The sequence below is a fragment of the Rhinoderma darwinii genome, assembly GCF_050947455.1.
Source record: "Rhinoderma darwinii isolate aRhiDar2 chromosome 11 unlocalized genomic scaffold, aRhiDar2.hap1 SUPER_11_unloc_10, whole genome shotgun sequence".
Lineage (NCBI taxonomy): Eukaryota > Metazoa > Chordata > Amphibia > Anura > Rhinodermatidae > Rhinoderma > Rhinoderma darwinii.
The window spans coordinates 218,999-291,087 of NW_027461841.1; positions in this window are offsets into that span (position 1 = coordinate 218,999).

Sequence of the window (72,089 nt, forward strand, 5' to 3'; positions counted from 1 at the left end):
ATTTCAGTTTAACAGTTTGAGTTTGGTAATAAATCCTTCAGAGGAGCATTTTGAACATATAAGCGTGTCTGTGTGTTTTCTTCTCCTCTCTCGATATATATCGGTGAAATATCCTAATTAGGATACTGACTAATGGAGTCTGGCCTTGAGAGTCTGTTGGGACTCGTATAAATTTCAGTCTAATATATTTTGAGCGATGGATTTCCACGACAGAAATGGTGCCGATAAAACCCAGGAAGATTGCACGTCTGATAAGCTGTCACTGGAGAGGTCTGGCTTTGCATCTGTGAATTACAAAAAACCGCGGTAGGTAAGGAGCTTATTCTTACACCATTCACACATGTATTGCGTAAGCCTTGGAATCCAGCTGTCAGAACGTCACTTCTTTATGGATGAGACTCCTTAGTCAGAACGGGTTGAAAGATGGATCCAAAAAGGTATGTTGAAGCTTTTTGTGTGATGAAGGATTGCAGGTGTGTACGTGATCTTAACCCCTTAAGGACGCAGCCTAGTTTTGGCCTTAAGGCTCAGAGCCCATTTTTCAAATCTGACATATTTCACTTTATGTGGTAATAACGTCGGAATGCTTAAACCTACCCAAGCGATTCTGAGATTGTTTTCCCGTGACACATTGGGCTTCATATTCGTGGTAAAATTTGGTCGATATATTCAGTGTTTATTGGTGAAAAATTGCAAAATTTAGTGAAAATTTGGAAAAAATAGCATTTTTCAGAATTTTAATGCATCTGCTTGTAAAACAGACAGTTATACCACCCAAAATAGTTACTAGTTCACACTTCCTATAAGTCTACTTTAGATTGGCATCGTTTTTTGAACATTCTTTTCTTTTTCTTGGACGTTACAAGGCTTAGAACATAAACAGCAATTTCTCATATATTTAAGAAAATTTCAAAATCCTTTTTTTTAAGGTACTTCTTCAGTTCTGAAGAGGCTTTGAGGGGCCTATGTATTAGAAACCCTGATAAAACACCCCATTTTAAAAACTAGACCCCTCAAAGTATTCAAAACAGCATTTAGAAAGTTTTTTTTAACCCTTCAGGCATTTCACAAGAATTAAAGCAAAGTGGAGGTGAAATTTGCAAATTTCATCTATCTTGCTGAATTTAAATGTTATTCATTTTTTTCTGTAACACAGAAGGTTTTACCAGAGAAACACTACTAAATATGTATTGTCCAGATTCTGCAGTTTTTAGAAATGTCCCACATGTGGCTCTAGTGCGCTCGTGGACTAAAACACAAGCCCCAGAAGCAAAGAAGCACCTAGTGCATTTTGAGTCCTCTTTTTTATTAGAATATATTTTAGGCAGCATGCCAGGTTTGAAGAGGTGTTGAGGTGCCAAAACAGTAGGAATCCCCAAATAGTGACCCCATTTTGGAAACTACACCCCTCAAGGAATTCATTTATGGTTGTTGTTACCATTTTGACCACACAGTTTTTTCACAGCACCTATTTGAATTGGGCTGTGAAATTAAAAAAATGTCATTTTTTCCAATAAGATGTCATTTGTGATCAAAATTTATTATTTTCACATGGAACAAAATACCCCATTTTGTTGCCCAATTTGTCCTTAGTGCGGCAATACCCCATTTGTGGTGATAAACTGCCGTTTGGGCCCATGGGAGGGCTCAGAATGAAAGGAGCGCTATGTGTTTGTTGGAGTCCAGATTTTGCTGGATTGGTTTTCGGGTGCCATGTTGCATTTGCAGAGCCCCAGAGGTAACAAAGCAATGGAAACCCACAGAAGTGACCCCATTTTGGAAACTACACCCCTCAAGGAATTCAAATATGGTTGTTGTTACAATTTTGACCGCACAGTTTTTTCACAGCACCTATTTGAATTGGGCTGTGAAATGAAAAAAATTACATTTTTTCCAATAAGATGTAATTTTTTATCAAAATTTCTTATTTTCACAGGGAACAAAATACCCCATTTTGTTGCCCAATTTCTCCTGAGTGCAGCAATACCCCATTTGTGGCGATAAACTGCAGTTTGGGTCCATGGGAGGCCTCAGAAGTGAAGTAGTGCTGTGTGTTCTTTGGAGTGCAGATTTTGCTGGTTTGGTTTTCGGGTGCCATCTCGCATTTGCAGAGCCCCAGAGGTATCAAAGCAATGGAAACCCACTAGAACTGACCCCATTTTGGAAACTACACCCCTCAAAGAATTCATTTATGGGTGTTGTGACCATTTAGACTCCATAGTTTCTTCACAGAACCTATTTGAATTGGGCTGGGAATTAAAAAAATATATTTTTTTTCCAATAATATGTCGTTTTAGCTAAAAAATTCTTATTTTCACAAGAAATAAAATACTACATTTTGTTGCCCAATTTGTCCTGAGTGCGGCAATACCCCATTTGTGATGATAAACTGCTGTTTGGGTCCATGGGAGGGCTCAGAAGGAAAGGAGCGCTATGTGTTTGTTGGAGTACAGATTTTGCTGGTTTGGTTTTCGGGTGCCATGTCGCATTTGCAGAGCACCGGAGGTATCAAAGCAATAGAAAACCACCAGAAGTGACCCCATTTTGGAAACTACACCCCTCAAGGAATTCATTTATGGGTGTTGTGACCATTTTGACCCCACAGTTTTTTGACAGAACTTATTTGAATTGGGCTTGGAATTAAAACAAAATTAATTTTTTCCAATAATATGTAGTTTTGGCTGAAAATTTCTTATTTTCACAAGAAATAAAATACCCCATTCTGTTGCACAATTTGTCCTGAGTGCAGCAATACCCCATTTGTGGTGATAAACTGCCGTTTGGGCCCATGGGAGGGCTCAGAACGAAAGGACCACCATTTGGCCTACTGGGGATTTTCTCGTGCAAAGTCATGTGTGCAGAAGCCCCTGAGGTACCAGTACAGTTGAAACCCGCAAGAAGTGACCCCGTTTTAAAAACTACACCCTTAAGGCATTCATCTAGAGGTGTAGTGAGCATTTTGACCGGAGACCTACACCCCATAAACTGTAATGTGGGTTCTCCCGGGTATGGCAATACCCTACATGTGGCTGTTATCAGCTGCCTGGGCACACAGCAGGGCCCAGAGGGGAAAGACGAGGGGGGATAAGCTGTGCGGAGTGCATCAGGGTAAGTAGAATTGGGGTAAATTATAAAACAAGGGATGTATGATAAATTTTAAAACACTCTTTCATACAGAGCTCTGGTTTTTCGGGACACGCGTTACATTGATATATTGTGTCCTCCCTTATACCACTCTTATAGCAGACTTTGCACCTCTTTTGACTTTTTCCCTTCTTGCCAGTTTGGGGAACTTCTCCTGGAAAGTGTTGCCCTGGTACGATGTGTGTGGCCCCGCTTCCAGAAGTACTGGGTGCCCCCCCCAGTTCCTGGTCCCTAAAGATTAGGTTCTTGATAATCACCTCTTGAAATTCCAGGAAAGTTCCCCTCTGGCCTGTACATCGACGTAGCACGTACACGTTGTACAATGCCATCTGTATGATGTGCCCGGCCAGCTTCTTATACCACACCGCATGGCACTGTAGGGCTTCGGGACTTGATCTGACAAGTCCACCCCTCCCATGTACCTATTGTAGTCCAGGATGCAGTCTGGTTTAGGGGTCTCTGTACTGGTACCTCGTACAGGTACATGGGTACTGGTGTGACATCTCTCTTGTCCTTGTACTTGACACACAATATGTTGCTGCTAGAATGTGCCCAGCGCTCACCCCTTCTTGTTTGCCCTGCAGAGTCTTAGGGAGGCCTCTCAGATTTCTTCTAGCAGTGCCGCATGCCACAGGACTGGAAGCGAGGCAGTTGAAGAGTGGGACGCCGGTATAAAAATTATCCAGGTAGAGGTGGTAACCCTGGTCCAGCAGTGGGTGCACCAAATCCCACACAATTTTTGCATTAACGCCCAGTAAGGGGGGGCATTCTGGGGGCTGAGCACTGGTGTCCTTCCCTTCATATATCCTAAACCTGTAGGTATACCCTGATGCACTCTCGCAGCTCATACATCTTCACGCCATACCTTGCCCTCTTACCCGGCAGGTACTCGCGGAATTGAACCCTCCCTTTAAAATCCACCAAGGACTCATCAATAGAAATACACTTCTTGGGGGTGTATGCTTGGGAAAACCGGGCACTGAAACGGTCTAATAGGGGTCTCCGTTTATACAAACGGTCAAAACTGGGGTCATCTCGGGGTGGGCACGGCTCATTATCAGTATAATGTAAGAAGCGAAGTATTGCCTGATTTTTTTTTTTTTTTTTAGGTTCCAGTTCAGTTCTGAAGTTGCTTTGAGGGGCCCATATATTAGAAACCCCTATCAAACACCCCATTTTAGAAACTAGACCCCTCAAAGTATTCACAACAGCATTTAGAACGTTTATGAACCCTTTAGGTGTTTCACAGGAATTTAGAGCAAAGTAGAGGTGAAATTAAAAAAAAAAATTTTGTCAGAAAATCCTCTTTATACCATTTTTTTTATAACACAAAAGGTTTTATCAGAGAAACGCAACTTAATACTTATTGCCCAGATTCTGCAGTTTAGAGAAATATCCCACATGTGGCCCTAGTGCGGTAATGGACTGAAGCACCGGCCTCCGAAGCAAAGGAGCACCTAGAGGATTTTGAGGCCTCTTTTTTTATTAGGCACCATGTCCGGTTTGAAGAGGTCTTGTGGTGCCAAAACAGTGGAAAACCACCAAAAGTGACCCCAATTTGGAAACTAGACCCCTTGAGGAATCCATTGTAGTTTTCTTGGGGTGCATGCGGCTTTTTGATCAGTTTTTATTCTATTTTTAGGTGGCGTGGTGACTAATAAACAGCAATTCTACTATTGTTTTTTTTTTCGTTTTTTTTTACAGCGTTCACCGTGCGCTATAAATGACATATTCACTTTATTCTGCGTGGCGATACGATTATGGCGATACCAGATGTTTATAGTTTTTTTTTATGTCTTATGGCGTTTGCACAATAAAATACGTTTTGTAAACAATCATTCACTTTTTGTGTTCCTTATTCTAAGAGCCATAACGGTTTTATTTTTCAATCAATAAAGCCGTGCGAGGACTTATTTTTTGCGTAACGAACTGTCGTTTCTATCAGTACCATTTTTAGGTACATGCGACTTTTTGATCTCTTTTTATTAATTTTTTTGGGAGGTGAAGTGACCAAACAATTGTGATTGTGGTACGGTTTATTATTATTTTCTTTTACGGCGTTCACCGCGCGGGATAAATAACGAAATAATTTTGTAGTTCAGGCCGTTACGGACGTGGCGATACCAATTATGTATAGTTTATTTGTTTGTTTATATATTTTTATTAATAATAAAGGACTGATAAGGGAAAAGGGGGGATTTTTACTTTTATTACTTTTAAAACTTTTATTTTCTTATTTTTACACATCTTTTTTTAACTTTTTTTTAACTTTATTACTTTGTCCCACTAGGGGACTTGAGGGCAGGAGGCCCTGATCGCTATTCTAATACACTGCACTACATGCGTAGTGCAGTGTATTAGAACTGTCAGCTACTCACTGACAGCAAGCATAGTGGGTCCTGACTTCGTCAGGACCCACTAGGCTTCCGTCGATGGCAGAGCCGGACACCATAGTTTGGTGTCCGGTTGCCATAGCCACCATCGCCAGCCGCTATCGCGTAGCTTAACCCCTAAAAAGCCGTGATCACTATTGAACACAGCTTTTAAGGGGTTAATCAGCGGGGACACAGCGATCGGTCCCCGCTGTAGGAGCTGTGACAGCTGCTGTACGAGACAGCAGCGTCACAGCTCCTGTATGTGTCGGGAAGACGGCCGAAATGGCCGTTATCCCCGCGACGTAATAATCCGTCGCTGAGCGCTAACGATACAGTTAGCGCGACGGATTATTACGTCGCTGAGCGCGAAGGGGTTAAACTGTTGATTTGAAAGACATGAGAGAATTTTTGCCAGCAAATACATAGTTAACAATTGTGAGATGTCTTTGGAATGCAGTGACGTAGCGCATGGCAGAGAGAAGTCGTAACTCACATGTGAAGTATTTGAAATGCAAAGATTGTAGTTTGGACTGTGAGGAAAAAACAAAACTTCTGCTTGCTGCTTTGTTGTAGTGTCATTTGTTATTTAGTTGTGTCAAATTGTTGAGGATTAATAGTTGTTCTGTTACCTGTTTGTCTGGGATTATAGTTGGGAGGTACTGACTGGTATTGGCTCAGACCCATAGATAGTTGTGAGTAATATCATGTAGTACCACAGGAGCTTCAATGGTTAAGTCCTGATAATGTAGAATCCAGTGCAAGGAGAAGCAATTGTGTCTATATTGAATTTGCACTCAATACCATTACCCAGTGCAACAGGGAAAAACTTTGAATACTGTATTAGAAAATCATTTATATTTTCCTAACGCATTGCCAGACAGTGATATTGTGTGTAAGGGTCCATAAACCAGTTGTATGCATTGCCAGACTGGCATAAGGTTGGAATCAGTACAGACTGATTTCTAGCACATGATAATCCGGCATATACACTTTGATGTAAAATAACATCCAAGTAATTAAGTCTGTAGTAGAATAACATCAGACCGCTGGATTGAATACCGTTGTAATATAACATCCTGTATTCAATGAATGACCCTGACACTTATCCCCAGGTGCCACCTGTGTCGTAGTAGTAATTACAGTGAAGGACATTGGTATTGGCTCAGACCCATAGCCCGTAAATAAATTATCACCAACATAGATAACAGCACCCTAAACTACAACCCACAGAGTGAACGGCTGAGCGGGGAGGATAATATATTTATGTTACCAAATATAATTTGCATGTGAAACCATTGCAAAGTGCTAGAGGAAAGAGTTTGGGATATATGTTACATCATGGGCTCTATGAACCGAAAGACACCCCCCGGCAGCAAGTGTTCTGCATAAGTGAAGTGTTACCAACTCCTGCTTGAATCAATGGAGGTTCATGAATGTCGATTGTGTTGAAGAATTTGCTCTTGTAATTGTTGATTGGCAGCATTTTGTCTGTTCTTGATGTTCAATCCAGTGAGGGATCAGAGAATCCTACTGCTAGAATGTCTGGAGGAACGACTTTTGATATCGTATTGGTAAGACAGTCTAGGAGATAGACTGGTCTGAGATATTTGTCGGCAAACTTGGCCTGTTTGCCTGGAGGTGGGGGATTTACCGGAAATCACCCTACTGCTCTCCGACCATGGGGTCAGGAGGAAGTTGGACAAAGATGCTTTGGGGCACTGGTCCCGGCCAACATTAGAATGAGCAAAAGGAGCTGGGGCTTTAATTATAAAGTATGTGAAGGCAAAATAACACACTGAAAAAAAAATTGTTGAAGAGGCTGGCAGCGTAAGAAGGATGTTTGCATGTGATCAGGTGATTACAGGTAGTTACAAGTAAGATGATGTGAGAAAGAACAATTTAAATACAGGTGTAAATTTTCATTGGAAGAGTGAAGAAAACGGAGCAGCCCGGTACATTGCAGTGACTGACGTGGGTCAGAACGGAGGAGTGTAATGTGTAATGTGATGTGACATCTGTGTGATGTGTGCAATGTAACATGTGTGATGTGATGTGACATCTGTGTGATGTGTGTAATGTAACATGTCTGAAGTTTGAAACTAATGGCCACAATAAAAGCAGAACTATATTGTATGTTTCCTATTTTTAACAGCAGTAATGTCTAAAAATGTTAGTGTTTTGTGTATGGGGTTAAAATCAGTTCCACTTTTTTTTCATTTTTTTTATGCAACGTGTTTTATTTTCGCGCAGCGCAGTCGTCTGTAACTACACCAAGCGAGAAAAATATTACAGCCGGCTGGATCTGTTTGTAGAAAGATAAAAGCTATACTGCAGATTAATGTGTTATAATGTGATAAGATTTAATGTTGGAATGTTCTGATGTTGATTCAAATGAATTAAACTACAGATATTGTGAGACACGGGGTCTTGAACATGTATGTGCCCCCTCTGTTCCCTATTCTTATGTACAGCTTATTGGTTTGCAGTAATTTATATTACCAGATATATTATTTTCTGTGTTATTGAATAACTAATTACATTTGTCTTGTTTTTTTTGTTTTCACACATGGGGCACGTGCTATGGTGCTGCCTAAATGTTATTTTTGAAAATGTGAGATGTTTTACAGGTAAATGGTTGCAGGTCATTTTAAAGATAAAATTTATTTTTGTCAGGAGAAAGTAATCTTTTTTGTTCCAGGCTGTTGTGTATTACAAGGGGTTAAACTAGTGCCCCCCCCCCCCCCCGATAGAGTGCCTAATCTCATTATGTTAATATGTAGTTTTGAACCCTGCTACATTACTTTCGCAGAGTCCAAATAGGAGGGAATGGTGAAGGGACTGATCAGGTAGTTTTGTTTTGTGTTTTATTTTGTTTTGAATTAATGAATTTGGTTCTAGGAGATCTACAAAATGTGTATGAGCTTCAAGGAGTAACCCAGATTAAATATGTATGACAGTAACCTACATTTTGAGGTTTTTCTGTGTAGATGGTTCCAGATCCTTCCAGAACGGTGAAGCTGTGCTGTAGTCTCCACCCAATATGAGTTATTGTGTAAGAGACCATCCCCCTCCAGCCAATTTACACAGGAGGCAGAGGTGACGTCACTCACAGATGAGTCTTTACAGATTTAGATGGGGAGAAGGCAAAACAAAAAAAATGTTTGAATATTGTTTATTTTATGCCAGATTTCAGTAACATATTTTGTTTGTTTTTGTATTAATCAGGTATTTACAGGACCTGGTGGGTGGGATTTACAAGTGTTCTGGATCATCAGATAAATGTGGAACAATAAAACTCCACCCTTTTGAAATGTTCTATCTATATGTGACATGGGTTTCCAATGTAAATTTGTAATGTAGACATACTTTATCATATACAGTATGTGTAGAACAGGATACGAGGCACAAGGTAAATTACCCAGAAACCACTCTCACCTTCTTGTTCATCTCAAGGAGCGGAGCTGGAGGTGCTCGCTGAGGCTTGTAACCTGGCAGAAGGTAAGACGGCCGACATATACACTGACTCTAGGTCTCTAGGTACGCTTTTGGCATCACCCACAATTATGGGCCCATTGGTAGTAGGAACTTTATTGGATCATTGGGTAAGCCAATTGAGAGAGCAAGAGAAAACAGAACTGACAACAAGGGTATGTGCAGCCAGGTGTCAGTAAATTGGCTTGTTCCTGGATACAATAATGCCACCACTAGGTTTGTAGCAGCCGGCATGATGTGCGCACGGCATGACATAGGTAAAACAGCAAAGGTACCTGTGAAAAGTGCAGCCCGGCCAGATTACCCGTCCCAGCGACTGCAGAACATACAACTACCCGAGGTAGAAGTGTATGACAATGTGCTCGTGTGTGTAGACCTGTTCTCAGGGGGGCCTGAAGCTCGGCCTGTATTTTCCCCACTGCAGATGTTGTGTGTAAGTGACAGGGGAACAATGTTATCCCAAGTATTGACCTGATGTTTGTACAATAAGATATCAGCAGTTCTCCAGATGTTATTCCAAAGTTAGTTTGTTTAATAATTGTATTTAAGAAGTGTTGTGGGAATATTAAATACTGAAGTTAAGCTTTATGTAAAGTTCTGGACCAGCCTTAGCATTGGACTATTAGAGTCATGCGTCAGATAATAGGTACAGAAGTGGAATATTCCCATTTGAAAACATTTTTAGTTATTTGTTTTTTGTCGTTGTTATTGTGAAAGGAAAATTCTGTGCAGTGTTTGTGTGTGTGTGTATATATATATATATATATATATATAAAAAGAAGAAAAATTAGTTTGCATGTATAATTTCTAGTTATTGCTCAATGTGAACGTTTGATGTAAAGATGTTATTTGTTAATGTTTTTCTTCAAATTAATTATTTGATTAAGATCAATTAATGTTTGTACAATGAAAAAGCTTGTTCTCCACAGGAAGAGTCCAACTTGGAGCGGAAGGCGTGAGAACCAGATTCTAACAGAATGTGGACGGATAAGGGAACGTGAACCGGTAAGACCCAAGGCACTCTTGATGGCTTTTGCATTGATGGTGTATGACCTCACATATGCCCCAAGACTGCAAGGATCGATTTGGTAAGATCTAATTGGTATGTCCCAGGCTTTACAGCTGTTGCTGCTAAATTCTGTTAGAGCTGTTTGATTTGCCTACAGAACAGTCCTGGCAGACCGGTGCCAACCTTATCATACCCACCTCCCACGAAGAGAACAGACCTTGAGAGGCCTTCCCATGCAATACAAATTAGAGTAAGGAAAATTGGTTTGCGACATTTGTCAGATAAACATGTGGAATCTGTGTATATTTTGGTGAGCTGGAAATGTTCCAGGAAATCAGCTCAGATCAAGGTACAAATCCTGCTGGAAAGCGTGACACCAAGTGCAAATGAAATGTACCCAATAATTACACATCTTCTAGGTGCCCTGTCCATTGGAACAGAGAAGTTTTTCTTATATAAAAGGTGTTTGTTTGATTTAGTTTAAGGGCCTGACATTGTTATTGTATGTACTTAGAACAACTTTTATAGTACGTAGATGTTATCACCAGATTAGTAACAATTGACAAGGGTTGGGGTTGCCCAGCAAGTGCCAGTAAACATGAACTAAAAGATTTTTAATACGATGAACTCCATTACTGAGGTGCGGCAGGCGCAGCCGGAGCCAGTACAACGCGTTTGTCATGAACTGACGGAAGTGTCACAATTCCAAGCAGCCGCCCAGACAAGTAAGAAGACAGATGAGCAGAGGGTTTGTGGGGTCACAATAACACCCCACTAATCCGCCTACGTGGGATCTCACCCCAGGCTCACAGCATGAGGTTTTGTGTATAGCCCGGTGACGTAAACTAAAAGAGACGGTGTCTGACAGATGAAAAGGACCAAATCAAGTCCTGATGACATCAGCAAAGTTCCAAGTAAAGACCAAAGACCTGAGTGAATCCGTCAGCAGTATCAAGTGTTCTAATCAGAAGACAGGAGAAGAAGAGGACGATGATGTACATGACTTGTCGATACACTGGTGGGACCCCATACCCTAACCGGACATTGGTGATGGCATCATATTAGTTGTGGCCCTATTGATATATTGTTTGAGTTTCATAATCATAATATATATAATTTCTGTAATTTAATATGAGAAAAAGGGAGGTTTGTGAAGGATGATTTATTTGCTTATATTCTCTGTATGAAATTACATTGTGAATTATCAAGCAGGAGGCCGAATTACTAAGATATGTAATATGTGAAAGTGATGATAATGTTTAAATGATTTAGTTTCGTGCAGCAGCCATCTTGTCTGGAGTTCCCATCTTGTCTGGAGTTCCCATCTTGTCTGGAGTTCCCATCTTGGTTCTTTTGTAGTGAATAGGAAAGTCATTGTTCCTTTAACAGGTTCCCGACCGCTGGCCGTATTTATACGGCCAGCGGTCAGGGTCTCTAAAGTCCGCCGTATAGACTATTTACGGCGGCACTTCAGAGACTGTGCACGCGCGATCGCGTGCACACAGCTCTGTGCCCTGGCTGTTGCTAACAGCCATGGGCACTGGGCAGAATGTCAGGGGTCAATCTTTTGGCCCCTGAACATGTGATCGCTGTGACAACCAATCACAGCGATCACATGCATTTCTGCATAGAAAACAGTGTGCACGCGATCGCGTGCACACAGCCCTGTGCCCACGCTGTTACCAACAGCTCTGGGCACTGGGCAGAGTATCAGGGACCAATCTGATGGTCCCTGAACATGTGGTCGCTGTGAAAACCTATCACAGCGACCACATTTGTTTTATTTTGACTTTTCTGGCAGTAAATCTCCTGCCTCTTTTCTTCTCCTCAAACATTGTTTCAGTTTGAGGAGAAGAAAAGACTCGGGAGAATTGCTGCCAGAAGATTACAGTTACAGTTACACAAAAAATACAGTTACACTCTAAAACATTCTCTGTATAGATAGATTGTATAGATAGATAGAAATCTATCTATCCATCTATCTTTTTTTCTATCTATCTACCTTTCTATCTTTTATTCTATTAGAATAGGCAGGTAGGGAGTATATAATTATATATATATCCACATATATATAATATATATAGCAATAGCGGTTTATTTTTTTGTTAGCGGTAGTGTAGATATATATAGCAGTTAGTTTGTGTGTTTTATATAAAAAAATAAATAAATAAAAAACAATTTGTTTAGTTAGTGTTAGTGTTAGTTACGTTATGGCGAGGAAGTTGTTTAGCGCCGAGGAGGCATACGCCATGCTGTGGTCTGAGTCGGAGACCGCATCAGAGATGGCGTCCGAGATGGAACCTGTTTTAGGTAGTGACGATGACAGCGTCACTTCAGGTTCATCTTCAGGGGACGTTGTCCCTGATGCAGTTGAAACTGCAGAACATGAAAGCGCAGGGCCAAGTAGCGCTGTAGCACGGGACAGCCTGGTCCCTCCAGTCCAGGCTCTTGTATGGGCACCTGCCCCATCTTTTGGGCCTAGAATCCACGGATTTACTGCCACTCCTGGCATAACCGTGGACAATACAAATTTTGTCCAAATGGATTACTTCCATTTATTTATAACGGACGACATCCTAAATCAGATTGTCCATGAAACAAATTTATATGCCACACAATATATAAGGCAGAAACCTTCATCCACCCATGCCAGAGATTGGACGCCCACCAATTTGCTGGAATTAAAAAAAAATTTGGGGCTCACCCTAAATATGGGTATTGTCAAAAAGCCCTTCATTAGGTCTTACTGGTCAACAAGACCCGCCCAAGCCACCCCAGTATATTCTGCAGTAATGCCCAGGTCTCGTTATGAGACAATAATGAGGTTCCTCCACTTCAATGACAACGCACAGGCCCCCCCAAGTACCGATGCAAACCGGGATCGGTTGTTCAAAATAAGACCGCTAATAAATTCCCTGAATAATTTATTTCTGCAACTCTACACCCCTGAGCAGAATGTAAGTGTGGACGAATCCCTCCTTAACTTTCATGGAAGACTTAGCTTTCGCCAATATCTACCTTCCAAAAGGGCAAGATATGGCGTTAAGCTCTACAAATTGTGTGAAAGCGGGTCAGGATATACCACCGCCTTGAGGATTCATGAAGGGCGGGACCGCACAATAAATGTTCCTGGATGCCCCCCTGATCTTTCCACCAGCAGTAAGATTGTGTGGGAGATAATGCAGCCTCTGCTTCACAAGGGGTACCACCTGTACTGTGATAATTTTTATTCCAGTGTGCCCCTGTTTAGGCATTTGCATGCTGCAAGGACTGGGGCATGTGGTACCATGCGCAAAAACAGAATTGGTTTTCCACAGCAATTAGTGGGGAAGCGCATGGTAAAGGGCCTGTGCTTATGCATCTGAAGAATTGCTGGCGGTCAAGTTCAGGGATCGCAAAGATGTGTATGTGCTAAGCACGATTCATACCGCAGGAACAGTGGCAGTGAGGGAAAGGGGGGCAACATCGGACAAGCACAAACCAGTGAGCGTGTCCGAATATAACAAGTACATGGGGGGGGTGGATTTAAGCGACCAGGTTTTACAGCCCTATTTAGTAAAACGCAAAACTAAAACCTGGTACAAAAAGGTGGCCATTTATTTGTTACAGGTGGCAAATCCACAACTCATCTGCGCTCTACAAAAAAAACAGAGGCAGAGACACATACCTGGATTTCCAGGAGAAAATTATTGAAGGCCTCATTTTTGATGTTCAGGACACCAGAGAATGCCCCCAGTCTGAGGATGTCACGCGACTGACTGAAAGACACTTCATCAGTCGGATTCCCCCAACACCAACCAGAAGCAACCCCCAGAAAAAGTGCCGCGTCTGCAGAAAAGACGGGCACCGCAAAGATTCCCGATATTTCTGTCCCTCATGTCCCTCGCAACCAGGCCTGAGCATTGAGCCATGTTTTAAAAAATACCCCACTGTTCTGAATTATTAGATTTTAGTTAATTCGTTGAAAATATATTTGCCCTACATTACGTTTTTATTTTTCCCCTGATTTTACTCCAAGGGTGGGGGAGGGAATGGGTGGGTGGGGGGTGGATGTCATGTTTGATGTTTTCTAAAGTTCATCTGCTGGAGAGCTCCATTTGCATAAACCTGCAATTTCTTATTTTAGAAAACCCCAAAAAATAAATTCCCATTATACCCCTAGATGAATATTTTGGGATTTCGGCTTCAGGAGCAGATATTTTGGACGTGTTATAGAAACTCTGTTGAGTTTTGTAAAACCAGCTTTGAAAAAAAGCGATATGTGAAATAATCTTCTTCTATCCTCCGCCCTCCTACATCTCTATGTGATAAATAAGGCCACATATTTGGTATCCCCGTGCACGGGAGAAGTGGAAGAATGTGAAAGGAGATGAATTTTGGCCGTGGTCTATGCCGTGTGTGAAAAATGCAGGTATAAACTGACGCATTTGCTAAAAAATAGCTGAATTTTTTTTGTTCCATCTTATTCAAGAAACTTTCAGAAGAAAACTGGACTTGCTAAAAATATGATAAACCCCTTGAAGGAAACCTTGTGGGGTCTACTTGTGTGAATGAAGTCATTTATGGGGTAATTCTAATCTTTCAGCAGCATTACGCCCCCAGAAAACAGTATGCGGCTATAAAGTCAAGTGCAGAATTCCTGGACCGAAAAGGCCAAAAAGCCTCCTTTTATGCCAAGCCCTGGCACATGCCCGCACAGTGAATAAGGCACACATATTTGGTATCCCCATGCACGGGAGAAGTGGAAGAATGTGAAAGGAGATTAATTTTGTCCGTGGTCCATACCGTGTGTGAAAAATGCTGGCATAAACTGGCGCAATTGCTAAATTCTTGCATTTTTTTCCAATTTTGCCCACTTTAGAGAAAAAAATAAAAATGATATATACTGACAAATGCGACTAAAACAAAGCCCTATCTGTCCTTTAAAAAGAGTGTAAAATTCAAAGATGAACTTTATTCACATGCAGAGTTATAGTCATCTAAAGAAGCGCATAGCAAAATTGTCAAATTTGCTCTAGTCATTTAGCTGTAAAACAGCCCAGTCCTTAACCGGTTAATGTAAGGATGTGTACACTTAATTGTGCCGCAACGCTTGTTGTCTCCATTCTATGTCAGTGTGGGAAGTAGATGTCCGGCCTTATGATTTTGTGATATGTGATAGACCCAGAATCCCAATCACCAAACCAAAGAATGCAAAATAAAGACACAAAACATTATAATTGGGTGTTAAATGGTCAAAACTTTTATTATATTATATGACCAAACCCAAAATGGCAAACCTCCGACTCACGAAGAGTCACCCTCCAGCACGCAGGAAAGGAAAAACCCCCTGTGGGGGAAACCTCTAGGGAAACCATGGCTGGAGGATTGCCCTTCCTCTGGGCTTAGAAGGTGCCAAAATATCATTTGTAACAGAATTTGTACGTTTTCTCAGATTTTCAAGGAAAGACAATACAATGAACGAACGACATAAAACACATAAATCGGCTGATCTGGTTGGCTAGGCGGATGTCTCTCTTCCTGGTCACCCATTAAAATGAATAAGCGATCCACGGATGAGACGGGTCCTCCAGATGCCTCCTTGTAGCACCTGTCTCCGCTCCGGCTAATAGGGGGGGGGGATCTCCTGCTGGAGACCCCCCTCTATTACAGACAACCCATATGAAGAGGATGGCATCACTGTGATGAAGAAGTGGTCTGGGGTGAAGGGTTTCCCTGCTAGAACCTACAAATTACATCAGGTCGGCATTGGTGGGGAAGTCAAGCTCAAGGTCCTCAGTCCCATCCAATATGGCGCTGAATGTGGCAGTAAAACCTTCTAATATGGAATCTTCTTTATGTCATAAACATTTGTATTTATGACATCAGCACCTTCATCATCATGACTACAGGAGTTTATTACCACTGCAGAACTCATACATTGTGACGTCACCCACAGTGGTCTGAAGTGTTAACCCTTTACTGACTGGCAGTGTACTTACCACAGAGGCCATAAAGCTGAATAGAACATATCAGCGGCCATAAAGGAAAAGGGATAATGCAGGGAGCATCTCCGCACAAGAACTATCACTATCACTTTACCCCTAGAAAAACTCCTTGAGGGGTCCAAAATGGGGTCACTTTTGGGGGGTTTCCGCTGTTTTCATTCCTCCAGTGCATTGCAAACGCGACACGGCACTGAAAACTATTCCAGTAAAATCAGAAATCCAAAATCCAAATGGTGCTCCTTCTCCTCTGAGGCCTGCTGTGGGTCCAAACAGCAGTTTATTACCACATATGGGGTATTACTATAATCGGAAGAAATTGCTTTACATATGTTGGGGTGTTTTTCTACTTTTATTCCTTGTAAAAATTTTACATTTCTATGTTTTTTTCACAAAAAAAGTAGATTTTCATCTTCACATACTAATTCAAATAAATTTAAAAAAAAAAACTGTGGGTTCAAAATGCTAACTATACCCATAGATAAATTCCTTGAGGGGTATAGTTTCCAAAATGGGGTCACTTTTGGGGGGTCTTTACTGTTTTGGTACCACAAGACCTATTCAAACCTGACATGGTGCCTAAAATTTATTCTAGAAAAAGGAGGCCCCAAAATCCACTAGGTGCTCCTTTGCTTCTGAGGCCTGTGTTTCAGTCCATTACCGCACTAGGACCACATGTGGGATATTTTTAAAAACTGCAGAATCTGGGCAATAAATATTGAGTTGCATTTCTTGGGTAAAACCTTCTGTGGTACAGAAAAAATTGATTCAAAATGAATTTTTGAAAAAAAAAATGAAATTTGTAAATTTCACATCTACTTTGCTTTAATTCCTGTGAAATGCCTAAAGGGTTAAAACACTTCCTGAATGCTGTTTTGAATACTTTGAGGGGGCCGTTTTCAAAATGGGGTGATTTATGGGGACTTTCTAATATATAAGGCCCTCAAAGCCACTTCAGAACTTAACTGGTCCCTGTAAAAATAGGCTTTTGAAATTTTCTTGAAAATATGAGACATTGCTGCTAAAATTCTAAGCGTTGTAATATCCTAGAAAAATAAAATAATATTCAAAAAACGATGCAAACATAAAGTAGACATATTGGAAATATAGACTAGTAAGTATTTTGTGTGGTATTACTATCTGTCTTACAAGCAAATACATTTAAATTTAGAAAAATGCTAATTTTTGCAAATTTTCTCTCAATCTTGGTGTTTTTTACAAATAAATATTGAATTTATTGACCAAATTTTTTTCCCTAACATAAAGTACAATATGCCACGAGGAAACAATCTCAGAATCACTTGGATAGGTAAAAGCATTCCAGAGTTATTACCACATAAAGGGACACATGTCCGATTTGAAAAATCGGCTTCGTCCTGAAGGCCAAAACAGGCTCAGTCCTGAAGGGGTTAAATGTACAGCTGGCCGCAGCACGTAGAAAGTACTGATGACAGGCCGCGTTGCAGCTAGAAGATGCCACACATTTATTAAGAGTCGTTCGCCTGTTAATAAATGTGTTGCATCTTACTCCAGCAAACTGTTTAATAGGACTGGTGTATGAAACGCCAGTATTAAAGGGAATGTGTCGCTAGAAATATTTTTTTATTTTTTTTCAGTTAAACAGTTAGTATATAAATGATTACACATTGTTTTAATTTTTTAATTTTTTTCACAAGTCAGGAAATATTATAAATTAGATTCTAATTTATAACATTTCCATGTGCTGGTCACTAGAGGGAGCAATTCCCAAAATTGCAGCATTGGCATGTGGTAAAGCAACCTCATTGCCTTATGCTGCAAATTTGTAGTAGACATACTCGCTCTAGTGTCCTCACAGAATCCACCCTCCTTTATCCTAGCTAGTGCCGGGAGAAAGGAGGGGGTTGAATGTTCCAACCTCCTACACTGTGTGCCGCCATTTTCTGAGTGAATGCACGGTGTAGGAGGATTAGATACAGTGCTCAGCAGACAGTATAACACTAACATACACACACATCACATACACAAACATAACTTACCTGCTCCGGCCGTCGCTGCCGCCTCCACCCTGCCGCTCGTAGTCCTTGCGTCTGCGCTGCCTTCAACATATGGCCGGAAGACGCGACCGGAAGTCGTCATCTTACTGTCCGACCGTGGCTTCCGGTCCACATGAAAATGGCGCCGGATGTCGTTCTACCAAAGACCTTCCTTTTGGTCTGTGTGGGAGTGGCGCATGCGCCATTCCCACACAGACGGCATACGCTATAGTGAGTGGACAGATACAGAGATGAAAAAAAAAATGGCAGCCCCCATAGAGAAGTAAAAGAAAGAAAAAAGTAAAAAGTACAACACAAAAACACAAATAAATACAATTTATTTGAATGACATACTAAAAGCAATATTATATATTAAAAAAAAAAATTATCCGTGACACCTTCCCTTTAAAACGGGTTTTCCACGTTCTGACAACTGATCACCTATCCACTGGATAGGTCAACAGTATATGATCGGTGCGTGACCGACACCTGGACCCTGCACCGATCCGCCACTCCAGCTGCCTCCGGGCACCGGACAACACTGCCGGAAGCAGACGGCTCCGGTCAAAGAATAGAGGCCGAGCTGCAGTTCTTCCGAACGGCCGCTATGCAGTGATCGGAGCCATCTGCTTCCGGAAGTTTTGTCCAGAGCCCGGAGGCAGCTGGACTGGCAGATCGGTGCGGGGTCTGGTGTAGTAACGATTGTTTGCCCCCGTACATTACCGATGATTGCTCCTTGTGACACGCTGTATCGTCGATTGGCGCTGGTTTTCATGGTCAGTACCGGGACGTCTAAAAGGACCTTTATTTCCTCAGACACCACCATAACTAGGCATTGGAACCAACCCTTCCACCTTAGCGGGTAAAGATTAACCTTCTAAAAGGGTCACTATATACACATAAGGGCTAAAGGTGAAAACACAGAGGTGCTCACCATATATCCAGCGTATAACTGTGTCCTCCAAATCTTACGGAGCAGGAGTTGTTCTAGATTCCTGTTTATATCCCAGACACGTTCATACCATTTTAGACAATGAATCTACATATCACAAACTTGTGGCGAAACCAAGCACCGCATGTAAAGAATCTTTAAAAAATCTGCTAGAAGAAGGAATTGCATTAGCAGTATTAGCCAAGAAACAGGCAGAATACTTACTGATAGAATTCCTTATTGTTCCCATATCCCATGGGATGCCAAAAATCCATAACTTTGCATGGTCTTGAAACTTGGGTTATCTGTGTCGTAGTTGGTTAGTACCCATGAAAACAGGCCTGCCATCAGGGTAGTACCACTGGTACTACTGTCAGGGGCCTGGCCAAATAGTAAGATAAAGTGGGCAGCCGCCGCTCATCAAGGTTATGATCAGCGGTAATTGGTTTGTAGAAAGGAATGGGACCCATGCAGGGGCCAGAAGCAGCGGCCAGCTCTGCAACTTGGTGAGTGACAGTTTTAAGCAGTAGATTCAGTTTAATAATTTTTTTTTATGTTGCCCCTCTGCTCCCATCTTCCCACCTGTCTCACTCCCCTTCCCCTTCCCAGACCCCAGTCAAGCGTCATATTCACTCTGGCACAACTCCCGCCTCGGCCGCTTTCCGTTCTCTTAGCCTACTCCTCCGCCTACATCCTGATATAATAGCTAAAGAATATTACCTTATGAGGTTTAGAGTTAGTTAGTTATATGTCGAAATTTTTATCTAAGGTTTGCACACCATGACGGTCGGTAGTCATGTAGACCGGACGCTTCCATGATTTGAATACGCTGTGACATGGCACATTGGGTCACGGGAACGTGGTGTAAAGGATCTGCCAGACACAGCTTCTGTGTCGACACCCGTGGTTAATCAGTCTGCACCTGCTCCTAGGTCTGATAGAGTGACGCGATCTGCTACCACTAGGGCTGGTAGGCTCAGGAGTGGGAGAACCTATTACAGCCTGGCCAGACGGTTCCAGCTCTCGCCCTCCATCTATTTATACCTTCATTTCCTGCTTGTCTTTGCCTGTGATTCTTTCCTGTTTCCTGGCTCTGCTGCTCCTGCTATTATTATTGACCTTGCTTCATTTTGACCCTGGCTTTACTGAGTACGCTCCTGCTCTGTGTTTGGTACCTCGGACACTCCTGGTTTGACTCAGTTCGTTCACTATGCCTGTTGCTCACGGTGTTGCCGTGGGCAACTGCCCCATTTCCCTTAGCTTCTGTGTACCCTTGTCTGTTTGTCTGTCGTGCACATATTGAGCGCAGGGACCGTCGCCCGGTTGTACGCCGTCGCCTAGGACGGGCCGTGCAAGTAGGCAGATACTGAGTGGCGGGTAGATTAGGGCTCACCTTTCTGTTTCCCTACCCCGTCATTACATAATCACAGGCACATATACCTTTTCTACCTTGGTCCCTGACACAACTATGGACCCCCTTGAGACCCTGGCTCAGCAAATGCAGGGCCTCTCCCTACAGGTCCAAGCCCTGGCTCAGAGGGGCAACCAGCGTGATGCTACCCTGGTAGTGCCCCCCACCTCACCTATTGAACCCCACCTCAAGTTGCTTGACCGGTTCTCAGGGGATCGGAAGACTTTTTTCTCCTTTCGGGAGAGTTGTAGGCTCTATTTCCGTCTAAGGCCCCACTCCTCAGGTTCTGAGAACCTGCGAGTGGGTATAATTATGTCCAGGCTCCAGGACGGGCCCCAAGAATGGGCCTTCTCCTTGGCTCCTGACGCCCCTGAACTTTCCTCTGTTGATCATTTTTTTTCTGCTCTTGGGCTCATATATGACGAGACTGACAAGACTGCCTTTGCTGAGAGTCAGCTGGTGACCTTACGTCAGGGTAAGAGACCCATTGAGGAGTACTGTTCTGACTTTAGGAAGTGGTGTGTAGCTTCTCAGTGGAATGACCCTGCCTTGAGGTGCCAGTTTAGATTGGGTCTGTCGAACGCCCTGAAAGACCTGTTAGTTAGCTATCCCTCTTCAGACTCTCTAATTCAGGTTATGACTTTAACAACACCGAAAAAGGCCATACTTACAAATGGACACAGCCAGGTCTGAAACGCTGATGAAGGCGAGTGAGCAGGTGCTTTAAATAATAATAGCCACTCCCACTAGTCTTGAGGGGAGTGGTATGTGGTGCATGGGATGTGTAGTAAGAAATAATAAATGAATAGTGTATGTGCAAGTGTAATAATGTGAGTGAAATATAGGGGGCAGTAATGAGTAAAGTGCCTAAAAAATAAATAAAATAAATAATGGGATGCAAGTGTGTGAAACATGGAGGAATAGTGTGTAAGTCATGAGGCGCAACGTAACTAGCCAGGTAGAAGCCTATTTGTGACGCCTTGATAATTCATAGAGCGGGCTACCCTGCTTGCTAGGCCAAACAACAACACACCATGCTCTCCCAGCATCAAAGACCTGGCTGTGTCCAAAAGAAGCGAATATAAGTAATAATGAAAAATACCTGGGGTATTAGTGATCATTTTGGCCAAAAGGACGCAAGCTCGCAATCCACGACAAGGATCCCCAGACTTGCGAGTCCCTAACTGGAGCGAAAAGCTCCTGATGTACAGACAAAACAGATAAAAACAAGGACATTTATGCAACAACACCGAAAAAGGCCATACTTACAAATGGACACAGCCAGGTCTGAAACGCTGATGAAGGCGAGTGAGCAGGTGCTTTAAATAATAATAGCCACTCCCACTAGTCTTGAGGGGAGTGGTATGTGGTGCATGGGATGTGTAGTAAGAAATAATAAATGAATAGTGTATGTGCAAGTGTAATAATGTGAGTGAAATATAGGGGGCAGTAATGAGTAAAGTGCCTAAAAAATAAATAAAATAAATAATGGGATGCAAGTGTGTGAAACATGGAGGAATAGTGTGTAAGTCATGAGGCGCAACGTAACTAGCCAGGTAGAAGCCTATTTGTGACGCCTTGATAATTCATAGAGCGGGCTACCCTGCTTGCTAGGCCAAACAACAACACACCATGCTCTCCCAGCATCAAAGACCTGGCTGTGTCCAAAAGAAGCGAATATAAGTAATAATGAAAAATACCTGGGGTATTAGTGATCATTTTGGCCAAAAGGACGCAAGCTCGCAATCCACGACAAGGATCCCCAGACTTGCGAGTCCCTAACTGGAGCGAAAAGCTCCTGATGTACAGACAAAACAGATAAAAACAAGGACATTTATGCAACAACACCGAAAAAGGCCATACTTACAAATGGACACAGCCAGGTCTGAAACGCTGATGAAGGCGAGTGAGCAGGTGCTTTAAATAATAATAGCCACTCCCACTAGTCTTGAGGGGAGTGGTATGTGGTGCATGGGATGTGTAGTAAGAAATAATAAATGAATAGTGTATGTGCAAGTGTAATAATGTGAGTGAAATATAGGGGGCAGTAATGAGTAAAGTGCCTAAAAAATAAATAAAATAAATAATGGGATGCAAGTGTGTGAAACATGGAGGAATAGTGTGTAAGTCATGAGGCGCAACGTAACTAGCCAGGTAGAAGCCTATTTGTGACGCCTTGATAATTCATAGAGCGGGCTACCCTGCTTGCTAGGCCAAACAACAACACACCATGCTCTCCCAGCATCAAAGACCTGGCTGTGTCCAAAAGAAGCGAATATAAGTAATAATGAAAAATACCTGGGGTATTAGTGATCATTTTGGCCAAAAGGACGCAAGCTCGCAATCCACGACAAGGATCCCCAGACTTGCGAGTCCCTAACTGGAGCGAAAAGCTCCTGATGTACAGACAAAACAGATAAAAACAAGGACATTTATGCAACAACACCGAAAAAGGCCATACTTACAAATGGACACAGCCAGGTCTGAAACGCTGATGAAGGCGAGTGAGCAGGTGCTTTAAATAATAATAGCCACTCCCACTAGTCTTGAGGGGAGTGGTATGTGGTGCATGGGATGTGTAGTAAGAAATAATAAATGAATAGTGTATGTGCAAGTGTAATAATGTGAGTGAAATATAGGGGGCAGTAATGAGTAAAGTGCCTAAAAAATAAATAAAATAAATAATGGGATGCAAGTGTGTGAAACATGGAGGAATAGTGTGTAAGTCATGAGGCGCAACGTAACTAGCCAGGTAGAAGCCTATTTGTGACGCCTTGATAATTCATAGAGCGGGCTACCCTGCTTGCTAGGCCAAACAACAACACACCATGCTCTCCCAGCATCAAAGACCTGGCTGTGTCCAAAAGAAGCGAATATAAGTAATAATGAAAAATACCTGGGGTATTAGTGATCATTTTGGCCAAAAGGACGCAAGCTCGCAATCCACGACAAGGATCCCCAGACTTGCGAGTCCCTAACTGGAGCGAAAAGCTCCTGATGTACAGACAAAACAGATAAAAACAAGGACATTTATGCAACAACACCGAAAAAGGCCATACTTACAAATGGACACAGCCAGGTCTGAAACGCTGATGAAGGCGAGTGAGCAGGTGCTTTAAATAATAATAGCCACTCCCACTAGTCTTGAGGGGAGTGGTATGTGGTGCATGGGATGTGTAGTAAGAAATAATAAATGAATAGTGTATGTGCAAGTGTAATAATGTGAGTGAAATATAGGGGGCAGTAATGAGTAAAGTGCCTAAAAAATAAATAAAATAAATAATGGGATGCAAGTGTGTGAAACATGGAGGAATAGTGTGTAAGTCATGAGGCGCAACGTAACTAGCCAGGTAGAAGCCTATTTGTGACGCCTTGATAATTCATAGAGCGGGCTACCCTGCTTGCTAGGCCAAACAACAACACACCATGCTCTCCCAGCATCAAAGACCTGGCTGTGTCCAAAAGAAGCGAATATAAGTAATAATGAAAAATACCTGGGGTATTAGTGATCATTTTGGCCAAAAGGACGCAAGCTCGCAATCCACGACAAGGATCCCCAGACTTGCGAGTCCCTAACTGGAGCGAAAAGCTCCTGATGTACAGACAAAACAGATAAAAACAAGGACATTTATGCAACAACACCGAAAAAGGCCATACTTACAAATGGACACAGCCAGGTCTGAAACGCTGATGAAGGCGAGTGAGCAGGTGCTTTAAATAATAATAGCCACTCCCACTAGTCTTGAGGGGAGTGGTATGTGGTGCATGGGATGTGTAGTAAGAAATAATAAATGAATAGTGTATGTGCAAGTGTAATAATGTGAGTGAAATATAGGGGGCAGTAATGAGTAAAGTGCCTAAAAAATAAATAAAATAAATAATGGGATGCAAGTGTGTGAAACATGGAGGAATAGTGTGTAAGTCATGAGGCGCAACGTAACTAGCCAGGTAGAAGCCTATTTGTGACGCCTTGATAATTCATAGAGCGGGCTACCCTGCTTGCTAGGCCAAACAACAACACACCATGCTCTCCCAGCATCAAAGACCCGGCTGTGTCCAAAAGAAGCGAATATAAGTAATAATGAAAAATACCTGGGGTATTAGTGATCATTTTGGCCAAAAGGACGCAAGCTCGCAATCCACGACAAGGATCCCCAGACTTGCGAGTCCCTAACTGGAGCGAAAAGCTCCTGATGTACAGACAAAACAGATAAAAACAAGGACATTTATGCAACAACACCGAAAAAGGCCATACTTACAAATGGACACAGCCAGGTCTGAAACGCTGATGAAGGCGAGTGAGCAGGTGCTTTAAATAATAATAGCCACTCCCACTAGTCTTGAGGGGAGTGGTATGTGGTGCATGGGATGTGTAGTAAGAAATAATAAATGAATAGTGTATGTGCAAGTGTAATAATGTGAGTGAAATATAGGGGGCAGTAATGAGTAAAGTGCCTAAAAAATAAATAAAATAAATAATGGGATGCAAGTGTGTGAAACATGGAGGAATAGTGTGTAAGTCATGAGGCGCAACGTAACTAGCCAGGTAGAAGCCTATTTGTGACGCCTTGATAATTCATAGAGCGGGCTACCCTGCTTGCTAGGCCAAACAACAACACACCATGCTCTCCCAGCATCAAAGACCTGGCTGTGTCCAAAAGAAGCGAATATAAGTAATAATGAAAAATACCTGGGGTATTAGTGATCATTTTGGCCAAAAGGACGCAAGCTCGCAATCCACGACAAGGATTTCACTCACATTATTACACTTGCACATACACTATTCATTTATTATTTCTTACTACACATCCCATGCACCACATACCACTCCCCTCAAGACTAGTGGGAGTGGCTATTATTATTTAAAGCACCTGCTCACTCGCCTTCATCAGCGTTTCAGACCTGGCTGTGTCCATTTGTAAGTATGGCCTTTTTCGGTGTTGTTGCATAAATGTCCTTGTTTTTATCTGTTTTGTCTGTACATCAGGAGCTTTTCGCTCCAGTTAGGGACTCGCAAGTCTGGGGATCCTTGTCGTGGATTGCGAGCTTGCGTCCTTTTGGCCAAAATGATCACTAATACCCCAGGTATTTTTCATTATTACTTATATTCGCTTCTTTTGGACACAGCCAGGTCTTTGATGCTGGGAGAGCATGGTGTGTTGTTGTTTGGCCTAGCAAGCAGGGTAGCCCGCTCTATGAATTATCAAGGCGTCACAAATAGGCTTCTACCTGGCTAGTTACGTTGCGCCTCATGACTTACACACTATTCCTCCATGTTTCACACACTTGCATCCCATTATTTATTTTATTTATTTTTTAGGCACTTTACTCATTACTGCCCCCTATATTTCACTCACATTATTACACTTGCACATACACTATTCATTTATTATTTCTTACTACACATCCCATGCACCACATACCACTCCCCTCAAGACTAGTGGGAGTGGCTATTATTATTTAAAGCACCTGCTCACTCGCCTTCATCAGCGTTTCAGACCTGGCTGTGTCCATTTGTAAGTATGGCCTTTTTCGGTGTTGTTGCATAAATGTCCTTGTTTTTATCTGTTTTGTCTGTACATCAGGAGCTTTTCGCTCCAGTTAGGGACTCGCAAGTCTGGGGATCCTTGTCGTGGATTGCGAGCTTGCGTCCTTTTGGCCAAAATGATCACTAATACCCCAGGTATTTTTCATTATTACTTATATTCGCTTCTTTTGGACACAGCCAGGTCTTTGATGCTGGGAGAGCATGGTGTGTTGTTGTTTGGCCTAGCAAGCAGGGTAGCCCGCTCTATGAATTATCAAGGCGTCACAAATAGGCTTCTACCTGGCTAGTTACGTTGCGCCTCATGACTTACACACTATTCCTCCATGTTTCACACACTTGCATCCCATTATTTATTTTATTTATTTTTTAGGCACTTTACTCATTACTGCCCCCTATATTTCACTCACATTATTACACTTGCACATACACTATTCATTTATTATTTCTTACTACACATCCCATGCACCACATACCACTCCCCTCAAGACTAGTGGGAGTGGCTATTATTATTTAAAGCACCTGCTCACTCGCCTTCATCAGCGTTTCAGACCTGGCTGTGTCCATTTGTAAGTATGGCCTTTTTCGGTGTTGTTGCATAAATGTCCTTGTTTTTATCTGTTTTGTCTGTACATCAGGAGCTTTTCGCTCCAGTTAGGGACTCGCAAGTCTGGGGATCCTTGTCGTGGATTGCGAGCTTGCGTCCTTTTGGCCAAAATGATCACTAATACCCCAGGTATTTTTCATTATTACTTATATTCGCTTCTTTTGGACACAGCCAGGTCTTTGATGCTGGGAGAGCATGGTGTGTTGTTGTTTGGCCTAGCAAGCAGGGTAGCCCGCTCTATGAATTATCAAGGCGTCACAAATAGGCTTCTACCTGGCTAGTTACGTTGCGCCTCATGACTTACACACTATTCCTCCATGTTTCACACACTTGCATCCCATTATTTATTTTATTTATTTTTTAGGCACTTTACTCATTACTGCCCCCTATATTTCACTCACATTATTACACTTGCACATACACTATTCATTTATTATTTCTTACTACACATCCCATGCACCACATACCACTCCCCTCAAGACTAGTGGGAGTGGCTATTATTATTTAAAGCACCTGCTCACTCGCCTTCATCAGCGTTTCAGACCTGGCTGTGTCCATTTGTAAGTATGGCCTTTTTCGGTGTTGTTGCATAAATGTCCTTGTTTTTATCTGTTTTGTCTGTACATCAGGAGCTTTTCGCTCCAGTTAGGGACTCGCAAGTCTGGGGATCCTTGTCGTGGATTGCGAGCTTGCGTCCTTTTGGCCAAAATGATCACTAATACCCCAGGTATTTTTCATTATTACTTATATTCGCTTCTTTTGGACACAGCCAGGTCTTTGATGCTGGGAGAGCATGGTGTGTTGTTGTTTGGCCTAGCAAGCAGGGTAGCCCGCTCTATGAATTATCAAGGCGTCACAAATAGGCTTCTACCTGGCTAGTTACGTTGCGCCTCATGACTTACACACTATTCCTCCATGTTTCACACACTTGCATCCCATTATTTATTTTATTTATTTTTTAGGCACTTTACTCATTACTGCCCCCTATATTTCACTCACATTATTACACTTGCACATACACTATTCATTTATTATTTCTTACTACACATCCCATGCACCACATACCACTCCCCTCAAGACTAGTGGGAGTGGCTATTATTATTTAAAGCACCTGCTCACTCGCCTTCATCAGCGTTTCAGACCTGGCTGTGTCCATTTGTAAGTATGGCCTTTTTCGGTGTTGTTGCATAAATGTCCTTGTTTTTATCTGTTTTGTCTGTACATCAGGAGCTTTTCGCTCCAGTTAGGGACTCGCAAGTCTGGGGATCCTTGTCGTGGATTGCGAGCTTGCGTCCTTTTGGCCAAAATGATCACTAATACCCCAGGTATTTTTCATTATTACTTATATTCGCTTCTTTTGGACACAGCCAGGTCTTTGATGCTGGGAGAGCATGGTGTGTTGTTGTTTGGCCTAGCAAGCAGGGTAGCCCGCTCTATGAATTATCAAGGCGTCACAAATAGGCTTCTACCTGGCTAGTTACGTTGCGCCTCATGACTTACACACTATTCCTCCATGTTTCACACACTTGCATCCCATTATTTATTTTATTTATTTTTTAGGCACTTTACTCATTACTGCCCCCTATATTTCACTCACATTATTACACTTGCACATACACTATTCATTTATTATTTCTTACTACACATCCCATGCACCACATACCACTCCCCTCAAGACTAGTGGGAGTGGCTATTATTATTTAAAGCACCTGCTCACTCGCCTTCATCAGCGTTTCAGACCTGGCTGTGTCCATTTGTAAGTATGGCCTTTTTCGGTGTTGTTGCATAAATGTCCTTGTTTTTATCTGTTTTGTCTGTACATCAGGAGCTTTTCGCTCCAGTTAGGGACTCGCAAGTCTGGGGATCCTTGTCGTGGATTGCGAGCTTGCGTCCTTTTGGCCAAAATGATCACTAATACCCCAGGTATTTTTCATTATTACTTATATTCGCTTCTTTTGGACACAGCCAGGTCTTTGATGCTGGGAGAGCATGGTGTGTTGTTGTTTGGCCTAGCAAGCAGGGTAGCCCGCTCTATGAATTATCAAGGCGTCACAAATAGGCTTCTACCTGGCTAGTTACGTTGCGCCTCATGACTTACACACTATTCCTCCATGTTTCACACACTTGCATCCCATTATTTATTTTATTTATTTTTTAGGCACTTTACTCATTACTGCCCCCTATATTTCACTCACATTATTACACTTGCACATACACTATTCATTTATTATTTCTTACTACACATCCCATGCACCACATACCACTCCCCTCAAGACTAGTGGGAGTGGCTATTATTATTTAAAGCACCTGCTCACTCGCCTTCATCAGCGTTTCAGACCTGGCTGTGTCCATTTGTAAGTGTTGTTGCATAAAGGTTATGACTTTAGCGGTACGTCTTGACCGACGTCTCAGGGAACGACGACTTGAATGCTTTTGTGCTTTCTCCTCTGGCTCCCCCATGATGGCACCCGAGGTTCCGTTGCTTCGCTCTTCCACGGAAAACTTGGATGAACCAATGCAACTCGGGGCCTCCTTGTCTCCCCAACAACGTAGAGAGCTCCCCAGGAAGAATGGTCTCTGCTTCTACTGTGGGTATGACAAACAACTGTCCTAGGCGTAAGAATAAGCAGCCAGAAGAACTTCCGCGCCTAAGTGACCATCGGGGAGGTTACTTGGGCGCACAGGTATTTCCCGTAAATATGAAACCTAATAAGATCTTGCTTCCCTTTCAGGTCTCTTTTGAGAGTAGGTCTGTTGCCGGCAGTGCCTTCGTGGATTCAGGGTCTTCTGCTAATATTATGTCTGTGGAATTTGCTATTTCTCTAGCTATGCCATTGATTGATTTGCCTAAACCTGTCCCGGTATTTGGTCTCCACTCCACTTGCTAATGGTTATTTTACGCAGCATACCCCTGTTTTTGAACTCATTGTTGGCTCCATGCATTTGGAGCAGTGCTATGTACTGGTAATGCAGGGATTATCGTCCGATTTGGTTTTAGGGCTTCCCTGGTTGCAGATGCATAATCCCACGTTTAACTGGAATACTGGGGATCTTACCAAATGGGGTAATGAATGCATGACGTCATGTTTTTCTGTTAATTTTATTTCTCTCCCTGAGGAGGTGAACACTCTACCTGAGTTTATTCAGGACTTCGCTGATGTTTTTTCTAAAAAGGCCTCATAGAGAATACGATTGCGCAATCGATTTGGTACCAGGAGCTAAGCTCCCTAAGGGTAGGATATTTAATCTCTCTTGTCCCGAACGTGAAGCAATGAAAGAGTATATCCAGGAATGTCTAGCCAAGGGTTACATTCGCCCCTCTACTTCTCCGGTAGGTGCTGGCTTCTTCTTCGTAGGGAAGAAGGATGGCGGTCTTAGGCCACCACCACACCATAACCACATAGTGACTGAATAATACCCCCATACTGTTACTGAATAATACCACCACACCATAAACACATAGTGACTGAATAATAACCCCATACTGTTACTGAATAATACCTCCACACCATAACCACATAGTGACTGAATAATACCCCCATACTGTTACTGAATAATACCACCACACCATAACCACATAGTGACTGAATAATACCCCCATACTGATACTGAATAATACCTCCATACTGTTACTGAATACCTCCATACTGTTACTGAATAATACCCCCATACTGTTACTGAATAAAACCCCACATACTGTTACTGAGTAATACCACCACAGCATAACCACATAGTGACTGAATAATACCCCCATACTGTTACTGAATAATACCCCCACACCATAACCACATAGTGACTGAATAATACCCCCATACTGTTACTGAATAATACCCCCACACCATAACCACATAGTGACTGAATAATACCCCCATACTGATACTGAATAATACCCCCATACTGTTACTGAATAATACCTCCACACCATAACCACATAGTGACTGAATAATATCATCATACTGTTACTGAATAATACCCCCACACCATAACCACATAGTGACTGAATAATATCATCATACTCTTACTGAATAATACCTCCACACCAGAACCACATAGTGACTGAATAATACCCCCATACAGATACTGAATAATACCACCACACCATGACCACATAGTGACTGAATAATACCCCCATACTGTTACTGAATAACACCGCCACACCATAACCACATAGTGACTGAATAATACCCCCATACTGTTACTGAATAATACCCCCACACCATAACCACATAGTGACTGAATAATACCCCCATACTGTTACTGAATAATACCTCCACACCAGAACCACATAGTGACTGAATAATACCCCCATACAGTTACTGAATAACACCGCCACACCATAACCACATAGTGACTGAATAATACCCCCATACTGTTACTGAATAATACCAACACACCATAACCACATAGTGACTGAATAATACCCCCATACTGATACTGAATAACACCGCCACACCATAACCACATAGTGACTGAATAATACCCCCATACTGTTACTGAATAATACCGCCACACCATAACCACATAGTGACTGAATAATACCCCCATACTGTTACTGAATAATACCACCACACCATAACCACATAGTGACTGAATAATACCCCCATACTGATACTGAATAATACCACCACACCATAACCACATAGTGACTGATTAATACCCCATACTGTTACTGAATAATACTGTCACACCATAAACCACAGTGACTGAATAATACCCCCATACTGTACTGAATAATACCGCCACACCATAACCACATAGTGACTGAATAATACCACCACACCATATCCACATAGTGACTGAATAATACCCCCATACTGATACTGAATAATACCAACACACCATAACCACATAGTGACTGAATAATACCCCCATACTGATACTGAATAACACCGCCACACCATAACCACATAGTGACTGAATAATACCCCCATACTGTTACTGAATAATACCACCACACCATAACCACATGGTGACTGAATAATACCCCCATACTGATACTGAATAATACCACCACACCATAACCACATAGTGACTGAATAATACCCCATACTGTTACTGAATAATACTGTCACACCATAACCACAGTGACTGAATAATACCCCCATACTGTACTGAATAATACCACCACACCATAACCACATAGTGACTGAATAATACCCCCATACTGTTACTGAATAATACCCCCACACCATAACCACATAGTGACTGAATAATACCCCCATACTGATACTGAATAATACCCCCATACTGTTACTGAATAATACCCCCATACTGTTACTGAATAATACCTCCACACCATAACCACATAGTGACTGAATAATACCCCCATACTGTTACTGAATAATACCCCCACACCATAACCTCATAGTGACTGAATAATAATATCATACTGTTACTGAATAATACCACCACACCATAACCACATAGTGACTGAATAATACCCCCATACTGTTACTGAATAATACCCCCACACCATAACCACATAGTGACTGAATAATACCATCACACTGTTACTGAATAATACCTCCACACCAGAACCACATAGTGACTGAATAATACCCCAATACAGTTACTGAATAATACCACCACACCATGACCACATAGTGACTGAATAATACCCCCATACTGTTACTGAATAACACCGCCACACCATAACCACATAGTGACTGAATAATACCCCCATACTGATACTGAATAATACCCCCACACCATAACCACATAGTGACTGAATAATACCCCCATACTGTTACTGAATAATACCACCACACCATAACCACATAGTGACTGAATAATACCCCCATACTGATACTGAATAATACCACCACACCATAACCACATAGTGACTGCATAATACCCCCATACTGTTACTGAATAATACCACCACACCATAACCACATAGTGACTGAATAATACCCCCATACTGATACTGAATAATACCACCACACCATAACCACATAGTGACTCAATAATACCGCCATACTGATACTGAATAACACCGCCACACCATAACCACATAGTGACTGAATAATACCCCCATACTGATACTGAATAATACCACCACACCATAACCACATAGTGACTGAATAATACCCCATACTGTTACTGAATAATACTGTCACACCATAACCACAGTGACTGAATAATACCCCCATACTGTACTGAATAATACCACCACACCATAACCACATAGTGACTGAATAATACCCCCATACTGTTACTGAATAATACCTCCACACCATAACCACATAGTGACTGAATAATATCATCATACTGTTACTGAATAATACCCCCACACCATAACCACATAGTGACTGAATAATATCATCATACTGTTACTGAATAATACCTCCACACCAGAACCACATAGTGACTGAATAATACCCCCATACAGTTACTGAATAACACCGCCACACCATAACCACATAGTGACTGAATAATACCCCCATACTGTTACTGAATAATACCAACACACCATAACCACATAGTGACTGAATAATACCCCCATACTGATACTGAATAACACCGCCACACCATAACCACATAGTGACTGAATAATACCCCCATACTGTTACTGAATAATACCGCCACACCATAACCACATAGTGACTGAATAATACCCCCATACTGTTACTGAATAATACCACCACACCATAACCACATAGTGACTGAATAATACCCCCATACTGATACTGAATAATACCACCACACCATAACCACATAGTGACTGAATAATACCCCATACTGTTACTGAATAATACTGTCACACCATAAACCACAGTGACTGAATAATACCCCCATACTGTACTGAATAATACCGCCACACCATAACCACATAGTGACTGAATAATACCACCACACCATATCCACATAGTGACTGAATAATACCCCCATACTGATACTGAATAATACCAACACACCATAACCACATAGTGACTGAATAATACCCCCATACTGATACTGAATAACACCGCCACACCATAACCACATAGTGACTGAATAATACCCCCATACTGTTACTGGATAATACCACCACACCATAACCACATGGTGACTGAATAATACCCCCATACTGATACTGAATAATACCACCACACCATAACCACATAGTGACTGAATAATACCCCATACTGTTACTGAATAATACTGTCACACCATAACCACAGTGACTGAATAATACCCCCATACTGTACTGAATAATACCACCACACCATAACCACATAGTGACTGAATAATACCCCCATACTGTTACTGAATAATACCCCCACACCATAACCACATAGTGACTGAATAATACCCCCATACTGTTACTGAATAATACCCCCATACTGTTACTGAATAATACCTCCACACCATAACCACATAGTGACTGAATAATACCCCCATACTGTTACTGAATAATACCCCCACACCATAACCTCATAGTGACTGAATAATAATATCATACTGTTACTGAATAATACCACCACACCATAACCACATAGTGACTGAATAATACCCCCATACTGTTACTGAATAATACCCCCACACCATAACCACATAGTGACTGAATAATACCATCACACTGTTACTGAATAATACCTCCACACCAGAACCACATAGTGACTGAATAATACCCCCATACAGTTACTGAATAATACCACCACACCATGACCACATAGTGACTGAATAATACCCCCATACTGTTACTGAATAACACCGCCACACCATAACCACATAGTGACTGAATAATACCCCCATACTGATACTGAATAATACCCCCACACCATAACCACATAGTGACTGAATAATACCCCCATACTGTTACTGAATAATACCACCACACCATAACCACATAGTGACTGAATAATACCCCCATACTGATACTGAATAATACCACCACACCATAACCACATAGTGACTGCATAATACCCCCATACTGTTACTGAATAATACCACCACACCATAACCACATAGTGACTGAATAATACCCCCATACTGATACTGAATAATACCACCACACCATAACCACATAGTGACTCAATAATACCGCCATACTGATACTGAATAACACCGCCACACCATAACCACATAGTGACTGAATAATACCCCCATACTGATACTGAATAATACCACCACACCATAACCACATAGTGACTGAATAATACCCCATACTGTTACTGAATAATACTGTCACACCATAACCACAGTGACTGAATAATACCCCCATACTGTACTGAATAATACCACCACACCATAACCACATAGTGACTGAATAATACCCCCATACTGTTACTGAATAATACCCCCACACCATAACCACATAGTGACTGAATAATACCCCCATACTGATACTGAATAATACCCCCATACTGTTACTGAATAATACCCCCATACTGTTACTGAATAATACCACCACACCATAACCACATAGTGACTGAATAATACCCCCATACTGTTACTGAATAATACCCCCACACCATAACCACATAGTGACTGAATAATACCCCCATACTGATACTGAATAATACCCCCATACTGTTACTGAATAATACCCCCATACTGTTACTGAATAATACCTCCACACCATAACCACATAGTGACTGAATAATACCCCAATACTGTTACTGAATAATACCCCCACACCATAACCTCATAGTGACTGAATAATAATATCATACTGTTACTGAATAATACCCCCACACCATAACCACATAGTGACTGAATAATACCATCACACTGTTACTGAATAATACCTCCACACCAGAACCACATAGTGACTGAATAATACCCCCATACTGTTACTGAATAATACCACCACACCATAACCACATAGTGACTGAATAATACCCCCATACTGATACTGAATAATACCACCACACCATAACCACATAGTGACTGCATAATACCCCCATACTGTTACTGAATAATACCACCACACCATAACCACATAGTGACTGAATAATACCCCCATACTGATACTGAATAATACCACCACACCATAACCACATAGTGACTGAATAATACCCCCATACTGATACTGAATAACACCGCCACACCATAACCACATAGTGACTGAATATTACCTCCATACAGTTACTGAATAATACTGCCACACCATAACCACATAGTGACTGAATAATACCCCATACTGTTACTGAATAATACTGTCACACCATAACCACAGTGACTGAATAATACCCCCATACTGTACTGAATAATACCACCACACCATAACCACATAGTGACTGAATAATACCCCCATACTGTTACTTAATAATACCCCCACACCATAACCACATAGTGACTGAATAATACCCCCATACTGATACTGAATAATACCCCCATACTGTTACTGAATAATACCCCCATACTGTTACTATATAATACCACCACACCATAACCACATAGTGACTGAATAATACCCCCATACTGTTACTGAATAATACCCCCACACCATAACCACATAGTGACTGAATAATACCCCCATACTGATACTGAATAATACCCCCATACTGTTACTGAATAATACCCCCATACTGTTACTGAATAATACCACCACACCATAACCACATAGTGACTGAATAATACCCCCATACTGTTACTGAATAATACCCCCACACCATAACCACATAGTGACTGAATAATACCCCCATACTGATACTGAATAATACCCCCATACTGTTACTGAATAATACCCCCATACTGTTACTGAATAATACCACCACACCATAACCACATAGTGACTGAATAATACCCCCATACTGTTACTGAATAATACCCCCACACCATAACCACATAGTGACTGAATAATACCCCCATACTGATACTGAATAATACCCCCATACTGTTACTGAATAATACCCCCATACTGTTACTGAATAATACCTCCACACCATAACCACATAGTGACTGAATAATACCCCCATACTGTTACTGAATAATACCCCCACACCATAACCTCATAGTGACTGAATAATAATATCATACTGTTACTGAATAATACCCCCACACCATAACCACATAGTGACTGAATAATACCATCACACTGTTACTGAATAATACCTCCACACCAGAACCACATAGTGACTGAATAATACCCCCATACAGTTACTGAATAATACCACCACACCATGACCACATAGTGACTGAATAATACCCCCATACTGTTACTGAATAACACCGCCACACCATAACCACATAGTGACTGAATAATACCCCCATACTGATACTGAATAATACCCCCACACCATAACCACATAGTGACTGAATAATACCCCCATACTGTTACTGAATAATACCACCACACCATAACCACATAGTGACTGAATAATACCCCCATACTGATACTGAATAATACCACCACACCATAACCACATAGTGACTGCATAATACCCCCATACTGTTACTGAATAATACCACCACACCATAACCACATAGTGACTGAATAATACCCCCATACTGATACTGAATAATACCACCACACCATAACCACATAGTGACTGAATAATACCCCCATACTGATACTGAATAACACCGCCACACCATAACCACATAGTGACTGAATATTACCTCCATACTGTTACTGAATAATACCACCACACCATAACCACATAGTGACTGAATAATACCCCCATACTGTTACTGAATAACACCGCCACACCATAACCACATAGTGACTGAATAATACCCCCATACTGATACTGAATAATACCCCCACACCATAACCACATAGTGACTGAATAATACCCCCATACTGTTACTGAATAATACCACCACACCATAACCACATAGTGACTGAATAATACCCCCATACTGATACTGAATAATACCACCACACCATAACCACATAGTGACTGAATAATACCGCCATACTGATACTGAATAACACCGCCACACCATAACCACATAGTGACTGAATAATACCCCCATACTGTTACTGAATAACACCCCCACACCATAACCACATAGTGACTGAATAATACCCCCATACTGATACTGAATAACACCGCCACACCATAACCACATAGTGACTGAATAATACCCCCGTACTGATACTGAATAATATCGCCACACCATAACCACATAGTGACTGAATAATACCCCCATACTGTTACTGAATAATACCACCACACCATAACCACATAGTGACTGAATAATACCCCGGTACTGATACTGAATAATACCGCCACACCATAACCACATAGTGACTGAATAATACCCCCATACTGTTACTGAATAACACCGCCACACCATAACCACATAGTGACTGAATAATACCCGAATAATGTTACTGAATAATACCACCACACCAGAACCACATAGTGACTGAATAATACCCTCATACTGTTACTGAATAACACCGCCACACCATAACCACATAGTGACTGAATAATACCCCCATACTGTTACTGAATAATACCACCACACCATAACCACATAGTGACTGAATAATACCCCCGTACTGATACTGAATAATACCACCACACCATAACCACATAGTGACTGAATAATACTCCCATACTGTTACTGAATAATACCACCATACTGTTACTGAATAATACCGCCACACCATAACCATATAGTGACTGAATAATACCCCCATACTGTTACTGAATAATACCACCACACCATAACCACATAGTGACTGAATGATACCCCCATACTGTTACTGAATAATACCACCACACCAGAACCACATAGTGACTGAATAATACCCCCGTACTGATACTGAATAATACCTCCACACCATAACCACATAGTGACTGAATAATACCCCCATAATGTTACTGAATAATACCACCACACCATAACCACATAGTGACTGAATGATACCCCCATACTGTTACTGAATAATACCACCACACCATAACCACATAGTGACTGAATGATACCCCCATACTGTTACTGAATAATACCTCCACACCATAACCACATAGTGACTGAATAATACCCCCATACTGTTACTGAATAATACCACCACACCATAACCACATAGTGACTGAATAATACCCCCATGCTGATACTGAATAATACCACCACACCATAACCACATAGTGACTGAATAATACCGCCATACTGATACTGAATAACACCGCCACACCATAACCACATAGTGACTGAATAATACCCCCATACTGTTACTGAATAACACCCCCACACCATAACCACATAGTGACTGAATAATACCCCCATACTGATACTGAATAACACCGCCACACCATAACCACATAGTGACTGAATAATACCCCCGTACTGATACTGAATAATATCGCCACACCATAACCACATAGTGACTGAATAATACCCCCATACTGTTACTGAATAATACCACCACACCATAACCACATAGTGACTGAATAATACCCCGGTACTGATACTGAATAATACCGCCACACCATAACCACATAGTGACTGAATAATACCCCCATACTGTTACTGAATAACACCGCCACACCATAACCACATAGTGACTGAATAATACCCGAATAATGTTACTGAATAATACCACCACACCAGAACCACATAGTGACTGAATAATACCCTCATACTGTTACTGAATAACACCGCCACACCATAACCACATAGTGACTGAATAATACCCCCATACTGTTACTGAATAATACCACCACACCATAACCACATAGTGACTGAATAATACCCCCGTACTGATACTGAATAATACCACCACACCATAACCACATAGTGACTGAATAATACTCCCATACTGTTACTGAATAATACCACCATACTGTTACTGAATAATACCGCCACACCATAACCATATAGTGACTGAATAATACCCCCATACTGTTACTGAATAATACCACCACACCATAACCACATAGTGACTGAATGATACCCCCATACTGTTACTGAATAATACCACCACACCAGAACCACATAGTGACTGAATAATACCCCCGTACTGATACTGAATAATACCTCCACACCATAACCACATAGTGACTGAATAATACCCCCATAATGTTACTGAATAATACCACCACACCATAACCACATAGTGACTGAATGATACCCCCATACTGTTACTGAATAATACCACCACACCATAACCACATAGTGACTGAATGATACCCCCATACTGTTACTGAATAATACCTCCACACCATAACCACATAGTGACTGAATAATACCCCCATAATGTTACTGAATAATACCACCACACCATAACCACATAGTGACTGAATAATACCCCCATGTACTGTATATATATATATATATATATATATATATATATATATATATATATATATAATGCTGCCATATATTGTACATATAGAGTCCAACATATGCTGCAAGTATAATGAATCAAATCACTTTATACTCTGTACATTATGTAGCGGTGTTATAGGTGTGTACACATATAATACCACTACATATCGTTTGTATAAAAAATACTGCTATAACCGTAGACATATAGTTCCATTATATTCACTGCACACCTATTAAACTGCAATATTCTACACTCACATATAATACCGCTATATACTGCATACACCTGTAATCAGGGGCATAGCTAAAGGCTCATGGGCCCCGATGCAAAAGTTCTTATTGGGTCCCCCCCCACCCGCAAACTTCTCATGGCCGACAGTCTGCAGCTTTCAGCTGCATCGCTGGGTCTCCTAAGTGACCCGACAATGCGCACTAGCAGCCGGGGGCGTCACTAAGGACTTAAAATGTCAGGGGAAATAGCCCCAATATATATGTGTCCTCCCAAAAAAATGTGTGTGTGTGTGTGTGTGTATAGGAGCCAGCAAATCTATAGAACTATGACCCTATAAACTATGGATAGGATACATTGGCTCAGCAGACAGTATCACACATGATAGGATTGGATACATGGCCCAGCAGACAGTATCACACATGATAGGATTAGATACACAGCTCAGCAGACAGTATCACACATGATAGGATTAGATACAGTGGCTCAGCAGACAGTATCACACATGATAGGATTAGATACAGTGGCTCAGCAGACAGTATCATACATAATGGGATTAGATACACAGCTCAGCAGACAGTATCACACATGATAGGATTAGATAGAGTAGCTCAGCAGACAGTATCACACATAATGGGATTAGATACAGTGGCTCAGCAGACAGTATCACACATGATATGATTAGATACAGTGGCTCAGCAGACAGTATCACACATGATAGGATTAGATACTGTGGCCCAGCAGACAGTATCACACATGATAGGATTAGATACACAGCTCAGCAGACAGTATTACACATAATAGGATTAGAGATAGGGCCCAGCAGACAGTATCACACATGATGGGATTAGATATAAGGCCCAGCAGAGTTTCACACATGATGGGATTAGATGCACAGCTCAGCAGACAGTATCACACATGATGGGATTAGATATAAGGCCCAGCAGAGTTTCACACATGATGGGATTAGATGCACAGTTCAGTAGACAGTATCACACATGATAGGATTAGATACAGCAGCTCAGCAGACAGTATTACACATGATAGGATTAGATACAAAGGCTCAGCTGACAGTATCACACATGATAGGTTTAGATACAGTGGCTCAGCAGACAGTATCACACATGATAGGATTAGATATAAGGCCCAGCAGAGTTTCACACATGTTGGGATTAGATACACAGCTCAGCAGACAGTATCACACATGATGAGATTAGATACAGTAGCTGAGCAGACAGTATCACACATGATAGGATTAGATACACAGCTCAGCAGACAGTATCACACATGATAGGATTAGATACAGTGGCTCAGCTGACAGTATCACACATGATAGGATTAGACACACAGCTCAGCAGACAGTATCACACATGATAGGATTAGATACACAGCTCAGCAGAGTATCACACATGATAGGATTAGATACAGGGCTCAGCAGACAGTATCACACATGATAGGATAAGATACACAGCTCAGCAGACAGTATCACACATGATGAGATTAGATACAGTAGCTGAGCAGACAGTATCACACATGATAGGATTAGATACACAGCTCAGCAGACAGTATCACACATGATAGGATTAGATACAGTGGCTCAGCTGACAGTATCACACATGATAGGATTAGACACAGTGGCTCAGCAGACAGTATCACACATGATAGGATTAGATAGAGTAGCTTAGCAGACAGTATCACACATAATGGGATTAGATACAGTGGCTCAGCAGACAGTATCACACATGATAGGATTAGATACAGTGGCTCAGCAGATAGTATCACACATGATAGGATTAGATACTGTGGCCCAGCAGACAGTATCACACATGATAGGATTAGATACAATGGCTCAGCAGACAGTATCACACATGATAGGATTAGATACAATGGCTCAGCAGACAGTATTACACATAATAGGATTAGAGATAGGGCCCAGCAGACAGTATCACACATGATGGTATTAGATACAGTGGCTCAGCAGACCGTATCACACATGATAGGATTAGATACAGCAGCTCAGCAGACAGTATCACACATGATAGAATTAGATACAGCGGCTCAGCAGACAGTATCACACATGATAGGATAAGGGTATGTGCACACGGTAGCAGGCTTTTACGTCTGAAATGACAGACTGTTTTCAAGGAGAAAACAGCTGCCTCGTTTCAGCCATAATTGCTCCTCCTCGCATTTTGCGAGGCTTCTCTGACAGAAGTAAATTTTGAGCGGTGCTTCATTAACTTCAATGAAGAACGCCTCAGATTACATCTGAAAGAAGTGTCCTGCACTTCTTTTGACGAGGCTGTATTTTTACGCGTCGTCGTTTGACAGCTGTCAAACGATGACGCGTAAATGACAGGTTGTCTGCACAGTACGTGGGCAAAACCATTCAAATGAATGGGCAGATGTTTGCCGACGTATTGTAGCCCTATTTTCAGACGTAAAACGAGGCATAATACGCCTCGTTAACGTCTGAAAATAGGTCGTGTGAACCCAGCCTTAGATACTGTGGCTGAGAAGACAGTATCACACATGATAGGATTAGATACAGTGGCTCAACAGACAATATCACACATGATTGGATTAGATACATGGCCCTGCACGCTGACATTGCGGCTCCAGCGCTGGACCCAGGAAAGGTAAGAATAATAATTGTTTTGCTTTTTTATGTGTTACTAATTATTTTTGTGTATTTGTGTTTTTTTACAAGTTCGGTTGTTGGACTAGGTCGGATTCGAGGACAACTTCAATGACAGTGTTTTTTTATTCTCAATAAAATGGTTAATGGGGGTTGTGTTTTTTTGTTTCAATAAAATATTTTTTCTATGTGCTTGTACTTTTTTAAACTTTATTATTACCGCCTTAGTAATGGCCGCTGGATGATTGACAACCTCCATTACTAAGGCGGGGCTTAATGTTAGCAGGTGCAGAGGCTAACACTAACCCCCATTATTAGCCCGGTACCCACCGCCACCAGGGGTGCTGGGAAGAGCCGGGTACGAACCAGTACCCGACAATCTGCAGTGACGGTCAGACACCGGGGCGGCCGCAGGATGGTAGTATTAGGCTGGGGAAGGCCAAAAACAGTGGCCCCTACCACCCTGGTAATGCTGCCTGCCGCTGCTGTGTTGCATTTGGCTGGTTATGAAAATTAGGGGGACCCCACATCGTTCTTTCCAATTATTTTGTATTTTTTTTTTTTTAAATGACATGGGGTCCCCCCCATTTTTCATAACCAGCTAGATACAATAAAGCAGCAGCAACCTAGCATTACCAGGATAATAAGGCCACTGTATAAGGCCTTCCCCAGCCTGTGGCCGCCCCATTGCCCGACCATCACTACAGATGGTCAAGTACTGGATCGTATCCGGATCTTCCCAGCACCCCTGGTGGCGGTGGGTACCGGGGTAATAAAGGGGGTTAGTGTTAGCCTCTGCACCGGCTAACACTAAGGCCCGCCTTAGCAATGGACGCGGTCATTCAGCCGGCGGCCATTACGAAGGCGGTAGTAATAAAGTTTAAAAAAAAACACAAAGACATAGAAAAAATATTTTATTGAAATAAAAATAAATCACACAACCATCATTAACCTTTTTTTGATAATAAAAAAAGCCGTCATCGAAGTAGTCCTGGAATCTAAAATCTTGTGTAAGAAAACACACAAAAAATGATTAGTAACACATGTGTTAGGCTTAGATACAGGGCCCATGTGTGATACTGTCTGTGGGATCCTGTATCTAAGCCTACCACAAGGTAGGCTTAGATACAGGGTCAAGCAGACAGTAATCTTATACAGTAATATAGGGCCCATCAGACAGGATCACACATGGGCCATGTATCTAAGCCTACAATGTGATTGGCTTAGATACAGAGCCCAGCAGACAGCATCACACAATCTGTGATCCTGTCTCATGGGCCCTCAAAGCCTGCTACATCGTAGGCTTAAAGGACTTGTCCAGTCCCTAAACATTGATGGCCATCAATAGCTGATGTGTCAGGGTTTGTCTCCCGGGACCCGCCAATCAGCTGTTTTGAAGGGGCCGCAGCACTCGTACGAGAGCTGCTTCCCCTTCATTTCCCTTACTAGCTCACACTGTGAATCGCCGACACAGATTCACTGTGTGACCTGAATCAAGTGACCGTAATGAAGGGGAAGCAGCTCTCGTACGAACACTGCGTGTCGGACCCCGCCAATCAGCTTCAGCAGACAGGGATATTAATCTTACCCTCCTCTTCAGCCGCGGCGGAAGCTCTGTCATAACTCTATCCAGGATCACGATGTTGTGCGCGGCGCATAGCGCTGTGACGTCAGGACTTCCACTGCGCTCCGGAACCAGGAGGGTAAGTACTGTCAGTTATTATAGTAACAGGGGCCCGCGGCCCGAGTTACTATATTAACTTTTTATTGATGTGGTGCGGGGGGCTGCGGGCCCCCCTGACTTCAGGGCCCGGTTGCAATTGCGACCCCTATAGCTACGCCACTGCCTATAATGCTGCAACATACACTACGCACAATACTGCTACACAGTCTACACACACAATACCAGTATATACACTATATACTCTACACATCAGTTTTCCCACTATTTACACAAAAGCACAGCAAAAACAGTTTCAAAATTATTGCTGCAAAACTACAATGTGTGAATGTCCTTACAGTATCATATGGACACAAGAATCATATATATCCAAATACACCCAGATTATATATATATATATATATATATACACACACACATACACACACACACACACTCATTTACACACTCATACACACACTTACCTTCTATGTAGGATCTCTATTGCAGACAGTCTCATATATAGACGTGAATCATATATATATATATATATATATATATATATATATATATACACACACACACAAACATTTACACACTCATACACACACTCTTGAAGCAGCAGGGGCTTTACAACATGCCCCATCCCAGGACAGCAGATATAACAGGCTGCAGAAGTAGCTGGTTTGTTAGAAGAATAGGGGGACACAGCACACGAGAGGAGGGGGGCAGAGGAGAGGGAAGCAAGGGGACACAGGAGAGTGACACAGGAGAGGAGGAGGGCACAGGAGAGGGAAGCAAGGGGACACAGGGGAGGACTAGACACGGAGCTTCCTCTCTGCAGACGCTGAGGCTGTGAACTCTCCCCTCCCCCTCTCCTCTGCCCCGACTGCTTCAGACGAAAGGGAGAGAGAGGGAGAGGACGTAGCTTGTATTCACAGAAGTCCACCGCTCACCTCATGCATCTCGTAACTTGCTTGAGGAGAGGATAGCTCCTCCTGCAGACCTGCTCCTCTCTGGTGGCGCGTGCTGCATACAGCGTCAGAGAGGAGCAGGAGTGTTCTCACAGACAGCCATGTCTGCTAAGTTAAATAATCCCCTTCCCCCGGTCCAGTCTGGCTTTGGCTCAAAATGCCGCCCCCCACTTTCAGCTAGGCTGCGCCGCCTGAGGCTGTCGGCTCACCTCGCCTCATGGTAGGTGCGGCACTGTGTGTAATGCTCCCGCGGTCTTCCAGAATTTCATAAATGAGATTTTAAGAGACTACCTGGGGTATTTCTTGTAGTGTACCTTGATGACATACTTGTGTTTTCCAAGGACTGTTCCTCCCACATTGAGCATGTCAGGAAGGTGCTCCAGGCCCTTCGAGAAAACAAACTCTTTGCTAAAACCAAAAAATGTGTGTTTGGGGTGCAGGAGATACCATTTTTGGGTCAAATCCTCACTCCTAATGAATTCCGCATGGACCCTGCCAAGGTTCAGGCTGTGGCTGAATGGGTCCAACCTGCCTCCCTGAAGGCGTTACAGTGCTTCCTGGGGTTTGCTAATTATTACAGGATATTTATTGCTAACTTCTCGGTCATCGCTAAGCCTCTTACGGATCTTACTCGCAAAGGTGCTGATCTCCTCCACTGGCCTCCGGAGGCCGTCCAGGCTTTTGAGGTCCTTAAGAAGAGCTTTATGTCGGCCCCAGTGCTGATTCAGCCTAACCAAATAGAGCCATTCATCGTGGAAGTTGACGCCTCCGAGGTGGGAGTGGGTGTTGTCTTGTCCCAGGGTACCAGGTCCCTCACCCATCTCCGTCCCTGTGCCTACTTCTCCAGGAAGTTCTCGCCCACTGAGAGTAAGTATGACATTGGCAACCGCAAACTCTTAGCCATTAAATGGGCATTTGAAGAGTGGCGCCACTTCCTGGAGGGGGCTAGGCACCATGTAACGGTCCTTACCAACCACAAGAAGCTGGTTTTCCTAGAATCTGCCCGGAGGCTAAACCCGACACAAGCTCGATGGGCGTTGTTTTTTACTAGATTCAACTTTTTGGTCACCTATAGGGCTGGGTCTAAAAATATTAAAGATGATGCTCTGTCGCGTAGCTTCATGGCCAGCCCTCCTTCGGAGGAAGATCCTGCTTGTGTTTTGCCCCCAGGTATAATCATTTCCTCTGTTGATTCTGACTTAGTCTCCGAAATTGCGGCTGATCAAGGTTCAGCTCCCGGGAACCTTCCTGAGAACAAGCTGTTTGTTCCCCTGCAATTCCGGCTAAGGGTACTTAGAGAAAATCATGACTCCGCACTATCTGGGCATCCAGGCATCCTGGGTACCAAGCACCTCATTGCTAGAAACTATTGGTGGCCTGGGTTGCCTAAAGACGTTAAGGCATACGTCGCCGCTTGTGAAATTTGTGCTAAGTCCAACACTCCCAGGTCCCGACCAGCGGGCTTACTATGCTCTTTGCCCATTCCCCAGAGACCTTGGACCCATATCTCCATGGATTTTATCACCGATCTGCCTCCATCTCAAGGCAAGTCGGTGGTGTTGGTTGTAGTAGACCGCTTCAGTAAGATGTGCCACTTTGTGCCCCTCAAGAAACTACCCAATGCTAAGACGTTAGCTACCTTGTTTGTCAAACACATCCTGCGTCTCCATGGGGTTCCTGTCAATATTCTTTCTGACAGAGGGGTCCAATTTGTTTCATTGTTTTGGAGAGCTTTCTGTAAAAAGTTGGAGATTGATCTGTCCTTCTCCTCGGCCTTCCATCCTGAAACGAATGGCTAGAGATGAGCGAACTTATGAAAAGTTCGGTTCGGCTAGTTCGCCGAATTTCACAAAAAAGCTTGATTCGGACCGAACTAGTTCGGACCGAACCTGTAATTTCCGTGCGCCGAGCATGGTACTGTCCAGGGTGCTGATAGAGTTAATGGGCTGCACTAACTCTTTCAGCAACCTTCACAGTACATGCTCGGCGCGCGGAAAATACAATTTTAATGTAATTAAAAAAAATAAAAAATACGTTCATACTTACATTCCTCCTGTCCGGCCTCCAGCGATGACGTTTCATCCATGTCGCCGCTGCAGCCAATCACAGGCTGTAGTGGCGGTCACGCACGTCAGGATGACGTCAGAAGGCCGGCCTCCAGGGACGACGCTTCATCCCACGTGACCGCCTCTGCGGCCAATCACAGGCTGCAGCGGCCTCTGCAGCCAATCACACGCTCTTCTCCTGAAATACTCTGTGCTGCGCTGCCTTAAAATCTGTGGACAGGTCAGGATCCTGTTTCTTTTAAATGCTGCTGGGGAACACGCTCGATCCACTATATAAGGCTGCGCTACAGTGCAGCATTTAAAAGAGACAGGATCCTGACCTGTCCATAGAGTTTAAGGCAGCACAGAGTATTTCAGGAGATGAGCGTGCAGATTTAGTGCTGCTGTGAACTCTGCTCTTACCATTACGTAGCTCTCAGTCTGTTACCTCTCCTCCACTCCTGTCCTCTATAACACCTTCATATGATTGGCAAGTCACCACGTAATGGTAAAAGCAGAGTTCACAGCAGCACAGAGTATTTCAGGAGATGAGCGTGCGGTTCTTGTGCGGGGTGGTGACTTGCCAATCATGTGAAGGTGTTATTGAGGACAGGAGTGGAGGAGAGGTAACAGACTGAGCTACGTAATGGTAAGAGCAGAGTTCACAGCAGCACAGAGTATTTCAGGAGAGGAGCTAACAGAAGTCTTAGGGCCCGCTATTTCGGGTCGTAATTACGACCCGTAATAACGGGTGTTTTTACGGTCGTGTGCATGAGGCCCCGTAGTGACGGGTGGCTACATGTGTGCACCCGTCATTACGGCAGCGTTGCTAGGCGACATCAGTAAATAGTCACTGTCCAGGGTGCTGAAAGAGTTAACTGATCGGCAGTAACTGTTTCAGCACCCTGGACAGTGACTACCGATCACAATATAGAGTAACCTGTAAAAAAAAAAGACGTTCATACTTACCGAGAACTTTCTGCTTCCTCCAGTCCGGTCTCCTGGCCGTTGCCTTGGTGACGCGTCCCTCTCGACATCCGGCCCGACATTCCTGGGTGACGTTACAGCCCATGTGACCGCTGCAGCCAATCACAGGCTGCAGAGGCCTCTGCAGCCAATCACAGGCTGCCGCGTCAGAAAAGAAGGTCGGACTGGAGGAAGAAGAGGGACTCGTCACCAAGACAACGACCGGGTACGTAGAAAATGCTTTTTATTTTATTTTTAATCAGCAGCCTCTTTTCTTTATCAGTGATTGATAGAGACAAGTGGCTGCCGATTTGTATAATATTTTTGACCGGGTTCGGTCAAAACGGGTTCGGCCGAACCCGGTGAAGTTCGGATTCGCTACGAACCAAACTTTTCCGGATGTTCGGACCGATACCGGGTTCGGTTGTCCCGTTTCGCTCATCTCTACTAATGGCCAAACCGAGAGGACTAATCAGTCTCTAGAACAATATTTAAGGTGTTTTATCTCTGACTGTCAATATGATTGGGTCTCCTTCATTTCACTCGCCGAATTTTCCCTTAATAACCGGGTCTGTAACTTGTGAGGGGTCTCCCCCTTTTTCTGTAATTTTGGGTTTAATCCACGGTGCTCCTCCGTTTCACCTGGTGGTTCCAACAATCCCGAGGTAGATGTCGTTCATCGGGAACTGTGCACAGTCTGGGCCCAGGTTCAGAAGAACCTAGAGGCGTTCCAGAGCATACAAAAGACTCAGGCAGATAGAAGACGTTCTGCTAACCCCTTGTTTGTGGTCAGGGATCTGGTGTGGCTGTCTTCAAAAAATTTGCGCCTTAATGTTCCGTCCCAAAAAATTTCTCCCCGGTATATAGGGCCGTACAAGGTCATTGAGGTCCTTAACCCTGTCTCCTTCCGACTGGAGTTACCCCCTGAAACGCTGCTCCCCATCCTTGGCTACCTCGAGGAAACCTCCGGTCCCTGTTCTCACCACTGAAGGGGTAGAATTCGAGGTGGCCAAGATTGTGGACAGCAGGATGGTCCAAGGCTCCCTCCAGTACCTGGTCCACTGGAGAGAATATGGGCCTGAGGAGAGCACTTGGGTACCCGCCCGGGATGTTCACGCTGGGGTATTGCTCAGGAGGTTCCATCTTCGGTTCTCCAATAAGCCAGGTCCACCTAGAAAGGGTCCAGTGGCCCCTCATAAAAGGGGGGTACTGTAAAGGATCTGCCAGACACAGCTTCTGTGTCGACGCCCGTGGTTAATCAGTCTGCACCTGCTCCTAGGTCTGATAGAGTGACTCGATCTGCTACCACTAGGGGTGGTAGGCTCAGGAGTGGGAGAACCTATCACAGCCTGGCCAGATGGTTCTAGCTCCCGCCCTCAGTCTATTTATACCTTCATTTCCTGCTTGTCTTTGCCTGTGATTCTTTCCTGTTTCCTGGCTCTGCTGCTCCTGCTATTATTATTGACCTTGCTTCATTTTGACCCTTGCTTTACTGACTACGCTCCTGCTCTGCGTTTGGTACCTCGTACACTCCTGGTTTGACTTGGCTCGTTCACTACGCCTGTTGCTCACTGTCTTGCCGTGGGCCTTGTCTGTTTGTCTGTCGTGCACATATTGAGCGTAGAGACCGTCGCCCAGTTGTACGCCGTCGCCTAGGACGCGCCATGCAAGTAGGCAGGGACTGAGTGGCGGGTAGATTAGGGCTCACCTGTCTGTCTCCCTACCCCGTCATTACACGTGGTATCTAGGTTACATCAACACTTTCATGACGTAACTTGTGGTTCGCGCTTGGGCATTGGAGATGAAGAAGACTGGAAGAAGTCATCATGGCGTTCTGGGCCGGATGAAGAAGAAAAGAGAACGTGAACGACTCCAATCTGAGAAGAGGTCACCTGTGAGTCACTGAATTTCATTGCACTGTATTCACTTATATGGTCTGCAGAATGCCTGTGTAGGACTGATATCTGTCACAATATGGTGGGAATATTGGTCTTTGTTTTACTACACACGTTTTTAGCACACAATCAAGAGTGTTCAAATTATTTCTATATAGTTGAACGGTAGACCCCCAAGAATTATTTCCTTTGGTGGGTCCAAGGTACCTCAGTCAAACACTGAGTGTACAGATCCTTGCATTAAGATATTGTATTACTGTCTGTAGCCTTAGAGGAGAATTTATTACCCTTGCTAAGCCTCTTATCTGGCATAGAAAAGTCCCAAAAGTGCGGGTAAAGTTTTTGGGCAGTTTATGCTGCGCTTGGCACTTTTTGAAAAGTGTGTAAAGCTTGGCAGAAAGGGCAGACAATTTTACTATCATAACGGGCGTAATGTAAGGCTGGGTTCACACAACCTATTTTCAGACGTAAACGAGGCGTATTATGCCTCGTTTTACGTCTGAAAATAGGGCTGCAATACGTCGGCAAACATCTGCCCATTCATTTGAATGGGTTTGCCGACGTACTGTGCAGACAACATGTAATTTACGCGTCGTTGTTTGACAGCTGTCAAACGACGACACGTAAATGGACTGCCTCGGCAAAGAAGTGCAGGGCACTTCTTTGCCACGTAATTTGAGCTGTTCTTCATTGAACTCAATGAAGCACAGCTCAAGATTTACGAGCGTCTCAGAGCGTCTCAGACGCCTCGTAAATTGCGAGGAGGAGCATTTACGTGTAAAACGAGGCAGCTGTAAACAGTCTGTCTTTTCACACGTAAATGCCTCTCATCGTGTGAACATACCCTTAAGCAGAAATCAACGTCAGCTCCGAGTTAGTGTACAATTTTACATTGAGTGTGTAACAAAAGGCCAAAGCCAGACCCCGTATCTCCCCCACTAATCAGACTGTCTTGTTCCACAAGACATGTGTTTTGCCCACCCCCCTAAAAAAAAAAAAAAGATATATATATCTGTGCAGCGTATCTATAAGGGTATATTCACGCGCTGTGTTTTCAGGCGTATTTCGGGGCGTAAACGCCTTCAAATACGACTGAAAAATCGGTAGCCCAATGCCTACAAACATCTGCCTATAGTATTTTAAAAAGGCATGTAAAAACAAGGAGCATGTCACTTCTTGAGCCGTTTTTGGAGATTTTTTCATTGTGTCAATGGAAAAACAGCTCCAAAAACATCTAGAAAAAACACCTCAAAAAAACGTTTCCAGCTTCAAAAACGGCTGTAAATCAAAGGCTGTGTTCTCTGAAAACAGCTCTGTAATCTTCAGCCATTTTTTACTTTGCGTGTGAACCCTAAGACTATGTCACCTGATAGCTCTGCTACTTGATAGGAGACAGCGGCTCATCAAACAGTATCACATATAATATGCTTAGATACAACGGCTTAGCAGACAGTATCACACATGCTAGGCCCAATTAGAAGGTGAATTGTGAAAACATTTCTTATGGTGTTTTTCGAAAAAAGTCACTTGAACTGGTATCATTTAAACAGTTAAAGAGGCTCTGTCACCAGATTTTGCAACCCCTATCTGCTATTGCATGTGATAGGCGCTGCAATGTAGATTACAGTAACGTTTTTATTTTTAAAAACCGAGCATTTTTGGCCAAGTTATGACCATTTTTGTAGTTATGCAAATGAGGCTTGCAAAAGTCCAAGTGGGTGTGTTTAAAAGTAAAAGTCCAAGTGGGCGTGTATTATGTGCGTACATCGGGGCGTTTTTAATACTTTTACTAGCTGGGCGTTCTGATGAGAAGTAACATCCTCTTCTCTTCAGAACGCCCAGCTTCTGACAGTGCAGATCTGTGACGTCACTCACAGGTCCTGCATCGTGTCGGCCACATAGGCACCAGAGGCTTCAGTTGATTCTGCAGCAGCATCAGCGTTTGCAGGTAAGTAGCTACATCGACTTACCTGCAAACGCTGATGCTCCTGCAGAATCAACTGTAGCCTCTGGTGCCGGTGTCCTCGCTCGTCTGACAGGACCTGTGAGTGACGTCACAGCGTGATCTCTCGAGAACACGGCTGTGTCTACACTGCCAGAAGCTGGGCGTTGTGAAGAGAAGTGGATGATACTTCTATACACAACGCCCAGCTAGTAAAAGAAGTAAAAATGCCCCGATGTACGCACATAATACACGCCCACTTGGACTTTTACTTTTAAACACACCCACTTGGACTTTTGCAAGCCTCATTTGCATAACTACAAAAATGGTCATAACTTGACCAAAAATGCTCGTTTTTTTAAAAATAAAAACGTTACTGTAATCTACATTGCAGCGCCGATCTGCTGCAATAGCAGATAGGGGTTGCAAAATCTGGTGACAGAGCCTCTTTAACCGATGAATGGCGCTGTTTATGTGGAATTTACCCTGCGGACTAATGTACCATATAATGTATTCATTTTTTTTTTTTTTAAAAACCTACATTTTGTGGGGTGAATTGAAAAAAAAACCTGTAATTCCGCCATTTCTGTTTTGATTTTACAGTGTTCATCGGGCGGCATGAATTGCATGATATCTTGATTCTGCGGGTCGTTACGATTATGGCGATACCAAATTTATATCGTTTTATTTTTTACAAAATAATTTGTTTTTGTGACGCTGCATTCGAAGATGAACTGCATAGTTTTTCAATGCAACAGCACTTCATAGGGCGGGAAGGGGTTAAAACCCACTCTCTGAAGCCCCCCATTCAAGATACATTTCAACTAATCTGGTCCCCATAGCAGAAATCTGTCTTTCCATCTGGCACCTCCAGCAGACTCCTTTCAGTCTAGTTTGATTTCTTTTACCTCAGAGTTCCTCTTTTTACCTTTTTTTAATTTCTTTTCTCCCCCTTTTTTTGAACTATTTCTAACAGGGGCTGTGCAGGATTAGAAAAATATGGCTGCTTTCTTCCAAAAACAGCACCACACCTATCCACAGGTTGTATCTGGTATTGCAGGTTAGCTCCATTGAAGTGAATGGTAATGAGCTGTAGTACCACACACAACCTATGGACAGGTGTGGTGCTGGTTTTTGGAGAAAGCAGACAAGTTCTCTCATCCTGGACAACCCTTTGTCATGGATTGTTCTTGTGCGGAGATGCTCCCTGCATTATCCCTTTTCCTTTATGGCCGCTGATATGTTCTATTCAGCTTTATGGCCTCTGTGGTAAGTACACTGCCAGTCAGTAAAGGGTTAACACTTCAGACCACTGTGGGTGACGTCACAATGTATGAGTTGTGCAGTGGTAATAAACTCCTGTAGTAATGATGATGAATGCGCTGATGTCATAAATACAAATGTTTATGACATAAAGAAGATTCCATATTAGAAGGTTTTACTGCCACATTCAGCGCCATATTGGATGGGACTGAGGACCTTGAGCTTGACTTCCCCACCAATACCGACCTGATGTAATTTGGAGGTTCTAGCAGGGAAACCCTTCACCCCAGACCACTTCTTCATCACAGTGATGCCATCCTCTTCATACGGGTTGTCTGTAATAGAGGGGGGTTTCCAGCAGGAGATCCCCCTCTATTAGCCAGAGCGGAGACAGGTGCTACAAGGAGGCATCTGGAGGACCCGTCTCATCCGTGGATCACCCATTCATTTTAATGGGTGCCCAGGAAGAGAGACATCCGCCTAGCCAACCAGATCAGCCGATTTATGTGTTTTATGTCGTTCGTTCATTGTATTGTCTTTCCTTGAAAATCTGAGAAAACGTACAAATTCTGTTACAAATGATATTTTGGCACCTTCTAAGCCCAGAGGAAGGGCAATCCTCCAGCCATGGTTTCCCTAGAGGTTTCCCCCACAGGGGGTTTTTCCTTTCCTGCGTGCTGGAGGGTGACTCTTCGTGAGTCGGAGGTTTGCCATTTTGGGTTTGGTCATATAATATAATAAAAGTTTTGACCATTTAACACCCAATTATAATGTTTTGTGTCTTTATTTTGCATTCTTTGGTTTGGTGATTGGGATTCTGGGTCTATCACATATCACAAAATCATAAGGCCGGACATCTACTTCCCACACTGACATAGAATGGAGACAACAAGCGTTGCTGCACAATTAAGTGTACACATCCTTACATTAAGATATTGTATTACGGTCTGTAGCCTTTGGGGGGAATATATTAACCTTTCTACAACAGTTTACTAGCGTAGAAAATTCACAAAATGCGCAAATGTCTAAATTTTTTGGGGTAAAAAATGAGCGTGGCTTAGCAGAAATGGCCAACAATTTTACTATAATTTACGCCAGTAATTGATGTCAATTATAGCAGAAATCTATATGTATAATGCGGCCCAGATTTATCTCTGGGGGGCGTAACAAGGCAAAGGTCCGTGCCAGACCCATACCTCCCCCCCAATCAGACTGTTTGCCCCCCCCCAATCAGACAATAAAATACATTTTAAAAATGTACTTTAAATGTACAGCAGGCCGCAGCACGTAGAAAGTACTGATGACAGGCCGCGTTGCAGCTAAAACATGCGACACATTTATTAAGAGTCGTTCGCCTGTTAATAAATGTGTTGCATCTTACTCCAGCAAACTGGTTAATAGGACTGGTGTATGAAACGCCAGTATTAAAGGGAATGTGTCGCTAGGAATTTTTTTTATTTTTTTTCAGTTAAACAGTTAGTATATAAATGATTACACAGTGTTTTAATGAAGCTGCCAGTTGAGGACCTGTGAGGCGTCTATTTCTCAAACTAGAGACTCTAATGTACTTGTCTTGTTGCTCAGTTGTGCAGCGGGGCCTCCCACTTCTCTTTCTACTCTGGTTAGAGCCTGTTTGTGCTGTCCTCTGAAGGGAGTAGTACACACCGTTGTAGGAAATCTTCAGTTTCTTGGCAATTTCTCGCATTCAACAGCCTTCATTTCTAAGAACAAGAATAGACTGTCGAGTTTCACATGAAAGCTCTCTTTTTCTAGCCATTTGGAGAGTTTATTCGAACCCACAAATGTAATGCTCCAGATTCTCAACTAGCTCAAAGGAAGGTCAGTTCTATAGCTCCTCTAAACAGCAAAACTGTTTACAGCGGTGCTAACATAATTGCACAAGGGTTATCAAGTGGTTTCTAATCATCCATTAGCCTTCTAAGGGCGGATTTACACGAACGTGTAATACGTCCGTGCCACCCGCGTGTTTTTCATGCGTGTGGCATGGACCTATGCAAGTCTATGGGGCAGTGCAGACTGTCCGTGATTTTTGCGCAGAGTGAGTCCGCTGCGTAAAACTCACGACATGTCCTATATTTCGGCGTTTTTCGTGCATCATGCACCCATTGAAGTCAATGGGTGCGTGAAAATCACGCACGCTGCACGGAAGCACTTCCGTGGGACGCGTGTTATTCGCGCAACCGCAGTAAAATAATGAATATAAACAGAAAAGCACCACATGCTTTTCTGTTTACAAACATCCAAGCGGAGTGTCATAATGATGGCACGCAGCCCCGCACCATATGTACATGACACACGGAGCTGTTAAGTGCCTTTTGTGCATGCAAAACTCCGCGTTTTTTGCGTGCGCAAAACGCACACGCTCGTGTAAATCCGTCCTAACACAGTTAGCAAACACAGTGTACCATTAGAACACTGGAGTGATGGTTGCTGGAAATGGGCCTCTATACACCTATGTAGATATTGCATTAAAAACCAGGCGTTTGCAGCTAGAATAGTCATTTACCACATTAACAATGTATAGAGTGGATTTCTGATTAATTTAATGTTATCTTCATTGAAAAAATCTGTGCTTTTCTTTCAAAAATAAGGACATTTCTAAGTGACACTAAACTTTTGAACGGTAGAGTATATGGTGTGCAGAAAGCCTGTGTAGGACTGATATCTGTCACTATATGGTGGGAATATTGGTCTTTGTTTTACTACACACGACACGTTTTTAGTACCCAATTAAGAGTGTTCACATTATTTCTATATAGTTGAAGTGTAGACCCCCAAGAATTATTTCCTTTGGTGGGTCCAAGGTACCTCAGTCAGACACTGAGTGTACAGATCCTTGCATTAAAATATTGTATTACTGTCTGTAGCCTTAGAGGAGAATTTATTAACCTTGCTAAGCCACTAATCTGGCATAGAAAAGTCACAAAAGTCGCAATTTGCGGGAAAGTTTTTGGTCAGTATACGTTGCCTTTGGCGCTTTTTTGAAAAGTGTGTGGTGCTTTGCGGAAAGGGGCGACAATTTTACTATCATTTACGCCAATAACGGGCGTAATGTAAAGCAGAAATAAATGCCAGCTCCGAGCTAGTGTACAATTTTACATTGAGTGTGTAACAAAAGGCCTAAGCCAGACCCCGTATCTCCCCCACTAATCAGACTGTCCAATCAGACTGTCTTGTTCCACAAGACATGTTTTGCCCACCCCCCTAAAAAACAAACTAAAAAGATATATATATCTGAGACAGTGTATCTTTAAGGGTATATTCACACTCTGTGTTTTCAGGCGTATTTCGGGGTGTAAACGCCTTCAAATACGACTGAAAAATCGGTAGCCCATTGCCTACAAACATCTGCCTATTGTATTTTAAAACGGCACGTAAAAAGAAGGAGCATGTCACTTCTTGAGCTGTTTTTGGAGATGTTTTTCATTGTGTCAATGGAAAAACAGCTCCAAAAACATCTAGAACTAAACACCTCAAAAAACTTCTTCAACTTCAAAAACGTCTGTAAATCAAAGGCTGTGTTCTCTGTAATTTTCAGCCATTTTTTACTTTGCGTGTGAACCCTAAGGCTGGGTTCACACGACCATGATACATCCGTAAAGGATGGAACGTATTTTGACCGCAAGTCCCGGACCGAACACAGTGCAGTTAGCCGGGCTCCTAGCATCATAGTTATGTACGATGCTAGGAGTCCCTGCCTCGCTGCAGGACAACTGTCCCGTACTATAATCATGTTTTCAGTACAGGACAGTAGTTCCACGGAGAGGCAGGCACTCCTATCGTCGTACATAACTATGATGCTAGGAGCCCGACTCCCTGCAGTGTGTTCGGTCCGGGACTTGCGGCCGAAATACGTTCCGTCCATTACGGATGTAATGTGCTTGTGTGAATCCAGCCTAAGACTATGTGTAAAGGATTTGCCAGATACAGGTTCTGTGTCGACGCCCGGGGTTAATCAGCCTTCATCAGCTCCAAGGTCTGCTAGAGTGACGCGATCTGTTACCACTCAGGCTGGCAGGCTGAGGAGAGGGAGAACCTATCACAGCCTGGCCTGACGGTTCTAGCTCCCGCCCTTTGTCTATGTTTACCCTCACTTGCAGCATGTTCCTTGCCTGTGATTGTCTGGTTTCCTGGCTCTGCGATTCTTGCTATTTACCTTATTGACCGCTGCAGGACGGGCCGTGCAAGTAGGCAGGGACTGAGTTGCAGGTAGATTAGGGCTCACCTGTCCATCTCCCTACCCCGTTTAATTACATAATTTCAGGCCCTATACCTTTTCTTACCCTGGTCCCTTACTCTACTATGGACCCCCTTGAGGCCCTGGCTAAGCAAATGCAGGGTCTCTCCCTACAGGTCCAAGACCTGGCTCAGAGGTTCAACCAGCGTGATGCTACCCAGGTAGTGCCCTTCACCTCACCTCTTGAACCCCACCTCAAGTTGCCTTACCAGTTCTCAGGGGACCGGAATACTTTTTTTCTCTTTTCGGGAGAGTTGTAGACTCTATTTCCAATTAACACCCCACTCTTCAGGTTCTGAGAGCCAACGAGTGGGTATAATTAGGTCCCGGCTCCAGGACGGCCCCCAGGAATTGGCCTTCTCCTTGGCTCCTGACGCCCCTGAACTTTCTTCTGTTGACCTTTTTTTTTCTGCTCTCGGGCTCATCTATGACGAGACTGACAAGACTGCCTTTGCCGAGAGTCAGCTGGTGACCTTACGTCAGGGTAAGAGACCCGTTGACGAGTACTGTTCTGACTTTAGTAAGTGGTGTGCAGCTTCTCAGTAGAATGACCCTGCCTTGAGGTGCTAGTTTAGATTGGGTCTGTCGAACGCCCTGAAAGACCTGTTAGTTTGCTATCCCACTTCAGACTCTCTAAATCAGGCTATGGCTTTAGCTGTACGTCTTGACTGACGTCTCAGGGAACGACGACTTAAACGTTCTGGTGCCTTTACCTCTGGCCTCCGTGTCTCCCCAACAACGTAGAGATTTCCGCAGAAAAAATGGTCTCTGCTTCTACTGTGGGGATGACAAGCATCTATTGAACTCCTTTCCCAGGCGCAAGAATAAGCAGCCGGAAAACTTCCGCGCCTAAGTGAGGAGGTCGCTTGGGCGCACAGGTATATCCCGCAAACATGAAGCCTAATAAAATCTTGCTTCCTGTAAAGGATCTGCCAGGCACAGCTTCTGTGTATATGCCCATTGGTAATCAGTCTGCACCTGGTTATATGTCTCTGAGACTGACTCCATCTTCCACCACTCAGGATGACATTCTTAGGAGTGGGAGAGCCTATCGCAGCCTGGCCAGACGGAGCTAGTTCCGCCCTCTGTCTATTTATACCTGCCTTTCCTGTTCCTCCTTTGCTTGTGATTTTTATCGTGTGGTTTCTTGGCCTTGCTGCAGCTCCTAGCTATTTGACCTTGCTTCATACTGACCCCGGCTTTCTGACTACTCTACTGCTCTGCGTTTGGTACCTCGTACATTCCTGGTTTGACTCGGCTCGTTCACCTCTCTTGTTGCTCACGGTGTTGCCGTGGGCAACTGCCCCATTTCGCTTTGCTTGTGTCCCCTTGTCCGTTTGTCTGTCGTGCACCTACTGAGTGTAGGGACCGTCGCCCAGTTGTACCCCGTCGCCTAGGGCGGGTCGTTGCAAGTAGGCAGGGACTGAGTGGTGGGTAGATTAGGGCTCACTGTCTGTTTCCCTACCCCCCTGTCATTACATAATCACAAGCCCATATACCTAGGCTACCCTGGTCCCTCACTTTATTATGGACCCCCTTGAGACCCTGGCTCAGCAAATGCAGGGTCTCTCCCTACAGGTCCAGGTCAGAGGGTCAACCAGCCTGACGCTGCCATGGTTGTACCTCTCACCTCACCTCTTGAACCCCACCTCAAGTTGCCTGACCGGTTCTCAGGGGACCGGAGGACTTTTCTCTCCTTTCGGGAGAGTTGTAAGCTCTACTTTCGCTTAAAGCCCCACTCCTCAGGTTCTGAGAGCCAGCGGGTGGGTATAATTATGTCCCGGCTCCAGGAAGGGCCCCAAGAATGGGCCTTCTCCCTGGCCCCTGACGCCCCTGAACTTTCCTCCATTGACCGTTTCTTTCTGCTCTCGGACTCATTTATGACGAGACTGACAGGACTGCCTTTGCCGAGAGTCAGCTGGTGACCTTACGTCAGGGTAAGAGACCTGTGGAGGAGTATTGCTCTGACTTTAGGAAGTGGTGCGTAGCTTCTCGGTGGAATGACCCTGCCTTAAGGTGCCAGTTTAGGTTGGGTCTGTCGAACGCCCTGAAAGACCTGCTAGTTAGCTATCCCTGTTCTGACTCCTTAGACCAGGTTATGGCTTTAGCGGTACGACTTGACCAACGTCTCAGGGAACGACAACTTGAACGGTTTTGTGTTTTCCCCTCTGACTCCCCCATGATGCCTCCCGAGGTCCCGTTGCCTCGCTCTTCCACGGAAGACTCGGAGATACCTATGCAACTCGGGGCCTCCGTGTCCCCCCGTCAATGTAGAGAGTTCCGCAGGAAGAATGGTCTCTGCTTCTATTGTGGGGATGACAAACATCAAGTGAACACCTGTCCTAGGCGTAAGAATAAGCAGTCGGAAAACTTCTGCGCCTAAGTGATCATCGGGGAGGTCACTTGGGCGCACAGGTATTTCCCGTAAATATGAACGTAATAAAATCTTGCTTCCCTTTCAGGTCTCTTTTGGTGGTAGGTCTGCTACCGGCAGTGCCTTCGTGGATTCAGGGTCTTCTGCTAATATCATGTCTGTGGAATTTGCTATGTCTCTAGCTATGCCTTTGATTGATTTGCTTAAACCTGTCCCGGTAGTGGGTATCGATTCCACTCCCGTTGCTAATGGTTATTTTACTCAGCATACCCCTGTTTTTGAACTCCTTGTTGGCTCCATGCATTTGGAGCAGTGCTCTGTACTGTTGATGCAGGGATTATCGTCCGATTTGGTTTTAGGCCTTCCCTGGTTGCAGTTGCATAATCCCACGTTTGACTGGAATACTGGGGAGCTTACCAAATGGGGTAATGAATGCTTGACGTCATGTTTTTCTGTTAATTCTATTTCTCCCCCTGAGGAGGTGAACACGCTACCTGAGTATGTTTAGGACTTTGCCGATGTTTTCTCTAAGGAGGCCTCCGAAGTGTAACCTCCACATAGAGAATACGATTGCGCTATCGATTTGGTACCAGGAGCTAAGCTCCCTAAGGGTAGGATATTTAACCTTTCTTGTCCCGAACGTGAAGCCATGAGAGAGTATATCCAGGAATGCCTGGCCAAGGGTTACATTCGCCCCTCTACTTCTCCGGTAGGTGCTGGCTTCTTCTTCGTAGGGAAGAAGGATGGTGGTCTTAGGCCATGCATTGACTACCGTAACTTGAATAAGGTCACTGTAAGGAACCAGTATCCCCTTCCTTTGATTTCTGATCTCTTTAATCAAGTTCAGGGGGCCCAATGTTTCACTAAGTTTGATCTACGGGGGGCGCATAACCTTATCCGCATCAAAGAGGGGGATGAGTGGAAGACTGCGTTTAACACGCCCGAAGGTCATTTTGAATACCTCGTCATGCCCTTTGGGTTGTGTAAAGCCCCTGCGGTCTTCCAGAATTTCATAAATTAGATTTTAAGAGATTACCTGGGGGTATTTCTTGTAGTGTACCTTGATGACATACTTGTGTTTTCCAAGGACTGGTCCTCCCACATTGAGCATGTCAGGAAGGTGCTCCAGGTTCTTCGGGAAAAAAACTGTTTGCTAAGACCGAAAAATGTGTGTTTGGGGTGCAAGAGATACCATTTTTGGGTCAAATCCTCACTCCTCATGAATTCCGCATGGACCCCGCAAAGGTCCAGGCTGTGGCGGAATGGGTCCAACCTGCCTCCCTGAAGGCGTTACAGTGTTTCTTGGGGTTCGCTAATTATTACAGGAGATTTATTGCTAACTTCTCGGTCATCGCTAAGCCTCTTACGGACCTCACTCGCAAAGGTGCTGATCTCCTCCACTGCCCTCCTGAGGCTGTCCAGGCTTTTGAGGTCCTTAAGAAGGTCTTTATCTCGGCCCCGGTGCTGGTCCAGCCCAACCAAATGGAGCCATTTATCGTGGAGGTTGACGCATCCGAGGTGGGAGTGGGGGCTGTCTTGTCCCAGGGTACCAGGTCCCTCACCCATCTCCGTCCCTGTGCCTACTTCTCCAGGAAGTTTTCGCCCACTGAGAGTAACTATGATATTGGCAACCGCGAACTCTTAGCCATTAAATGGGCATTTGAAGAGTGGCGCCACTTCCTGGAGGGGGCTAGGCACCAGGTAACAGTCCTTACCGACCACAAGAATCTGGTTTTCCTAGAATCTGCCCGGAGGTTAAACCCGAGACAAGCTCGATGGGCGCTATTTTTTACCAGATTCAACTTTTTGGTTACCTATAGGGCTGGGTCTAAAAATATTAAGGCCGATGCACTGTTGCGTAGCTTCATGGCCAGCCCTCCTTCGGAGGAAGATCCTGCTTGTATTTTACCTCCTGGTATAGTCGTTTCTTCTATTGATTCTGATTTAGTCTCTGAAATTGCGGCTGATCAAGGTTCAGCTCCCGGGAACCTTCCTGAGAACAAGCTGTTTGTTCCCCTGCAACTCCGGCTAAGGGTACTTAGGGAAAATCATGACTCGGCACTATCTGGTCATCCAGGCATCCTGGGTACCAAACACCTCATTGCCAGAAACTATTGGTGGCCTGGGTTGCCTAAAGACGTTAAGGCCTACGTCGCCGCTTGTGAGGTTTGTGCCAGGTCCAAGACTCCCAGGTCCCGACCAGCGGGCTTACTACGTTCTTTGCCCATTCCCCAGAGACCTTGGACCCATATCTCCATGGATTTTATCACCGATTTGCCTCCATCTCAAGGCAAGTCGGTGGTGTGGGTGGTAGTAGACCGCTTCAGTAAGATGTGCCACTTTGTGCCCCTCAAGAAACTACCCAATGCTAAGACGTTAGCTACCTTGTTTGTCAAACACATCCTGCGTCTCCATGGGGTCCCTGTCAATATTGTTTCGGACAGAGCGGTACAATTTGTTTCATTGTTTTGGAGAGCCTTCTGTAAAAAGTTGGAGATTGATCTGTCCTTCTCCTCTGCCTTCCATCCTGAAACTAATGGCCAAACTGAGAGGACTAATCAGTCTCTAGAACAATATTTAAGGTGTTTTATCTCTGACTGTCAATATGATTGGGTCTCATTCATTCTGCTCGCCGAATTTTCCTTTAATAACCGGGTCAGTAACTCGTCAGGGGTCTCCCCCTTTTTCTGTAATTTTGGGTTTAATCCACGGTTCTCCTCCGTTTCACCTGGTAGTTCCAACAATCCCGAGGTAGAGGTCGTTCATCGGGAACTGTGCACAGTCTGGGCCCAGGTTCAGAAGAACCTAGAGGAGTCTCAGAGTATACAAAAAACTCAGGTTGATAGAAGACGTTCTGCTAGCCCCTTGTTTATGGTCGGGGATCTGGTGTGGTTATCATCTAAGAACTTGCGCCTTAAGGTCCCGTCCAAGAAGTTGGCTCCCCGGTTTATAGGGCCGTATAAGGTCATCAAAGTCCTCAATCCTGTCTCCTTCCGACTGGAGTTGCCCCCATCTTTTCGTATACACGACGTGTTTCATGCCTCCCTCCTTAAACGCTGCTCCCCGTCCTGGGCTCCCTCGAGGAAACCTCCTGTTCCCGTTCTCACCCCTGAGGGGGTGGAATTCGAGGTGGCCAAGATTGTGGACAGCAAGAAATCTCCAAGGCTCCCTCCAGTACCTGGTCCATTGGAGAGGATACGGGCCTGAGGAGAGGACTTGGGTACCCGCCCGGGATGTTCATGCTGGGGTTTTGGTCAGGAAGTTCCACCTTCGTTTCCCCAATAAACCAGGTCCACTTAGAAAGGGTCCGGTGGCCCCTCATAAAAGGGGGGTACTGTAAAGGATCTGCCAGGCACTTCTGTGTATATGCCCATGGGTAATCAGTCTGCACCTGGTTCTATGTCTCTGAGACTAACTCCATCTTCCACCACTCAGGATGGCAGGCTTAGGAGTGGGAGAGCCTATCGCAGCCTGGCCAGACGGAGCTAGTTCCGCCCTCTTTCTATTTATACCTGCCTTTCCTGTTCCTCCTTTGCTTGTGATTCTTCTCGTGTGGTTTCCTGGCCTTGCTGCAGCTCCTAGCTATTTGACCTTGCTTCATACTTACCCCGGCTTTCTGACTACTCTGCTGCTCTGCGTTTGGTACCTCGTACATTCCTGGTTTGACTCGGCTCGTTCACCTCTCTTGTTGCTCACGGTGTTGCCATGGGCAACTGCCCCATTTCCCTTTGCTTGTGTCCCCTTGTCCGTTTGTCAGTCGTGCACCTACTGAGCGTAGGAACCGTCGCCCTGTTGTACCCCGTCGCCTAGGGCGGGTCGTTGCAAGTAGGCAGGGACTGAGTGGTGGGTAGATTAGGGCTCACTGTCTGTTTCACTACCCCCCTGTCATTACAATTCCCTTTCAGGTCTCTTTTGATGGAAGGTCTGCCACCGGCAGTGCCTTTGTGGATTCAGAGTCTGCTACTAATATTATGTCTGTGGAATTTGCTATGTCTCTAGCTATGCCATTAATTGATTTGCCTAAACCTGTCCAGGTAGTGGGTATTGATTCCACTCCGCTTGCTCATGGTTATTTTATTCAGCATACCCCTGTTTTTGAACTCATTGTTGGCTCCATTCATTTGGAGCAGTGTTCTGTGTTAGTGATGCAGGGGTTATCGTCCGATTTGATTTTAGGCCTTCTTGGTTGCAGACGCATAATCCCACTTTTAACTGGAATACTGGTGATCTTACTAAATGGGGTAATGAATGCATGACGTCATGTTTTTCTATTAATTTGGATTCTCTCGTTGAGGAGGTGAACACTCTACCTGAGTTTATTCAGGACTTCGTTGATGTCTTTTCTAAAAGGGTCTACGAAGAGTTACCTCCTCATAGAGAGTACGATTGTGCAATCGATTTGGTACCAGGAGCTAAGCTCCCTAAAGGTAGGATATTTAAAGAGGCTCTGTCACCAAATTTTGCAACCCCTATCTGCTATTGCAGCAGATAGGCGCTGCAATGTAGATTACAGTAACGTTTTTATTTTTTTAAAAACGAGCATTTTTGGCCAAGTTATGACCATTTTTGTATTTATGCAAATGAGGCTTGCAAAAGTCCAAGTGGGCGTGTTTAAAGTAAAAGTCCAAGTGGGCGTGTATTATGTGTGTTACATCTGGGCGTTTTTACTACTTTTACTAGCTGGGCGTTCTGACGAGAAGTATCATCCACTTCTCTTCAGAACGCCCAGCTTCTGGCAGTGCAGACACAGCCGTGTTCTCAAGAGGTCACGCTGTGTCGTCACTCACAGGTCCTGCATCATGTCGGACGAGCGAGGACACATCGGCACCAGAGGCTACAGTTGATTCTGCAGCAGCATCGGCGTTTGCAGGTAAGTCCATCTAGCTACTTACCTGCAAACGCTGATGCTGCTGCAGAATCAACTGTAGCCTCTGGTGCCGATGTGTCCTCGCTCGTCCGACACGATGCAGGACCTGTGAGTGACGACACAGCGTGATCTCTCGAGAACACGGCTGTGTCTGCACTGCCAGAAGCTGGGCGTTCTGAAGAGAAGTGGATGATACTTCTATACACAACGCCCAGCTAGTAAAAGAAGTAAAAACGCCCCGATGTACGCACATAATACACGCCCACTTGGACTTTTACTTTAAACACGCCCACTTGGACTTTTGCAAGCCTCATTTGCATAAATACAAAAATGGTCATAACTTGGCCAAAAATGCTCGTCTTTTAAAAATAAAAACGTTACTGTAATCCACATTGCAGCGCCTATCTGCTGCAATAGCAGATAGGGGTTGCAAAATCTGGTGACAGAGCCTCTTTAATCTCTCTTGGCCTGAACGTGAAGCCATGAGAGAATATATCCAGGAAAGTCTGGCCAAGGGTTACATTCGCCCCTCTACTTCTCCGGTAGGTGCTGGCTTCTTCTTCGTGGGGAAGAAGGATGGTGGTCTTAGGCCGTGCATCGATTACCGAAATTTAAATAAGATCCCTGTAAGGAACCAATATCCCCTTCCTTTGATTCCTGATCTCTTCAATCAGGTTCAGGGGGCTCATTGGTTCTCTAAGTTCGATCTTCGGGGGGCTTATAACCTTATCCGGATAAGAGAGGTGGATGAATGGAAGACTGCGTTTAATACACCCAAAGGCCCTTTGGGTTGTGTAATGCTCCCGCGGTCTTCCAGAATTTCATATATGAGATTTTAAGAGACTACCTGGGGGTATTTCTTGTAGTGTACCCTGATGATATACTTGTGTTTTCCAAGGACTGGTCCTCCCACATTGAGCATGTCAGGAAGGTGCTCCAGGTCCTTCGGGAGAATAATCTGTTTGCAAAAACCGAAAAATGTGTGTTTGGGGTGCAGGAGATACCATTTTTGGGTCAAATCCTCACTCCTAACGAATTCTGCATGGACCCTGCCAAGGTTCAGGCCGTGGCAGAATGGATCCGCCCTGCCTTCCTGAAGGCCTTAAAGTGTTTCCTGGGGCTTGCTAATTATTACAGGAGATTTATTGCTAACTTCTCGGTCATCGCTAAGCCTCTTACGGACCTCACTCGTAAAGGTGCTGATCTCCTCCACTGGCCTCCGGAGGCGGTCCAGCCTTTTGAGGTCCTTAAGAGTTACTTTGTCTCTGTCCCAGTGCTGATTCAGCCTAACCAAATGGAGCCATTTATCATGGAGGTTGACGCCTCCGAGTTGGCAGTGGGTGCTGTCTTGTCCCAGGGTACTAGGTCTCTCACCCATCTCCGTCCCTGTGCCTACTTCTGCAGGAAGTTCTCCTCCACTGAGAGAAACTATGATGTTTTTCAACCGCGAACTCTTAGCCATTAAATGGGCATTTGAAGAGTGACGTCACTTCCTGGAGGGGGCTAGGCACCAGGTAACAGTCCTTACTGACCACAAGAATCTGGTTTTCCTAGAATCTGCCTTGAGGCTAAACCCGAGACAAGCTCGATGGACATTGTTTTTTACGAGATTAAACTTTGTGGTTACCTATAGGGCTGGGTCAAAAAATATTAAAGCTGATGCTCTGTCGCGTAGCTTCATGGCCAGCCCTCCTCCTGAGGAGGATCCCGTTTGTATTTTGCCCCAGGTATAATCATATCCTCTGTGGATTCAGACTTATTCTCCGAAATTTGCGGCTGATCAAGCTTCTGCTCCCGAGAACCTTCCTGAGAACAAGCTATTTGTTCACCTGCAATTCCGGCTAAGGTTGCTCAGGGAGAAACATGACTCCGCACTATCTGGCCATCCAGGCATCCTGGGTACCAAGCACCTCATTTCTAGAACCTATTGGTGGCCTGGGTTGCTTAAAGACATTAAGGCCTACGTCGCTGCTTGTGAAATTTGTGCTAGGTCCAAGACTCCCAGGTCCCGACCTGTGGGCTTACTATGTTCTTTGCCCATTCCCCAGAGACCTTGGACCCATATCCAGGGCCGCCATCAGGAATTTCAGGGCCCCATACAGCTAAATTTCCTGGGCCCCCCTACCGTGGCACCGCCTGTTAACGGTACTCCGTCCAGCACTATATCATGCTACCAAGGGCCGCCATCAGGGGGGGTATTAAGGGTACTGATGTGAGGGGCCCAGCCAAACCTAATTGAAAGGGGGGCCCGGCAACTGCCGCGACTTGCCTTTGGTAGAAAAAACACAGGCACCTGCAATGGGGCCCGTTTTTTTCACCAAAAGAATGTCGTGAGCTGCGGGCCCCCCCCCACTCGTCATGGGGGCCGTCAAACACCGCCTGCCCGCGCGCACCCGCAAACTCCCGCGTGTGCGCACCCGCGACCGCACGCACCCGCAACCGCCTGGAACCGCGCACCGAATTTTGAGGCAGATTTTGACCTGCCCACACTATCTTGCCACGTTTTTTGCCTGCGGCAATTGAGGACAGCAGACAAAAATACGCACAGAAAAATGAATTTTCTGCCTCCCATTGATTTCGATGGGGGGTCAGGGGCGGAACAGCGGCAAGAAAGGACGTGCTGTTTTTTCTTTTTTCCATTGAATTCAGATTAAATCAATGGGAGGCGGTTTTGGAAGTTGTTTGGTGCTTGCTTTTACATCTTTTTAGAACTATACTCAGGAAATGACACAGTGACGTTATGTCATCTTGTTAGACTCTATCTTATAGACTAAATACAGTCGTTTCATTTGCTCCCATAGTTCTCATTATCCATAACCACATCGCTATCATATGCAGCCGCTTTAACATAAGGGGATTTTTTATATTACCATTTCTGCTGCTACTGCGCATGCGCGATGAGGGCATGTATTTATGGTCAGCAGTATCTTATCTGCTCTCACCCTAATGCGCCTGCGCGCCTTATCTCATCCCCATTGGCTGTCCCAACTAGTCGGCAATTGGTAGCGTGGGACGCCTATCACTTACTAGAGGGCTCGTCTCATACCCTCTCTCTGATTGGCCACTACCAAGCAGAGGAACACGTGGAATGACGTCAATACACATATAAGCACGGACATCTCGCCGCGCGCTGTCATTAGCCCCGATACCCCTGAAGACGCTACATCGTAGCGAAACATGTCGTGAGGCTTCCTCTTTCATTTTAAATACGAGTCCTGCTGACTCCCTAATCTAATTGTGAGCTGGGTGCAACGTGCTGCAGCCGTTGGCCCTAGGCTCCTCATACTCTGCACTGTGCCGATTGCAGTCAGCATTGGACCTTGCTTTTATCTATATGTAGTTTGTCAGTGTTGCATAAACCTAATAAATGCTTTATTATTTTCTATCTTCATAGTTGGAAAACAGGGTTTGCTTGCCGGTAGGCAAACCATTTTTCTCAATTTAAATATATGCCCACCAACTATAAGGGTCCTCCCTTGTTTGTATTGAGTCAATATCAAGGCCCAAAAACTCTGTGAACTGGGCCTTATTGTTTGGGCTTATTCAGACGAACGTGTAATACGTCCGTGCAACGCTCGTGATTTTCACACGTCTTGCACGGACCTATGTTACTCTATGGGGCCATTCAGACTGTCAGTGCTTTTCACGCAGCGTGTCCGTGTGTCCGCTGCGTAAAACTCACAACATGTCCTATATTTGTGCATTGTTCGCGCATCATGTACCCATTGAAGTCAATGGGTCCGTGAGAATCACGCCCAGCATTTCCGCAGCCGTATAAACTATGAATGAAAACAGAAAAGCACCACGTTCTTTTCTGTGTAGAAACATACAAACAGAGTGTCATAATGATGGCGGCTGTGCGAAAATCACGCAGCCACGCATCATACGCTGCTGCCACACGGAGCTGTTATGGACCTTTTGCATGCGCAAAACGCCACTTTTTTGCGCGTGCAAAAAGCACACGCTCGTGTAAATCCGGCCTTAGGGTAGGAACACACTAGGCATGAACACTGCAGATTTTATGCAACACATTTTATTGTGGAAAATCCGCAGCGTATTACAGTCGCAGCCGAGTGGATGAGATTTGAACAAATCTCATCGACACGCTGCAAAAAAAATTGACCTGCAGTGTGGCTTTTTAAGCTGCAGCGTGTCCATTTATTCTGTGGAATCGCTGCTCCTCTGTTGCGGCAATGCTGCGGTTCTGCCGCAAAAATCACAAATGAGAAAAAAAAAGGCACTTTTTTAAAGAGGCTCTGTCACCAGATTTTGCAACCCCTATCTGCTATTGCATGTGATAGGCGCTGCAATGTAGATTACAGTAACGTTTTTATTTTTAAAAAACGAGCATTTTTGGCCAAGTTATGACCATTTTTGTAGTTATGCAAATGAGGCTTGCAAAAGTCCAAGTGGGTGTGTTTAAAGTAAAAGTCCAAGTGGGCGTGTATTATGTGCGTACATCGGGGCGTTTTTACTTCTTTTACTAGCTGGGCGTTGTGTATAGAAGTATCATCCACTTCTCTTCAGAACGCCCAGCTTCTGGCAGTGCAGACACAGCGTGTTCTCGAGAGATCACGCTGTGACGTCACTCACAGGTCCTGCATAGTGTCAGACGAGCGAGGACACCGGCACCAGAGGCTACAGTTGATTCTGCAGGAGCATCAGCGTTTGCAGGTAAGTCGATGTAGCTACTTACCTGCAAACGCTGATGCTGCTGCAGAATCAACTGTAGCCTCTGGTGCCTATGTGGCCGACACGATGCAGGACCTGTGAGTGACGTCACAGATCTGCACTGTCAGAAGCTGGGCGTTCTGAAGAGAAGAGGATGTTACTTCTCATCAGAACGCCCAGCTAGTAAAAGTATTAAAAACGCCCCGATGTACGCACATAATACACGCCCACTTGGACTTTTACTTTTAAACACACCCACTTGGACTTTTGCAAGCCTCATTTGCATAACTACAAAAATGGTCATAACTTGGCCAAAAATGCTCGTTTTTTAAAAATAAAAACGTTACTGTAATCTACATTGCAGCGCCGATCACATGCAATAGCAGATAGGGGTTGCAAAATCTGGTGACAGAGCCTCTTTAAATTTATAAAAAAGTTTAGACTTACCCCGGCCATAGTTTAGGTGACGCATCTCTCTCTTCTGAATGCAGCCCCGCCTCCTGGGATGATGCTGTAGACCATGTGACCGCTGCAGCAGTCACATGGGATGAAACGTCATGACAGGAGGCCGGGCTGCGCTAAGAATAGAGGATCGTGTCACCTATATCTCATCCACTCGGCTGCGACTGTAATACGATGCAGATTTTCCACAATAAAATGTGTTGCATAAAATCCGTTGTGTTCATGCCGTTCCTGCATTTTTTGTCTGCAGCAAAAAACGCGGCAAGATAGTGTGGGCAGGTCAAAATCTGCCTCAAAATTCTTTAAGGAATTTTGAGGCAGATTTCTTCGGCCTGCAAAATACTCTGTGTGAACAGGGCCATACATGATCAGCACTTTGAGACACTTTACTCACTGCCAGAAGAGCTGCTGGCTCCCACTCCAGTACTCGTCCAGTCCTTCACCTCCAGGCTCCAGAAAATGGCGGGGATCGTTGAACTCCTGCCGCCGCGCAACATCTGGACTCCTCCCCCTCTCCTTACGCAGCTACGCTCTGGAGGAGGAGGTAGAGGAGGAGGCGGTGGAGGAGGAGGCGGTGGAGGAGGCGGCGGCGGAGGCGGCGGAGGAGGAGGCGGGCCAGCAGGTAACTAGTCTGTGCGCCGTTCTCCCTGTGTGGCTGTCCATGCCAGTAGTTCGGCGATGTTCTTGTGGTGCGGGCGCACCGCTTCCCTCTTGCCGGCGGGCACGAGCGGGTTGCGCGCCGGCACACCCGGTCGTTCGCGCGGGGGAGCGCGCCTGCGGTCCTTCGTGCACGCACGTTTGTGCGGTCGAGCGCAAGCGGGCGGTGTTTCACGGCGGTGTTTGACGAGAGGGGGGCCCGCAGCTCACGACAATGTTTTGGTGAAAAGAACAGGCCCCATTGCAGGGGCCTGTTTTTTTCTACCAAAGGCAAGTCGCAGCAGTTGCCGGGCCCCCCTTTCAATTACATTTGGCCGGGCCCCCTACAGTAGTACCCCTAATACCCCCCTGATGGCGGCCCTGCCCATACCTCCATGAATTTTATCATCGATCTGCCTCCGTCCCAAGGCAAGTCGGTGGTGTGGGTTGTAGTAGAACGCTTCAGTAAGATGTGCCACTTTGTACCCCTCAAGAAACAACCCAATGCCAAGACGTTAGCTACCTTGTTTGTCAAACACATCCTGCGTCTCCATGGGGTTCCGGTCAATATTGTTTCTGACAGAGGGGTCCAATTTGTTTCATTGTTTTGGAGAGCTTTCTGTAAGAAGATGGAGATTGATCTGTCCTTTTCCTCGGCCTTCCATCCTGAAACTAATGGCCAAACTGAGAGGACTAATCAGTCTCTAGAACAATACTTAAGGTGTTTTTATCTCAGACTGTCAAGATGATTGGGTCTCCTTCATTCCCCTCACCGAGTTTTCCCTTACTAACCCGGTCAGTAACTCTTCGGGGGTTTCCCCCTTCTTCTGTAATTTTGGGTTTAATCTACGGTTGTCCTCCATTTCACCTGGTGGTTCCAACAATCCCAAGGTTGATGTTGTTCATCGGGAACTGTGCACAGTCTGGGCCCATGTTCAGAAGAACCTTGAGGCGTCCCAGAGCATCCAAAAGACTCAGGCAGATAAAAGACGTTCAACTAACCCTCTGTTTGTGGTCGGGGATCTAGCGTGGCTGTCTTCTAAAAATTTGCGCCTTAAAGTTCCGTCCAAGAAGTCTGCTCCCCGGTATATAGGGCCATACAAAATCATTGAGGTCCTCAACACTGTCTCCTTCCATGCCTCCCTTTTGAAAAGCTGCTCCCCTATCAATGGCTACATCGAGGAAACCTCCGGTCCCTGTTCACACTCCGGATGGGGTAGAATTTGAGGTAGCCAAGATTGTCGACAGCAGGATGGTCCAAGGCTCCCTCCAGTACCTGGTCCATTGGAGAGGATACGGGCCTGAGGAGAGGACTTGGGTACCCGCCCGGGATGTTCACGCCGGTATATTGCTCAGGAAGTTCCATCTTCGTTTCCCCAACAAGCCAGGCCCACCTAGGAAGGGTCCAGTTGCCCCTCATAAAAGGGGGTGTACTGTAAAGGGTTTGCCAGACACAGGTTCTATGTCGACACCCGGGGTTAATC